The sequence below is a fragment of the Myotis myotis genome, unplaced genomic scaffold, assembly GCF_014108235.1.
Source record: "Myotis myotis isolate mMyoMyo1 unplaced genomic scaffold, mMyoMyo1.p scaffold_m19_p_11, whole genome shotgun sequence".
Taxonomy (NCBI): Eukaryota; Metazoa; Chordata; class Mammalia; order Chiroptera; family Vespertilionidae; genus Myotis; species Myotis myotis.
Window position 1 is genome coordinate 62,195,346 of NW_023416315.1, and position 68,015 is coordinate 62,263,360.

The 68,015-nt window shown below is 39.5% G+C and overlaps 1 protein-coding gene across 4 annotated transcripts; it reads right to left on the bottom strand.

Annotated features, from left to right (window-relative positions):
* Window positions 1–10,085: 10,085 nt before the first annotated feature.
* On the bottom strand, window positions 10,086–56,869 carry KLHDC10 (kelch domain containing 10). 4 transcript variants are annotated; one of them, XM_036328692.1, is made up of 10 exons: window positions 56,560–56,869; window positions 31,607–31,693; window positions 23,128–23,349; window positions 21,345–21,499; window positions 19,102–19,250; window positions 15,189–15,273; window positions 14,074–14,140; window positions 13,493–13,540; window positions 11,081–11,220; window positions 10,086–10,471 (listed from the first exon to the last, which is right to left on the bottom strand). In XM_036328692.1, the coding sequence occupies exons 1-10, from the start codon at window positions 56,729–56,731 to the stop codon at window positions 10,262–10,264; spliced, it is 1,335 nt and encodes a 444-aa protein (XP_036184585.1). In that variant the 5' UTR covers window positions 56,732–56,869; the 3' UTR covers window positions 10,086–10,261. The 4 variants fall into 4 exon arrangements, with proteins under 4 accessions (XP_036184585.1, XP_036184587.1, XP_036184586.1 ...); XM_036328694.1 differs by having other exon boundaries at window positions 56,656–56,867; XM_036328693.1 differs by lacking the exon at window positions 31,607–31,693 and having other exon boundaries at window positions 56,560–56,867.
* Window positions 56,870–68,015: the final 11,146 nt, after the last annotated feature.

Genomic DNA, 68,015 nt, shown 5'->3' on the forward strand with positions numbered 1-68,015 from the left:
GCCTCCGGTGGCCTCCCTGTGAGCTGGCTGCCCGCACCCCATGTCATGGAAGCCCCCCGAGGGCAGCCTTCGGGGCCGGCGCCGGGCTGCCAGGTGCTCGGTAACCGGCCCAGAGGGGGAGCGCCAGTCCCGGGCTCACCAGCCCCCCGCCCCGCCCCGCTTCCCGCCCCGCTTCCCGCCCGAGCTCGGGAACCTGGCCGCGCGGCCGCCCCCTCCTGGCGGAGTCCGATCGGCCCTGCTTCCCGCCGGGGGTGGCCGAGGAGCCCGCACCAGGCCGCCTCGCTGCGCAGGGAGAGACCCACTGGGGCGCCCAGCCCCGGGTGCGGCGGGGCCCGGGCGGGGGCGAGGGCTGCCGGCGGCGGGGGTCTCCCTCCCGGAGGGAAGGCGGCGCTGGGACACCCCTTAGTCTTCGCGCCCGTAGCCCTAGCGCCACCCTTCTCCCCACCCCACCGCCGTCGACTGGGGGGCGAGGAGGGAGGGGGGGAATTCGATTCTCCAGACACCCTTCGAGGTCTTCTCGCTCAGGACTGGCTGTCACCCGCCCAGAGGGTGACATTTCTTAAAAGGAAACTTCTCGGGTTTGCAGGCAGGGCCCCCCTTTCCTGAGCTCTGCGGATCTGGCCAACCCCCTTGGCAAACCACTGTTGGTAGGTCTTGGCCTACCAACCTGTGAAATGGGCTAAGACCTCCAGGCTGACGTTCCAACACCGGGTTGCTGAGGAGAAAACGAACCGTGAACATGCTTGGCTGCCATGTGGGAGGCAGAGGCTGGGCTCTGCGATCACGGTGAGACCAAGCAGGGCTGCAGTTCAGCCCCCATGCCCTGGTGCACCCCGCGCACATGCCCCCTGAGCGACCTCCAAGGCCCCTTACTTTCAAGGGAGTCTGGGCAGCGCAGGGGGAGCAAGAGGCAGATGTTGCCACCCTGAACCATGACCCGACCTTGGCTGTGTCAGTGCACACGCCGCCTTTTCCTCTAGGCTGAGGCTTAGGGAGGAAACTGAGACCCCAGATGCCTGATGCATTTGTGGTTGGCAGAGCAAGTAAGTCTGGTCCTTTATTGTGGTACCAGCAGCCCGATGCACGAAATTCGTGCAAGCGCTCAGCCCCACCTGCCAAGGTAGCTGCCTCGGCCCTGGCAGCCCCAGCTTCGTCTGGAAGGACGTCCAGTCTAGTTAGCATATTACGCTTTTATTATTATAGATGGAGGGGATATTGAAAACACCCTTCGCGGTCATGGGGACAGCCACCTCAGCTCCAATAGCAAGACAGCTTTAGGTGGAAGGTTCAAGAAGGATTTGCCCAGCTGACGTGCGTGGTTCAGTGGTTGAGCGTCCACCTATGAACCAGGAGGTCACGGTGTTGGATTCCTGGTCGGAGCACATGCCCGGGTTGCGGGCACCATCCCCAGTGTGGGGCGTGCAGGGGGCAGCCAGTCAATGATTCTGTCATTGATGTTTCTGTCTGTCTCTCTTCTCCCTTCCTCTCTGAATCAATAAAAATAAAAAAGGATGAACTGACCAGTCTGTCCCCTCTAAGGTGACAGACTGAGCGACAGCTGCTTTCTCTTCTTTTCACAGCTGCCAGGTGCAAGACTGCTCTAAAGCTCCTGGCCTGGTGGGAGGTCCGGAAATAAGTGGCTGGCCTCCCCCCTGCCTGCCCTTGTCCGCAGTCCTGGTGTGGGCCAGGTGGTTGCTGCCCTTCCTGAGCGGGGCTTGGCATCCTCCTTCCTGCGGGAGCTGCGAGGTCTTCCTGCGCAGCTGACTGCTGCAGCGGAGCTGGCACACACTTTGTATATGAGAACCTGAGAGAAGTATCTCACTTCTGCCTTTGCAGCTTCCGGGCCAGACCCCCAAGGTCTGTGCAGGATGGATGGATTTGCTGGGTCTGCTTTGTATGTCACTCAGAAACCCTCTACCTCCTCTCACCTCGCTGTGTTTATGGCATAAAAGACCGTCTGCCCTGGAATAACGTTCTTGATTTTATGAATGGATGGAATAATGAGGAATAGGCTCTGGGTGGTAGGGTGAAACCACACTTGAACCTGGAGAGACTGTGTATTTTTTTAAAAGTCCCTCCCTCCCTGCATTTTTCCTTCTACTAGCTTCCAAGGTTGGCTTTTAAATCAAAGAATCCCCCAAACCAGTCAGGCTTCAACTGAATCAATGAAGAAATTAAAAATACTAATGCTCCCGCTCCACCCTTTGCAACACCCGATCATTTACAATCGGACCCAGATTTACAGCATCCTGAGGAACTGAATTGGAAGAGCTATGAGGGGTTCTGCTTTATAAAGCGGGGGAGGTGGGTGGGGGGGGGGGGGGGGAACAAAACCAAAACCAAGAACATACTTAAAAAAATAAACAGCCGTCCCCGCAGCCCTTCCCTCCCTACCCGTCTCATTACTGTTCGCTCTTTGGGCTGCTTTTAGGATACCGTCCTTTACATCTCTAATATGCTTTACTGGTTATTGCTTCGATTTGAGACACTCCATATATTGCCTTCCTGCTATGGAAGATGAGGACTTAGCTCACTTACATAATTCTACCTCCCCTGCCTCACCCTCTTATATTTAACTCCTTAACTGTAATTTTAAGTAAATATTTCACCTGTGTTTCTTGTTCCATCAGCTATAGAGAACAATAATAATAAATGCCTAATAATGTTTACTACATGCCAGGCAGCACTTTACATATACCTGCTCATTTAAGCCACATAATAATGTCAAGAGACAGGTTACTATTACTGGCCCCATTTTAGGGAAAAGAAAAGTAAGGCTATCTTACTATTATTTTAGTGGTTCTCTGTGCCACGCCAGCACGGCCAAGGGTGACCCTGAGAGGGGGCGGTGACGGATTTAGAAAAGACAGACAAGAGAATGAAAGCTGGGTCTGGGTGGGACGCTGTCCTCTCTGATGGAGAGCCTCTCTGCTGGAGAGCTAGCGACAGCGCGAGGACTACAAGCCGTGTCTTTCTTTTATAGCCAGATTCCACGAGGCAAAGTAAGGGCGTGGTCAAGATGTTTACAACATTCTCGTGGGTTTCAATCCTACTCTATTACATGCACCTGAACATTATCAAACCCACATCACTCAGGCATGTGGGGCCACGTGTTCCAACCATAGGTTCACGCTTACAACTACAGCTGTTGGCTATAATTGTGCTGGGAGGGCCCTGCCCTCCAAGCTGGGACTTGCACGTGGCAATGAGAGGACTCATCAGTCCAAGGCTTGAACCTGTCCAAACACTGTAGCCGCTCTCCACAGTTCTCTAAGAGGGAGAGGAGGTGAACGCAGGGGGCCAGTCTGCCATCTTTACAGAGTTTTAGCAGAACAAGGACTGGGAACCATTCATTCTGGCCTTTGCTCTAGGTCCCTGCAGGATAATTAAGAACGGCAGTGATGCCCTGGCCCATGCACCAACAAGGTGGTGGGTTTGGTTCCTGGTCAGGGCACATACCCAGGTTTCGGGTTCGATCCCCAGTCAGGGCGTGTGTGGGAGGCAACTGATCAATGTTTCTCTCAAAAATCAATAAAAATTTTAAAAAATTAAACCAAAAAAAAGAATGACAGTGACAAGTAAGGTAGCAAGGTTTCTATCAGTTATCTCAGCCGGCACCAGGCAGTTACTCAGCTGTGGGGCTTGGATTCCCATATGCCACAAACCAGCTAAATGGAAATCAACTAGGAATTTGTTCAAATTTCACCTACTAAACCAGAATCTTTGGGATTTTGGCCCAGGACTCTGTGTTTTTAACAAGCTTGCCTCATGGTTTGGAAACCAGTGGGTCACAGGTGGGCCAGCAGCTGGGCTGGTTCTGTTGCAGCTCCAGTGCCAGCACCATCACTCGGAGCCTGCACTACTGCGGCACTCACAGGACGGCCTGGCTTCTACAGTAGACCTGCCCCTGCAGCAGGACCCGTGATCTTAATCCCAAGATCAAGGTGACGAGCTAACCCGGTCCAATCTTAGTGTTCACGTCTGACGCTCACCGTTATGCTCCAAGCCTTTGGTCATAACCACAGAACATGAGATCTGAAAGGGACGCTACTCCGGGCATAAGGGAGTGGGGAACAGCTGTGGGAGAAGGGATCCTCTTAGAGCAGTGGTTCTCAACCTTCCTCATGCTGTGACCCTTTAATACAGTTCCTCATGTTGTGGTGACCCCCAACCATAAAATTATTTTCGTTGCTACTTCAGTTATGTGATTTTGCTACTGTAAACAATATGTAATTATAGATGTGTTTTCCGACGGTCTTAGGCAACCCCTGTGAAAGGGTCATTCGACCCCCAAAGGGGTCGCGACCCACAGGTTGAGAACCGCTGTCTTCGAGGGTGAAGTGATGCAAAGCACAGGTTTGCAGAGGGAAGCGTGTGGAAGGGCAAAGCCAGCAGTAGGAACTGGTTTCATCCCCAAAGGGCCTCCGTGAAGGGCTCAGCTCCTCCCGGGGCTTTCCCTTGAATCGTAAAGACGGTTGTGACTCTGTACTATGTACAAGTTCACAACTTCCCCTTTCAACTCTCTATGGCTCCTCCAACCATTCAGAAAAGTGTTGATGCGCCCTGACTGGTTTGGCTCAGTGGATAGAGAGTCGGGCCGTGGACTGACAGGTCCCGGGTTCAATTCCTAGTCAGGGCACCAAAAAAAAAAAAAAAAAAAAAAAAAGGAAGGAAAGTGTTGACGCGTCCATACAAACTTGTGTAGTGGCAGCCTGCGGAACATACAGGCGGCGAGGAGAAGGGAGTGGGACCTGCCCCACAGTCACACCCCTGCTGACGTCCTGAGGGGGCTGGTGACTGTTGTCCAGGAGTTCCAGATGCTAAGCAGAGAGAAGCAGCCCCCAGTGAGGGGGGTGGAAGGTGGATGACCCACAGAAATTAGAGAGAAAAGTGGACTGTGGTGGGGTATAAAGTAGGTGGTGGTGGTGACTGATGCTTAGGTCACACAGGTGAGCTCACATACCCACAGATTACCATCAGACAATCAAGGTAGCCTTGAACCACATAGATTTGGATGATTTATTGATCATGTTATTTTTAGAAAACCAACAGCAAAACACTGACAAGGTACATAAATACAGATTGGACATTTTAGGGTAAATTCACTATATTTCCTACCTGTTTGTAGGAACCCAGGTAAGGTGGAAAAGCTGTCCTGCTCATACGGCATGCACACCAGACTGCAAAAGGACTTCCACACTATTTAACGGGACTGTGGCAATAGCTTTATAATAAGGCGAGCATCGCGTGTGGCCTAAGCATACCCTGTACGAAGAGCCACGCCCAGGCTCACCCTCAGAGGTTGTGTGTGGGGGAGGTTTCCCTTTCTTGCCGAGGTTCTTCCAGAAAATCCTCATTGGCAGGTGCCTTTACAGGGAGATGCTGGCACTGTCCCTGCTCAGACTCCGTACAAGAAAGTGGCTCTAGAGAAGGTCAGTGTGTTTCTGATGCCTCCTTTGTATTCTACATGTGCAACTAGTACAACAGCAATTACTAAGCTTGGTGAGACTGCCTCTGACTCACCCTGTACACTAAGCAGGGCCCTTAAGAAACTTCTAAAAAGTGGGGAAAAAATCAAAAACATGAAAATTATACTAAAAAGATGGCACCACTTTTGAAGCACAACTCAGAGCTTCTTTTTATAACATCAGACAAGACAGGAGGTTGCTTTACACCAAACCTAACAACCTTAGAAGGATACACCATTGCTGGGCATGATCTGGTGGCGACGAACGGAATGCAGAGGTTACAGACCTCGACTGAGTCTACCTCAGGCCTGGCCAACGCTCCGAGAGTCCTCAGGTATTTTGGGAACCAGAGCTATTTAAGCTAACGGTGACAGTTTTTGGAGCTGATGATCACAAGACCATAAACCCTTGCCCATCTTGAAGCTCAATGCCAGAACAGTGAAGAATAAGGAAGATGGCATTTTGTGCTACATCAGAGTGCTGTCAGGTAGCCAATTCGGTAACCTGGGCCTCGTTCTAGATGTCTGTAAGACCACCTAGAGACAAGGGGGTTTTACAGAAGTAACACAACATAGTCTCCAAAGATAATTCAACCTTTCCTACATGCTCAGCAATATGGCTGGAAAGGAAAAACTAAGACTCCTGCATGGATAGTGGGAAAGCAAGTATATGTCAAAAGCTAAAGAAGTGTGTTGACATGATGGGTTTTCTCCTCCTCACACACTGTGTAGTCTTCCCATAGGTGCTGAGAGTTCTATGATGGTTAGACGACAGATGGCCTAGAACTCAGGGCAGGGAACTATGCCAAAGCTAAACTCAGGATTACCACCAGTGGGTCTAATGTCAGCCGATTGCCCGAGCTGATCAGGTTGCTTGTATGTCTACTGGTTTCCAAACCCGACCAGGATTCTTCCTTTTCCATTTCTAACCACGCACAGCTCCACCCATTGAAGAGAAGGTGCTTATGGGGACAGGGGTAGGAAGGAAAAACTCTATATGAATCAAGTGTGATAGAAAAGTTGAAACACTGATTATCTATGGATTTCAATGATCTGTGCTTTACTCTTGCTACTCTGGGTAACCAAAGGTCACTGTTAATATACCTTTGCTTAGAAATGTTAATGTTTATTCTACATCTAAATCTAGCTGTGTCATAGACACGAACAGTTTAGAGCGAAGTTTCACATCATGTCACTAGGGCCCTGAAAAAGGAAGATTCTGCCAGTGGAAAGGGTTTCAGTTTGGCCCCCTAACATTTCAATCTAGTCTATATTGTTTTATAGATTTTTCCAGGATGTGGAAAACACTCTATTAAATTAAGAAAGCATGATTTTCTTTACTTAAAGTCTGACATTCACAGATAAATTAGTATATACATGGGAGAACTGGTAGTATTAAATATTAGGTTTTAATTCTCCACGTAGGAAACTCTCACAGATAGACTTCCTCGTTCCTGGGCAAAGAAATGTAGGCAGATATGCAAACACGAGAGAGTACAAAGATGACTGGGGGAAGTCTCAAAGCTAACAAACCCAAGGACTGGAGTAACAAAACACTGACTTGAAAATCCAGCTCTACCAAGAGTTGGCTTAAGCCAGCCGATCCCAACTCAAATTCTGGTTATAGTTTGACTCTACAGTGATGAGCTGGCTTCCCCAAGAAAGTTGGCTACCTGCCTTATAGTCATATCCTATATATAATCTGTACATATCCATATGTGTTTCTTTATATTGCACTTAAACTTCAGGGCTGCAGTAAGATAGCAGGGAGTACCTCAAAGAGGTGGAGAAGCAGCAGGCATAAACTTTCCTAAATCAAGTAAGTGTCAGGAATTCAGAGTTAAAGTTCAAGAATAACTTTAAAAGCTGGTTATAGATATACTAAAATGCCTGGTGGCCCTTTATATAAAATCCTAGTCATCTACATTTAAGTCATCACACACACAGTCTCATTTGGCATCCAGAACATGTGCATAAAGTGTAGTTTACAGCACTCAGAGTTGGTCATACTACATCATGTTCACTAGTGTTATATTAAAAGAAGACATTTTGGACCAAAGATATGTACGTGTATGAAAACGTCACACACAGGTCTTGGATGTCAGGCCTCCAAAGTCTACCTCAAAGATGACGGCTCTTAGGCGGCTTTACAAAAAGAATGCCAGCAAGTATGGACTGAGCCAGGCTTCCTTTCTCTCTCTCTGTGTAGAAGAACTAGAGACCTACTTATATCCCAAGAGCCATGAAAGGAGAAGCACTCAGTCTTTGGTCCCTGTGTAAATCCATGACAAAATCCGTTCACCACCCGAGACTGCGCGACTTGTTTAATCCTAGACATATTTCCCCCAATGATCCAGAGACGACACTGGAGTCACGCAGCAAAGCTTTGTTTTGAATTAACGGGGCTGCTCAGACTGACTTGCTCTGGAGGGAGCCCCTCATAGCAACAAGCCTAGCGGTGGATGGAAAGTTAATGCCAAACAGACTGGTCATGGCAAAATGAAGGTGGGGCCTCTAGAGGACTGGCTCCTTTTCCTGCCTCTCTCCACACCCCTCACTCCCTGCAAAAGGACCCAAACTCAGAGATGAATGGTTATTATAAGACCTTGCCAAACACAGGCTCCATAAACTCAACCCCACATGGATGGGATGTTATAATAAGGCCTGCAAGTTAGGAGTTCAAGTCTAGAGGCCACAATTTTCTCTTCCCTAGCACTGAACATTCAATGGTAACTTTTAGGCCTAACTCAAAGGTGATTTTAAATCCACACATGAGCTAAAGATATCCCTTCTGGGATGAAGGAAAAAGAATAACTTTAAAAGCTAAGTGAGAAAGAGGCACTTAAAGGAAAATGTGTCCTAAATCTCTCATCCGAGTCTCCTATGGTGAGGCAACCAATGGGATGACCAGCACTGTGTGCCTTTAGCACCTTTCATGCGCCCAAGGCCTTCCAAATGCTGGACTACTCTAGCAGCGTGATGGCGGAGCAAGTGAAAATTTAAGTCATTTCTTTCCTAGAATTAAAAACAACACAAAACAGCCGAAACCGGTTTGGCTCAGTGGATAGAGCGTCGGCCTGTGGACTGAAAGGTCCCAGGTTCGATTCCGGTCAAGGACATGTACCTGGGTTGCGGGCATATCCCCAGTGGGAGATGTGCAGGAGGCAGCTGATCGATGTTTCTCTCTCATCGATGTTTCTAACTCTCTATCTCTCTCCCTTCCTCTCTGTGAAAAATCAATAAAATATATTTAAAAAACAAAACAAAACAACACAAAACAAACCAGAACTAAAATTTCGCACCAAAAAGCGAATGATCCTGTTTCATTCCTTCCTCGTGCTAGTTTTTTTTTGTTTGTTTAGAGAGTGGAAGGGGTGGGGTAGAAGAGAGAGAGAGAGAGAGAAAGAAAGGGAGAGAGAGAAAACACATCGATTTGTTGCCTCCTGCACACGCCACAACCAGGGCCTGGGATTGAATCTGCAACTGAGGTACGTGCCCTTGACAAGGAATGGAACCCGAGACCTTTAGGTCCCGGGATGATGCTCTAACCAGGGCTCCTCATGTTAGTTTTTAAAATGATGCTTAGTTCTTCAGGAAAGATGGCCTGTGGCTTTTTCCCCCAGGACCTTTTATCCATTTACCAGACAAGTACTCACAGCACTATGCACATTAAAGCAGATGGAGAAGGAGGCGATAAGTTAAGAGAAAAATCAAGGGCCAATTGGCTTTCTAGAGATAAACCTGTCACCTAAGAAAATGGCAAGTGCATGGCCCAGAGTTAGAGAAGAAGCAAGTTCTGAAAGGAAATGGGCACCGTGACAGTCGAAGCTCTCAGCCCAGAGCAGAAGCCCTCCCGGCCCTGCTCTCCTCTGGCCTCTCATGAGCTTACATTTATGTCTCACAGCATTTGTGCCACATACTTAGGGTCTACAATTCCCCACGAAGAAGAAGCCAAAGTGATACTTGAAGCATTCATAAGCACAGGAGAATTTCAAAACTGCTCAAACAAAGAACTTGGACCACCATTGTTTCTTGATGTGAAGCATTCTCGGCGTCCTAATGTCTAAGAGCCACAGCGAACAGCACCACTGTGACACACATAAGTCTTCCGACAAGCCACCTCTAGCGAGTGCTGGCGCCACAGGGTGAAAGAAGAACTCACTCATCAAGGTTGCTGAGCTGCTTAAATTTCCTCCTAAGTCAAAATTTAGGTTTGGGTATCTCTGCAGCAAGATGTCTACCGCCGTGGCCGTCAGAACCAGCTCCTCAGATGTATCTTTGAAAGCAGTATGTTAAACACTAGCTTTCCACACCATCTGCACGTCTCTCAAGGTTAGCCTTCTTGTTCTATCCCCCAAACGTCTTGTTGCAGGATTTAAAATTTTTTAATTTTATTTTTGTTTTCATTGATGATGTTGCTTTCATTTATAGAGCATTGGCTGACATGGTCATATGTTCAAAACTTCTTTAAAAAATTCGTTATCTTATCTTGATTCATAACATTATTAAGGTACTTTCAGACTTTCCCTCAATGCATCAAGGAAAAGGGAGTATGTGAGTGTGTGTGTATGTATTGGGGTGGGAGGGAGAAAAGCAAAGAAAGAAACACAAGGGAAAGTGAGATTCCATAAACTTAAAACCAAAATCAATGTACAGAAAGGCATCTGATGTATTTTCTGAATAAGGCCTTGATCAGGGTAACCAATCCTCTTTGTAGCACATTCTACACTGCCCATAAATAAAGGAGTCTCTTTAATTTAACATTTCCAGTATCAATGAACAGTCCAGAAATCCTCATTTCAAGCGCTCGATGAGTCCCTGTGTGAGTCCAAGGTGCAGAAGCTGTGTTCGGGAGAGGTTGGCTAGGTTAGGGAAGGCCGCAAGCAGCTTCTCCCATGCCAGTTCCAGCAAGCTAGGTACCACCAGCCAGATCTTAAACAACGAGCCAGTCCGTTTGTTTTCGTGGATGTTCACCACTCCTCCATGAATGTACATGCAACCAGCCTATGAACAAATGGCAGTCAAAGAGGATAAATTCAAATGGGAGAGAAACAGACACTAAGACTAAAGAAAAAAAAATTCAAAGTGGGCTGAATTGAGATGAGGTGAAACAAAAAATTTCTCACTGATCCCAACATAGTGCAGTGATCACGACTGGTTTAAATAATGAATGAGATCATAAGGGGGAAACTATAGATTGTTTTAGACTTCAACAACTTCAACAAACATTAAGGTTTCTCTCCATTGTGCCTAATACTGGAAATATAGAGATGAAAATCAAGGCTTTTGCATTAAAAAAAAACTAGAAGAATTCTCAATAACCTGGCATCATGGGGTAAATCTATTCTGCCGTCCAGGAAACCCCTCTGATAGCACTATCAGGGCCCAAATGCTGCATGTAGCACTTCTTTTACATTTATGCTGCTCTCTTAAACTTGTATATGATGTTTTCTCCCCACTTCTCAGGAGAAGCGCGAGCTTTGGAAGAACTTTTTAAAAACACATTCTTAATCCAGAATCTGCTGATATCAGAATCTTTTTTTCTTGCTAATATTCCTAAAAAGATTTCTTTATCTGCAACTATGTAAGGAAGATATGAAAATAAAAACTTACTGGTGTAACAGCTGCGCAGTGAAAATAAACGGGCTCTGGCATGGTAGCTGGGAGCTTTACCCATTGAAAAGTCTGCAGATTCAATTTCCAGATATCTCCCAGGATCACTTCTCCATTATAGCCCCCACAAATAAACACATCTATCAAACAAAAAGAGAAAGCCAAGATCACACAAAGAAAAGGAGCCACAGCTCTAGCACACGGCTAGTTGACCTGGGACCAGTTCAGATTTCCCCAAACCACAGAGGACTTCAGCTGGGTGGGCCTCCTCATGCTGCCGCCTCGTCCCTCGATGGACACGATGTTGGGATCTTTGCTAGGACAAAGGAAGCAAACCTCTAAGGAGGCTTCATGTCTGGGTTCCGATACCTGTGGGTGCCAGGCATAGAAAGAAGTAAAAAGGTCCAGGGCACAAACAGGAGTGCACATGCTCCATAGGGGAGATGGCAATGGGGCTCCAGGTGATCAATACCATGCCAGACTTAAGGCCAGGTTTGCCTTACATAAATCTAGGCTGGGATGGTGTGGCTCAGTTGGTTGGGCGTTAGCCCATGCACCAGGAAGTTGCCGGTTCGATTCCTAGTTAAGGGTGCATGCCCAGGTTGCAGGCTTGATGCCCAGTGGGTCATGCAGGAGGCAGCCAATCGATATTCACATCGATGTTTCTCTCTTTATCTCTCTCCCTTCCTTGCTCTCTAAAAATCTGTAAACTATTTTTTTATAATATATTTTTATTGATTTCAGAGAGGAAGGAAGAGGGAGAGAGAGATAGAAACATCCATGATAAGAGAGAATCATTGATCGGCTACCTCCTGCAAGTCCCCCACTGGGGATCAAGCCCACAACCTGGGCATGTGCCCTTGACTGGAATCGAACCTGGGACCTTTCAGTTCGCAGGCCGACACTCTATCCACTGAGCAAAACTGGCTAGGGCATAAACTATTCTTTAAAGTAAATAAATAAAAGAGCAAAGCTTCTCAGCTAGGGGAACTACATTCCTCCACTGGACACCTCATGTAATCATGCAAGAAATCTGGTATCACACACTGGGTTCCCAGGGAAGAAGAAATCTGGATTTCTTTAAAAGTGAAGCATTTTGATTTTTAAGTGTTAGTAATTCAAAAAACTTTAATACACATATGAGTCAAATAAAACACATCTGCAGACCATCAGTTTGTAAACTCTTCTTTTAACGTCCTGGAAAGAATCGACTTATCTGCACGTAGAGACAAATGCTCTTTATGCAGACATTAACCTGAGGAGAAACATCTGTTGGGCTGTTCTGATTGGGGGCACAAATGAGGCTCTTCCAAGTTTTCTTCAGCCCAAAGAGGACAGTCTGAAGACCCATTTGATGTGTATTTACATCAGAGGGAAAAAACCTTCCCAAAATCAAAGTTTTTCATTGCGCCTGTTTTGTTTGTTTTTGGCTTTATGGATTCAGTTAGTTATAACTAATTAGACAACTTGTAACAAAGGCTTTGTGAGCCTTCAAATTAAATGCCCAGAACTAAGGCTGAATTCCGTCTGTACGGTGCCTGGTCTCAAAGAATCAAAATAATAGCTGTCTTATTTCAAGTCTTGATTAAGTTGAAGCCAATACTTAAACAAACGATAAAGTACACAGGAAACCATTTTGACTAGGATTCAGAAAAGTACAGCTCCGTTCATAGAGAGGCAAAGCTGAACAATGCCACTATCTGTAAATCTTATCCAAAAAGCAGAAGCATAATAAAAAGAACCTCTGTACGAGAGACGGCAGCATAATCCCGGGAAATCCAAACGAAGCTGCTGAAAGGATGCAGGCTATCAAATCAGTTATATACAACTTCCTCCCAGAAACACATGGAAGGTGCTATATCAAACTATAAAATAAGCTGTAAATTAAAAGACAGAAAGGTTATCCAAAGAGGAGTCATTTATCACGCTTAGATAAAGTAGCTGCAGCTGCTCTCTGAAGCCACACAATGCCTTTGCTGTAATATGGCCCAGGAATAAGCTCACAGTTCTGTTTGGCATCAGACAGAGAACAAAATAAACTTTACGATATAATACTCCAGAAGGAGTGATTACAGTTTTAATACAATGTTCACTGAGGTCTCTATTGTTCCCCACCATAACCACCGACATCTGCTGCGGTGGGGTGCTGAAAATCAGGGGTACAATAAAAGCTTATTTATCACCAAGTCTTGAGTTCTCTGATAACTGAAGGAACCCAAACATACGAGTTGACTTTATAAAAACTGCTGAGAGAAGCATAACTTTATGAATTTCCTCTTAAGTTGAAACTATAAGAAACAGGCTGTTCCCAGAGTTATGTGTCTTGTAAGGAGCTGCTATCATTAGGAAATAAGGCATTCTCCGTACATATAATTACAAAAATGGAACCAGAGAGTTATTTAGAACCCTTACCGTTTTTTATCTGAACACAACTGTGGCATCTTCGGGCTGCAGGGAAACCTGCCAGACACATAAGCACAGAAATTCCGTTGTTCACAGAGATTACACTGATTCGACACAGTGACAGACATCCTACGAGCAACTCACCTAAAACAACCCCTTGGCTGCAGTCAGCAAACACTGCCCAGCCCTCCAGTCCTCCCTGACGGCACTAACACAAGCCAGCGGAAGTCTCATCAGAGCGGCACAATGTTAAGGTGCAGGAAAACACACGGGGGTGGCAGAGGTCAGGCTACTAGCGGGTTTCCCAAGCCCTCTTACCCACAAACAGGCAGACAGATCTTGATTTAAGTACCTATTTCTTATCCCACCCATAATCCCTCACTTGCACAGAATTCGGCAATTCCCTTTAAAAGTCTCTGCTCAATTGCTGAAGAAGAAGAATTGGGCTCAGGAATACAAGTAATTTCTAATAACAGTTCAACAGATATTTACTTGTCATATAACTCAATAAAATTAATTTTTCCCTTCCAAAACAAGTAAAGTATAAACTACACTTGTTAAAGATAAACGGGTCAATACTATAAGTTTACCTATTTTTTCATGGGGTTTTGTTGCAATTTCCTCCCATGCATTTGTTTCAAGGTTGTATGCATGGATCTTGGAGAGAGAGAAAAAGAAGATACACACAGATAATGTTAGCTAGCCTGAAAACTGGATTTTAAACAACAGCCTGTACAAACATATATTCTTTTTTGAAAAGTCTTCTTTCCCTGTTTTTATCTGATTTATTGCTAATTCTAAGACAAAACATTAACAGTTAAAAATTAAGCACATAGATTATCTCAATATTTAAAAACAAAGAAAATAATGAAGAAAAAAATTAGAATTTTGCAACTTCCACATTTTCTACAATAAATATGTATGATTTTATAACAGAAAAAAGCAAGTGTTGCATATAAGCCTAACCAATGGACACAGACAACAGGGGGGTGAGGGCATGAGTGGGGGTTAAGGAGCAACGGGGGGATAAGGACACATATGTAATACCTTAATCAATAAAGAAATTTAAAAAAAATAAATATGCAAACTGCTTAGAAAAAAAAAAAGAAGAAAAAGAATAAAGCAAATGTTGGTAAGAAAGCACCCGAATGCAGTTTTAACCAAACTGAAAAAAGATCATTAAGGTTCCAGACAGACCAGGAGCTCTGCATCCTACTTTAGATTTCCCCTGGATGCGTGCATTTAGAACTGCCACAGGGATGGGAGAACTGAAAGCCCTTCAGAGCTCAGCTTTCTCAAGTTAGTGATGCGTGGCCCTAAAAATGCCTGTTCTTTTTAGACACAGAGCACTGATGATGATAAGGATGTGACATTCTGAGAATGCTGCTTCCAATTCCAATTAGTTGCTCCATTCAAGCTACTATTTCTTCCTTTTAGTCGTTTTCCTCATCCAGCGTGAGAGGATAATTTTCATGAAGTATATTCAATGTGCGATAATGCAGCTGTCAAATGGAGAGCATATTAGGGGCACGGAGCTCAACCTTACATGATAAAGAGCATGCAACATAAAATAGATGTTAATGAAGAACCTTTTCAAAACTTAAGATATCTATAGTAACAGAATTATCTTACTTAGCATAGCACATGCCTCCCTCTACACTTCTCCCTCTTTTCTCTCTCTCTTTTAAAAAAAATATATATATACCTTGTTTAAGGAATAAGCTGTCCAGGAAGTACCACCTCCCAAGATGTAAATCCTCTGTCCATCATGTGCAATTTCATGTCTGTATCTGAAATACACAATAAAATACGTTTATAATTAAGTGAAAAATGATCTACCTAAGATTTAGCCACTAGGCTTCTTACTGGATTATTATTTATAATAATAAATTATTAGAAATAACCTAAGTGTTTAATAATGTGAATTGGTTAAATAAATTATAGAATATACATAAAATAGATTAGTATGTAACCAGAAGATGTTGGCATACAAAATAATTAATATGTTGAGAATTAATATGTTGAGAAGTTGTTTTTATGTCACTAACTGGGGGGGGGGGGGGAGTTATATAAGAGCAGATAGGCTGTAATTCCATTAAAAATTTATAGATAATTGCAGGCTCTCTCTGGAGCAGGCCCACACCTTCCTTTCTTCCCTTTCCTGGCACCTTAACATTGTACCGCTCTGATGAGACTTCTAATGGCTTTGTGTTAGTGTGCAATAAGGAAGGACTGGAAGGGCTAGGCCAGTGGTCAGCAAACTGTGGCTTGCGAGCCACATGCGGCTCTTTGGCCCCTTGAGTGTAGCCACAAAGTTTCAATCACACTGTACGTGCATGCCCGCACGTGGTATTTTGTGGAAGAGCCATATTCAAGGGGCCGCAGTTTGCTGACCACTGGGCTAGGCAATGTTCGTTGAATGCATCTTTGCTTCTCTCCTAAATTCTAAGGGTCCCCATGAGACTTGCAACCAGGGGAGCCATGAGCAGCGCCAGCAACCCCTGAACCTGTCTCCAAGGCCGCCTTTCCTCTGACTTTTTTTTTTTTATGTATTTGGGTGCTCCTGCATTGGGTGCATATATGTTTATCAGGGTTATATCTTCTTGTTGTATTGATCCCTTTAGTATCATGAAGTGGCCTTCCTTATCTCTTGTTATGGCCTTCACTTTGAGGTCTATTTTGTCCGATATAAGTATTGCTACCCCAGCTTTTTTTTCATTTCCATTTGCCTGAAAGATATTTTTCCATCCCTTCACTTTCAGTCTGTGTGAGTCCCTTCTTCTGAGGTGGGTCTCTTGTAGACAGCAAGTGTATGAGTCATGTTTTTTTATCCATTCAGCCACTCGATGTCTTTTGGTTGGAGCATTTAGTCCGTTTACATTTAAAGTTATTATTGAAAGGTACTTGTTTGTAGCCATTTCTTTTTTTGTGTGGCTGTTTTCTTTCTGAGCTTTTTATTTCTTCTTTTTACACCAGTCCCTTTAGCATTTCTTGCATTACTGGCTTGGTGGTGATAAACTCCCTTAGCCTTTTTTTGTCTGTGAAGCTTCTTATTTCCCCTTCAAGTTTGAATGATAGCCTTGCTGGATAGAGTATTCTTGGATTCAGTCCTTTGCTTTGCATCACTTTGTAAATTTCCGTCCATTCTTTTCTGGCCTGATGTGTTTCTGTAGAGAAATCATTTGATAATCTAATGGGAGACCCCTTGTATGTAACTTTCAGTCTCTCTCTTGCAGCCTTTAAGGTTCTCTCTTTGTCCTGAACATTTGCCATGGTAATTATGATGTGTCTTGGTGTGGGTCTTTTCGCGTTCACCTTGTTTGGGACTCTCTGTGCTTGTGTGATTTTTTTTTTCTTCCCCACCTCTGGGAAGTTTTCTGATATTATTTCTTCAAATAGGTTTTCTAACCCTTGTTCCTCTTTCTGTTGTTCTGGCACCCCTATTATTCGTATGTTGTTTCGTTTCATGTTGTCCCATAGCTCCCCCTTTAAGAGGGTGCCTGAACTTTCAGCTGCCACTCCCTGGCAGACAGCACCCCACTGATTTTCACAGCTTGATGCTACGTGGATACCTTCCTCAGCTTTGGTGCTCTCTGCTGGGGAGCCCAGTTCCGGGATTAGATCCCAGAATTCTCAGTGGCACCACCCCCTGCTCCACCACCAGCTGAGATAGCTCTCCGGGACTTCAGTTCCCCTCCGTGGGTCACGTCTCTGCCCCCTCCTACCAATCTCTATGCCGGCTCCACCTTTGGTCCTTGGGTATCAGGGTTCTCTCCTGTGAGTTTTCCATTGATTATTCAGGAAGCCTTCCCATATTTCAGTTGTAATTCCAGCTTGTTCCTGGGAGCATGACCATGCAGCATCCTCCTACTCTGCCGACATTTTTAATCTCTCCTCTGACTTTTCAGTGAGCTAGCAGCAGCCCCACCATGGACCACTTCTTTCCTCTACCATTTCTGGAGAGCCAAAGCAGAGCACTGCCTAGGCGCTCTCCTGTTGCTTCTTGTGCCCCAAGCCCTGTGTCCCCAGTTTTAATAAATGTACTCTCAAAAGAAAAATAAATGATAGATACATAAATATGCAAAGAAAATGATTATAAGGTGACATCCAAAATATTCCAAAATATTAACCCTGGTTATCTCTGAGTTTAGATTTTGTTTTATATTTTCTTCATTTTGCTTATTTGTATCTTCTAGATTTTCTATAATCTTTTTGTGATAACTTTGCATAAGGAGGGAAGCTATTATAGAGATTTAAAAAGTGATCTTCCTACATTTAATTAGAAACTCTAGACCAGCGGTGGGCAAACTTTTTGACTGGAGGGCCACAATGGGTTCTTAAACTGGACCGGAGGGCCGGAACAAAAGCATGGATGGAGTGTTTGTGTGAACTAATATAAATTCAAAGTAAACATCATTACATAAAAGGGTACGGTCTTTTTTTTTTTTTTAGTTTTATTCATTTCAAATGGGCCGGATCCCGGGCCGTAGTTTGCCCACGGCTGCTCTAGACCATGGGCTTTCAAACTAAAATACTTATTTAACAGATACAAAGATACCAGGAAAATTATGCTATACAGAACTGTGAATATAATGTGAAATGCCTACCAGAACTTTTATCCAAGCAGCCTAGCTACAAGCTGAAACAATTTATAATATGTCCATAAAATAATTCAAAGAAGGCAACCATATTAAAATGCTTTGAAAACTTCATCTATCTCCTCCTTTCCATGAAGGAAATAAAATGCTGATAAAATAAATTACATAAAAATTATTCCATTTCCCAAGTCCTCTCATGGTAAGTTCTGCAAGTCAGCCCACTACTATACTAAAATAAAGATAAATTCTTCCTTAGCATCTATATACCATTTTGCTTAAAGACAACAAAGAGACCTTAGATTAAACAAAACAATTAAAAAATTATTTACTATACCCTTGCTTTTAAACTAGAGGGCAAAAGATCATTCTAAGTTTTCCAGTGAGTTTAACTCTAAGAAGCAGAAACCACTATCAGGAAAGAAAAGTGAAAGATCTAGGGTCTACTAGAAGGCAACTAGAGTGAATCATGTGCTGTCTGAGTGTTTAACAGAGAACTTGAAGAACCCTCCACCCCCTCCCTCTCTCTCTCCCTTCTTCTCTCCCTCCATACCTCCCTTCCTCTTTCTCATCCATCCATCCAATCAATTTTCATTGAGTACCACTATAGTAATGGCACTAAGCCCTATACTGATGATACAGGTGTGAGCAAATGAGCCAAAGAATCAAAATATACAAATTAAGATGGAAAATTAAAAAAATAACTAGAAAGTAATTGTTTTGCCTGTGATATGAAATTTAGTTACATTACTACCATTGGTTTCTTCTTCAAAGCGTTACTATCTTCCTAATGCAGGAAAAGTTGAGTATAAGAGAAAATAACATGAAAAAAAATTCTAGAGCTCAGAGGGAAATATCACTCCCTTACCAGGAGATCCTTCTTTAATGATGAACTGGAATGTAACAACCAGTTAGCTATTTTAACCAGGCCAAAGGATTTTCTTCAAACCGTATTACCAATATGTGGAAAAAAGTCAAATCTTAGGAAGAAAGAATAAATATGCTTTAATCTTAGAACCTTACCTCTCTTCTGGAAGATCACAGGATAGGTTGTTTGGTTTCAGTTGTGTCCACTCTCTGGTATTAAGATCTAATTTGTGCAGGTCTGTGCTGTAAATATAGCCAGTTGTCCCTCCAAAGACATAAAGGGAGCCATTGATGATAGCCATGGCCTGAAAAACAGGGAAAGGTGAAAAAGACTGACTCGTTAGCACTTGATTAAAGAATATAAACTTATTAAATACCCCCAAATCAGGTTTTATGAAATTCTCTTGTATTTTTAAAAAATATTTTTATTGATTTCAGAGAGAGGAAGGGAGAGGGAGAAAGAGACAGAAACATCAATGATGAGATAGAATCATGGATTGGCTGCCTCCTGCATGCCCCCTACTAGGGATTGAGCCCAAAACCTGGGCATGTGCTCTGACCAGGAACCGAACCGTGACCTCCTGGTTCATAGTTTGACACTGAATCACTGAGCCACACCAGCCAGGCCTCTTGTATTTTTTTAACCTTCTAAAACAGAAGACCCTTAATGAACTAAAGATTTTAGAGAACACAGAGATTATTTTTATTTTGAGAGAGAGACGGGATAAAAGAGGGAGGAACATCGATGTGAGAGCAAGACACTGATCAGCTGCCTCCCATATGCCTCCCAAAGTGGAGCCCCAAACCCAGGCATCGTGGGAATCCAACAGGCAACCTTTCAGTGCATGGGAGCCACACGAAGCTACACTAGCCAACTGAGCCGCACTGGCCAGGGCACAGAGATTATTTTTAGAAAGGTAAAGTTTACTCAACTGGAAAGCCAGTTCCACCTAGATTGGCAAGGGGGTCAGAGGATCATTAGGGCTTCTAGTCAACCAAAGAATTTATAGATCATGGATGTGAGCATTTTCATTAAAAACTGCTTCTCGCCCGGCCAGCGTGGCTCAGTGGTTGAGTGTCAACCTATGGACCAGGAAGTCACAGTTCAATTCCCAGTCAGGGCACATGCCCTGGTTGCAGGCTTAATCCCTAATGTGGGGCATGCAGGAGGCAGCCAATCAATGATTCTCTCTCATCATTGATGATTCTATCTCTCTCTCCCTCTCCCTTCCTCTCTGAAATCAATAAAAACATATATTTTAAAAAGAAAAAGAAAACTGTTTCTCTTCCTAAGCAATTTGAAGAAAAATGCTCTCAAGCAGAAGGAGCAGAAATGAAAATAAGCCACCAGAATTCCTTAGGTAAGATCTACTAGTAGAGTTGACAGTCAGTCCCCAAAACTTGACGTTTTCCACCAGACTCTCTTCTTCAAAGTAAGTTTGGCTATTTTTATTGTCATTTCTTAAGAGTTTAAATGCCTCCTGTTGTGAAATATAGAGTTATCCAGTATGTGCCTCTACACATAGCCAGAAGCTATTATCAGTACTGATGTCAGCCAGTCAAGTAAGAAACAAAGACTGATTATTTTAAGCTTAGCCATTATTCTCAAAGGGTCTCTGATGTATGGTGAGTTGCACCCTAACTTTTTGGACATATCGTTTCAAACCTAGGTTTGAAGCACTTGAACCTAACTGGAAACTAATCTCTACATACTGTGTTTTAGCTCAGATCTTAACTAAGTGCAGGGATCACATTCTCTGCTACTTAGGTCAAAAAAAAAACTTCAAAGAATCCTTTCACTCTAAAGATGACAAGACCCAGACCATATGGAGCCCAATTTCTTGTTGGGGATGGGAGTGAAGGTGGGGTGGGGTCCTGACATTTAAGAAACTTCCATACAGGTCTACATCATAATCCTAAATTGGATTAGAAATAAAGGAGAGAAGGCAAGATACCAGATTTACAAATTACAATTTCACATCAGAACTGAAAAAACAAGTATTAACTACAGTGAATTTACTCTCCACTTAAACAATTGGTAGTGCCCTGGCTATGTGGCTCAGTGGTTGGAGTGTTGGCCCGTGTACTGGGTTCCATTTTGGTCAACAGTACGTACCTGGGTTGCAGGTTTAATCCCCAGCCCTGGTCCCTGGTCAGGGTGCATGCGGGAGGCAACCAATCAATGTGTCCCTCACATCGATGTTTCTCTCTTTCTCTCTCCCTTTCCCTCCCTTCCTTCCACTTGCTCTAAAAATTAATGGGAAAAATATCTGCGGGTGAGGATTAACAAAAACAAACAAACAAAAATTGGTAGTAATATAAAGATTCTGACATTGTTTGTTCCCAGAACTAGAAAAATCCAAACAAATAATCCACCATGACCAGCCATAGATTGGTACCTGTCCATATATACGACTGGGTTTCTTCCCCCGACAGCTGAGTAAAGCCCATCTCTTATACTTCACATTACAGACATGGACATCATTTCCGTTGCTCTCACCAAATGGGATGCCTGTACCTCCAAACACTAACAGGTTGTTTCCATGCAGCACAACTGGGGAAGAAGCACAAATTCCGTTTATGTACTGGGTACCTAAAATGTATTCCCACACAAACTCAGAATATCTGAGAAACTCAAAATGTCTGCTTAAATGCCCTCAGAAAATAGCTCAAACCACTGACATCTAACTACTACAGAGTTCTGCAAAAAAGGATCTAATTCATGCTATATGGAATATATCATACTAGAGGCCCGGTACATGAAATTCATGCACGGGGTGGGAGGTGTGTCCCTCAACCCAGCCTGCACCCTCTCCAACGTGGGATCCCTCTCACAATCCAGGACTGCTGGCTCACAACCACTCGCCTGCCTGCCTGCCTGATTGCTCCTAACCGCTTCTGCCTGCCAGCCTGATCACCCCCAACCACTCCCCTGCCAGCCTGATCGACGCCTAACTGCTCCCCTGCCAGCCTGATTGACACCTAACTGCTCCCCTGCTGGCCAGATTGCCCCTAACTGCCCTCCCCTTCCAGCCTGGTCACCCCCAACTACCCTCCCATGCTGGCCTGGTCACTCCTAACTTCCCTCCCTTGCCAGCCTGGTTGCCCCTAACTGCCCTCCCCTGCAGGCCTGGCCACTCCCAACTGCCCTCCCCTGCTGGCCTGGTTGCCCCCAACTGCTCTCCCCTGCTGGCCTGGTCGCCCCTAACTGCCCTCCCCTGCTGGCCTGATTGCCCACAACTGCCCTCCCCTGCTGGCCATCTTGTGGTGGCCATCTTTGCCCACATGGGGTTGGCCATCTTGTGTGTTGGAGTGATGGTCAATTTGCATATTACCTCTTTTTAGATAGGGTAACAATATTGAATGATATGAACTATAGTACACCACTACTGCTCAGGACAATGCAAGTGTACAACGAAACAGAGGAAAATGAAGTATCATCTTTGTCCAGCAAAGACCAGTGGGACTCAGAATGAAAGGGTAAAAGAATCACTGTTTTTGCCAGGGGAATGATCTCCACATTTGATCACAGCTGGTAACTTTGGTGTTCTTCTCTGTATCTCTTCTATTCTTGCCAACACACACACACAGTCACACATACCTTCCTTCCTTCTCTGATGGCAAATACTCCCAAAATAGTTCTACCATATTATTTCCATGGCATTTTTACCACTCTTTCAATAGAGTGTCAGAGTCAACAGCATGGGCTCTAGAACCAGCAAAAAGCTAGGTTTAAATTCCTGTGTGACCCCAGGAAAGTTACTTAATCTCTAAATTAAATCTTCACAATAACCCTGTGAGGTAGGAACTATTATCTTCTCCATTTTATAGATAATGAAACAGAAGGGGTAAGTGGTTTAAATCACTTGTTGAAGGTTTCCTAAAAAGAACCTTGCCAAATTAGCATTCAATCCCGGCAGTTGGCTCCAGGGCCTGTATTCTTAGCCACTACCCAGAGGGCCTCTCTCAGCCTCAGCTTCTTCATTTGTACCATGGCAATATATCCAGTACCTGCAGTAGGGATGTTATGAAAATTAAATTGATACCATGTGTGAACTATCCATGAACAGGGTTTAATCATATTACAGTGTTACTATAAATTATTAACAAAGAACAAGTGACATTGAACAGGACCTCTCAGACAGTTCGTGAAGTCAAAAGTTCAGAACTGCTTGCACTCACGTGACATAGATGCCAATTCCCGGGGCATGTACCCATCTGTGCCCATCTGGTGCCATACTCCTGTAGCAAAATGATATCGCCAAAGCTCCCTGAAGAGAGGATAGTCTTCATTATCTGGCCCTCCTGATTCATCATAATCTGGGTTATAACCTCCAAATACATATAGATTGGTATTATCTGCCACACAACGATGTCCACTTCGTGCAGGTGGAGGTCTGTGGCCTAGGAGAGAGGAGGACAGTTTTCCACAGATGGTCCAGCAGATTAAAAGCATAAACAAAATTTGGTAACAATCTTTTTAGCTTTAAAATGGATCAGGGAAGATTTATAACATGGATGTACTTTTTATTTGCTTGGGTTATTTTATACATTCCCACACACTAAAGATTTTAGGGAGCTGGTCTCCATTTCTATTTCATATGACTACTTTCAGATTTTCATAACTGTAAAAAGATTTTTCCCAAGGGAGGCAAAATAGCGTTATAAACTCAAGCAAATGACTGATAACTTGAAATTTTCAAGAAACGGAAGAGAAGGGGTTTAATAATCCAAAAGCTAAAAGGATAAATTTTCTTATTTCCTTAGAGGAGAAAAAAGCACAGGCCAACTAAATTTAACTGAAAATATTAGAAAACTACATAAATATAATCACAAATGTGAATGAGTCATGTATAAATAAAAATACACACACATAAAACCTATTATTTTTCCACAATATATAATAATTCACTTAAAAAGAAAACTGGTTTTTCAATGAGTTACAGCAAAATGTAGAATTTAAATACTCCAGATATTCTGTCAGTTAACAAAAAATATCCTTATATTTATCTAAAAGAGCTCTTAATGAGAGCTCCACACTAGGAAAAGCTATTTCTACAATTATATTTGAAAGCTTTCTGAAGTTTCAATTATGTCAACCAGTTCACTAAAAATTATTTCGGGATTATTTTAGAGTAAAAAAAAATCCCAAAACTTTACATTATTTCTATTATCCTTATAATTTTTATACCAGTCTACACAAACCCTTACATAGCTGCAGAACCAAATATGCTTAAATATATATATTGGATGGTAAGAAGCTACTACTGTATAGTTGACTGTTACCCTAAAGACTTATCTACTTTCACATATTAGGAGTAAATACTAGTATGATGTTAATTAATATTTAGGACAATGCTGGATACCTAATAAGCATCTGTTATATAAATAAACATTTATTACCAACCTAACGTAAGACTCATATATTTATTTTTTAAATTATAATTCCACTTCCTAGGGTATGCTTTTAAACAAGAACTGAACGAAAATTGTACAGATCTAGAGAAACCAGAAAACAAACAAACCACAAAGTGTTGAACACTCAAGTCCAAACTATCAGTCCTGATTCTTTAATGGTTCCTTACTGCTCAACGTCCTCAACCAGCAATTTAGAGCCTTTCACGACCTAGTCTTGTCCTGAGCTCTTACACTCCTGCTTGTTTAAATCTGTCTCTCTGCTCGGGAAACTGAGTCCTTCCCTTAGACCTTGGCCTGGTCTGCCTACCCTTCAATGTCTAGTTGTGGAAATACCTCCAAGTACAGCCCATACACTCCTTCTCATCAGAAAACTAAACAAACCCTAGGGCCCTTATAGTTCAGTACCCTAGTACTCAAATATTAGGGTATACAGGTACAATTAATAAGATTATTATACCATAATTATGTAAATACATGCATACATATAATATTAGGCAAACTATAATCAGAAAATTTACTCATGAGCTGTGAATACTTCAGGTAAAGAACTCAATTTCTCTTTTTAGGAATCCTGAAACATAGAAAGTGTGGTGTGAAAGAAAGAGCAAGGGCTCCTACAAATGTCTAGATTTGAACCCAGGTTCTTTCTGTTACCTTGAGCAAGTCACTGACCCTCACTAACTCTCAGTGTCCTCATCACAGATGTATTATACCGGACTCTCTCACTCACAATTATGTCTTTGAGATTCATCCACGTTGCTGGGGGTAAAGGTCACCTGTTAATTTCCATTGCCAAATAATATTTCCTTGTATAAATATATACCACAATTTATCCAGTCTACATTGTAGGAATGGACACTTGGGTTGTTTCAAATTAGTGGCTCTTAATGCTATAAACATTTTTTGTACATGTTTTCAGGTGCACGGGGCCCACACTTGTTGGCTATAAATCTAAAAATGAAATTTCTGAGTCAGATGTATGAAAATCTTTACCTTTACTAAATAAGGCCAAACTTTTGTTTACAAAATACTTAGTATTGGTATTGTAGTTTTAATTTAGCAATTCCTGTGGGTTTGTAGACCTATCTCATTGTGGTTTTAATGTGCATTTCTCTCATTACAAATGAGGTTGAACACCTTTTCATGTTTATTGGCCAACTGAATTGTTCCTTTTGGGAAGTGCCTGCTTAACCTTTTTATACATTCTTCTATTGAGATGTCTTTTTTTTTTTTTTCACTGATTTGTACAAATTTGTATGTATGCTTGAGATACATTCACTTTTCACCCTATGTATTTCCATATTATTTGAATTTTAATAAGCACATACTATATACTTATAAATTTCAAAACAAAAATTTAAAAGATCTTTAGCAGTGTTACTTTATCCCTACCCACACTTTGTTTAAATCATCTGAAATGTTACAGAATGTTAGATACATACATACACACACACATATATTAGTATTATTATTCTATATATTTAGAAATCTTTTCTCTTTTTTTTAAGTTTTTGTTGATTTCAGAGAGAGGGAGAAGGAGAGGGATAGAAACATCAATGATGAGAGAGAATCATTGACTGGCTGCCTCCTGCACTCCCCCTACTGGGAATCGAGCCCACAACCCAGTCATGTGCCCTGACTGGACTCCAACCATGACCTCCTGATTCATGGGTCCGACACTCAACCATTGAGCCACACTGGCCAGGCTAGAACTCTTTAACTTTTATATGAGGCTTCACAGTTCCTTAATTTAGATGCAACTCTAAGTTTTATTGTTTGCTCCTTTGCACAATACTGCTTCTTATATCCAAAACTTTCTTTCTTAGATTTTCCATTTTACCAGGAGTACCTCTTCAAGTAATTTTCTCAAAAAGAGTGTATGTCATAAACTTTCAGAGTTCTTATTTATTTTGACCCCTATTTAAACATTAGTGAGGTTGGGTATAGTTCTGCCTTCAAAATAATTTCCCCTCAGAACACTAAAAGCAACCCCTAGCTGGTTGCTCAGTGGTTAGAGCGTCAGCCTGTGGACTTAAGGGTCACAGGTTCGATTCTGCTCAAGGGAACGTACCTCAGTTGCAGGCTCGATCCCCAGCCCGGTCAGGGCATGTGCAGGTGGCAACCAATTGATGTATCTTTCTCACATTGATGTTTCTCTCTCTGTGTCTCTTCCCCTCCCTTCCACTCTCTCTAAAAATCAATGAAAAAATATCCTCAAGTGAGGGTTAACAAAAAAAAAAAACAGTAACACTGAAGGCAAACTAGTTTACAGGTAAGAAATGCAACACCAGTCTGCTTCTTAGTCTTGAGTCTTTCTCTATAATCTGAACTTTATCTCTGGAATCATGAACAGTTCAGTAATGTATAGACAGATGCTTTTGTTTGTTGTTGTTGTCTTCCAGCTTGTTCCCTAGTGGGCCCTTTATACTTGAAAACTCAGAATCTTTATTCAACGTAGAAAGAAATACTCTATTTTCTCCCTTCCTCTGTCCTTCCTTTTGTAACGCTATGAATGGATACTGGATCACACAGAACAGTCCTCAAAGTATACTTTTCCTATGTACTTTCTTTTTTTGTCTTCTTGCTTTATGGTCTGGATATTTCCTTTGCTTTATTTTCATAAAGGTTGGCCTTAAGCCTATATATTATTTAAGCCTCCAACTGCATATTTATTTCAGCAATCAAGTTTTCAATATAGAACTAATTCTTTAGTCATTCCTTTTTCTGCACGGTATTGGTTTATTTATGGATCCAATTACTCTTGACTGAGGAAACCTCCTATGATCAGAACTTCCTAAAGTTCCAATCTGCTTCATCATTACCTCTGCTTTCAACACGGCCAGCTATTTTATTTGTTCATCTTAGTCACCCTCTTTCAAGTCTCGTTTCCCTCAAATATCTGGTCATCTATTCATATTAATAAATGAAGGACTATATTGATTGACAATTGTAGGAGATATGGGTTTCCTCAATAGTTGTGTTGCTGTCTCCAAATCTCCATGAAGAGAGAGAAGTAGGGGAAATAACTGTTTTAGAGACAGTCCCTTAGTTATTTGCCCTAATATTTCATCTTTCTCAAACCTTCTCCTTCCTTCTACATTTGCTGACTCTAGGCTTAGAGTTTCAGAAAAGGGGCCCTACTAAGAAATTCTCCTGACTTCCAGCATGCCCCGGGAGCACTCATTGAGGTTGCATTTTATTCTGTTCTCGTTTCTCAATCATTATAATTCCAACTACTTTCTATTACCCTGAAATTCCACCAATTTTCTGGTATAATAACAATAATAAGAACGATAGCAGCTAACATGAATTGGCTAAATGGAAAAACTCTCTTAGGTGTTCTTTGCTCATACTCTCTCTCTTGAGCCTCACAACAACTCTAGGAAGTAGGTACTATTATCATTATCCTAATTATTTTTGTTGTTGTCAATCCTCACCCAAGGATATTTTTCCCCATTGATTTTTAGAGAAAGTAGAAGGGAGGAGAGAAAGAGAGAGAGAGAGGCGACATATCAACTGGCTGTCTCCCACACTCACTCTGACAGGGGCCGGGGATCAAACCTGCAAACCAAGTACATGCCCTTGACCGGGAATTGAACCAGAGACCCTTCGGTGAGCAAGGCTGATCACACTGGCCAACACCATCCTAATTTACAGCTGAGGAAATTGAGCCCCCCAAAATAAGAAACTTGCCCAAGTCACACAATAGGTAAATGTCAGAGCCTGGATTCAGACCTAGGTAACCTGACTTCAAAGCTTCCCTTTTCCATTTTCCAGTACAATTATGATTTCTTTTTCATATGTCAGTTTTGTCATTTTCAGTAATATCTGAAAAGCATGGAAAGGTAAATGGGTATGTTAGGTTCATCAAAGGAACTCATTGTTTTCACTGTATCAGTATTGTTTTCACACCACACAATTTTAATTGGTAGAAATGTATTTTAGAGATGGCACAAGATTGAGTGAAGGACTCTAGTGGTAGAAAACAAGCCATATGCATTAGTGTTCAATCAGTATCAACACAGGTAATGTGGAGGATTCCCAAAATGAGAGACCTAGAAGTGGAAATTTCAAAAGCATAGATAAGGTTTTTTTAATCTAAGTAAACACTAAACAGCAGCATTTCCATATTCTCAGAAACTCATTTATTTACTGTCACCACCACCAAAGAGAAGTTGAAATGTACTACATTTTAGTCCCATCCTATCCCCTGTCAGTGGCCTTACAAATAATACAATTCCACTCAAAAGCACTGTCCCTGCCCTTATAGAGCTTACAGTCTATGGCAGGCATAAACAAGTAAACAACTATAATTCAGTGTGATAAGTGCTATGATACAGGCGGGTACACAGGGTGCCATCAGAACAAAGAGATGGGCCTTCCAAGACGGTTTCCCAGGAAATAACTCATAGACTGAGTGTTCAATCTAAGAGTTAATCTCCCTAAACCACTATTATTGGTTTGGGGAGATTAAACTAAATTTGTCATCTTTCACCTCAGTCTGCTCCTCCATCCATCTATATAACACCTTGTGACAAGCACAATGGTCCATACAGAAAGCTGGAAGCTTTCTTGACTTTTCCCTCCTCCTCTTCAATAAGTCGTCTCAACTAATTCCACTTCCTTAGATTTCAAATCAATTCCCTCCTCTCTATTCCTACTATGACTGCCTTACTTGTAGCTGCCATCATTTCTCACCTTAATAATTAATTATAATCACCTTGTCACTGGCCTTTCAATTAAATTTCTTCACTAATTGAAAAACAAACAGATCCTGAAAACTCCCATTCGGTGGTGCCCCACTTGACCTGGGCCCTCTCCAACTTCTCTCCACACTCTTTCCCACTAAGCTGGACTTCCTGCAGTTCTCTGAAAGACCATGCTGTTTTGCCTGATTGCCTTTACTCAAGCTGGTTGGTCCTGTGGTTTGAGATGTTCCAACACTCCCTTCCTAACACGCACTCAGCCTTTAAGTACATCTCTTCTGAAAGGTCATCCTAATGGCCACCCTCTCTCCATCCTCCCACGAGCTTGGCCAGGTACCTCTTCTGTATGCTCCCATATCATACTACCTCATCAGGACACTTATCACAAAGAATTGCACTCAATTTATTCTGTAACTGTTTCTTTACCTGATTCTCTATTATCTAGATCACTGAGCTAGCACAGTGCCTGTTAGTTAGGAGGCAATCAAGAAATACTGAACAAATGAAAGAATGAACGAACGAACGAACGAACGAAGATAGTTAAGTCTGTGAAAGCTGATGCGATAACTAAAGGAGATAATGGAGAGGACAGAACGTTGAAGTAATACCCACCTTTAGTGGGTAGGAAGAAAGAAGCTAGTGAAGGAAACAGAATGAACAATCAAAGAAGTAGGAAGAAAACATCTGGGATTGTACAGTAAACTAACCCAAAAGAAGAGAAATCTAAGAAGGTGCAGGTGGGTCAACAGCATCAAACACTACGAACAGGTCAAAGAAGGTATGAACTAAGACAAGGCCACTGATTTAGAGGTGGTCACTGGTGGCCTTGCTATTGCTAATACTGAGTTTACTCCTGCCTCATTCTTAGTACTGTCAGAGACCGTCTTTCTCAGCCATTGTTTGAGGCAATTTAGGGCTGACAAAATAATCAAAGGTATAAAACTTACCTGTGCTAATCTCCTTTTTTCCATGATTAAAAAATTGAAAAACAGAGAATACACAGAAGTAAATCCCACCATCCAGATATAACACTACTTCCTTTGTATTTTTTATGTTTATATTTGTATAAAATTGATATTATATTAAATTGTATATCCTAATTAAACAATTTCTTAATTACATTTTAAATTTAGTCAGCCTAAGTTAGCTTTCTCATTGTAAATCAATAAATTAACATTCTAATTTATAACACAAAAAAGAAAATGATGTTACAGAATTAAATGTGCCTGCTTGGCCATGTGTGTGCACTATGTTCTTTTTGTCACATAACACTAAAATTACCTCTTAATTTGTATCAATAAAATAATTTTTTGATGCTAACGGGTAGCACACCACCTTAAGTATCTTATCTTGACCCATTTAAAATAGATTTTATTATTTTCAAATTCTGGAATTTGGCTGTTAAAATAGGTAGGTACTAAAAACATCTATAGCAGCAAGGTTTTTTTTAGTTTTTTAAAATATAATCTCTTTAGTTAAAATCAGATACACTGATTTATAAGTAATTTAATAAAGTCTAAATTACAACATTAAGCATGCTTATCTGACAATTTATTAATCTAGAAATAGTGTGAACCAGAGTTTTCAATTCTCTTCTGAAATTTTCTTTTTTCACTATGGAGTTATTTTTTGTAGAAAAATATTAAAAATAGAAGGTATGCGGGGGGAAATGGGAGATATCAGTAATACTGTCAATAATGAAAATTTTAAAAATTAATAAATAAAAATAGAAGTGAGGATTACAAGGTCGAAGAATGTGAACATTTTTAAGGCTTTTGATACATAGTGGCAAACTGAATTTAAAAAGGCTGTATTAAATTTACACCTTCTTTAATATATAAGCTTCATTTTCCCACAACCTTGCCAACACTGGGTATTCTTATTTTTAGTCTTTGCAAATCTAAGAGGTGAAAATGATATCTATTATTTGAATTATCATGCTTATAACAATAGTGAAATATTTGTTCATATTTATTGAACTTTCTTTTTTTATCAACTGATATTCTTTTACCTATTCATGTTCTTTTACCTATTTTTCTAGTGGGCATGGGCATTTGTTTTTTAAACTGTTGATTTACAAAATCTCTTTATATATTCATAATATTAACCATTTGTTACAAATACTTCCCCTTATATCTTTTTATTTATTATATTTTACCATAAGAGGTTTTTAATATTTTAGTCACATAAATTATTTCTTCCTTTAAATCATATTTAGAAAACTCTTTCCCACACCCATATTTTATAAATTATTCAAAGTTCTTTTTAATATGGTTACAGTGGAATAATAGTGATATCAGTGAGATTATTTATTTCTATCATCTAATACACATTAAGTGATTCTAACTCCCTAAAACTTAATTACAATTCCAACAGTGGTCAATATGAAACACGGGCTTAAATTTGCTCTAGACTTATCTTATTCCAATCTTGGCTGTTTAGACAATTTTTAAAAACCAGAGTTTTGAGTTTATAAAATTCATTCCAAGTTCCCTTCAACCCATATGAAGCACAGATCTCTTGCTAGTTACACCCACCTCTCAAAAACCTGTTAGGGATCCTTATGATGGGACAGGACTGAATGAAGCGCCTCCTAACAGGGTCCCATCGTATTTTCTTCTTACCTGTTACCACAATTATCAGCAATAAGTCAGACACATACAACACATGGCAAATAATACATAGTTACTGTAGTTATAAAGACAGAAAAACAGGAAACAAAACAATACTTGAATACAGAAAGAAGTGATGTAAAGTAGCATTTAACCCTGTTTTAGGAGTCAAAACAAAATTAAATTAATATTAAAGCAGTGATGAAAGTTTTCGGCTCATCCCCAAAAGAATACAAACAATTATGTGCACCATTTTCCATTTTTCAGAATTCTGGGTCAAAAGAACATGCATTCAATAATCACCAATGCCATCTTGTGGCAAAAATTCACAAGCTTTACAAACAGATTAGAAACCAAGACATTTTTAAAAGTCAGTGAATGTAAAAAAAAAAAAAAAAAAGAAAGTACTGATTAAAATTAACGTAGGCTCCTGTTCTCTTCCAGGTTTGGCATCCTTTTATAAGTTTTATGGTTAAGAGGATAAAATAAGGGGCCACATTCTTTAAATATGAAATAATCTCTTGGCACTTCCATTGGCCAGGGGTGAAGGGATTCATCTGCCTTCCCAAGGAGCAAATTAGCCATCTTAATCCAATTAAAACTTGTTTTCTTACAAAATAAAAGAAAAATGGGAAACATTATAAAACTGTGAAATGGGTAATTTTGCTTCTACCCAAAATTTTGATAGCTCCCAAAGATAGCTCTAATTAGCAATAAAAACAATTAACATTTGTATGGAATTTAAAGTTTGCAAAGCGCTTTCACACATTACCTCATTTGATCCTCACAACAATCATGTACAGATTCAATGGTCATCTCATTAAGTACCTGCTATGCCTTGAGTCCTAGGCGAGGCTCTAGCATAGGGAAAGAAAGCTATGACTCCTACCCTCAAGAGCGCATGGCCTTGTGAGGAAGGCAGATGTCTAAACAAATAATTTCATTACAGTGAAGTAACTGCCAGAACTGGAGCTACAGAAACTCTTGGAGGAAGATATTATCTTATTTTACAAGTAAGGAAGCTAAAGGGAAATAAGTGGCAATGCTAGAGTCAGGATTCAAACCCAGGTCATCTGACTCAAATATCTGCCTTCTCTCCACTACACCACACTTAACCTGTCTCAAATTTCTTAAAAAACATATAGTTTTTGGTTTGGGCAATTGGAATATATTTAAATGCTCATCAGCAAGGTCTGCTTTGTTTACTGCAGTACTTGTACATTGAGATACACAAATTCTGTGTAATTAAAAAAGGGCATTACCTGCACTTGTGTACTTATTGTGAAAAAGACAGGCTTGTGGGCAAGAAGAAATTTATTTTGCAAAAAGGGTTTTCTTTTAATCCTCTATCTTTTAAATCAGTTGTTCTCAAATGTTGGTCTACAGAGCACTGATTGACTAAGGTAAAGATTCAACTGTCCAACACAAAATGAGAAAAATATCGATAAGGCAGTGAGTTTTTTTAAAAGCTAAAATGTTCCATTTAAAAACCTGTCCATTTTTCAGAGATTAGAAACATTTTGTTATTAAGCATTCTTTATTTTATGAGATGGAGGTTGTAGAAAATGGTAGTTAGTTTTGTTTTTTTTTAATATCCTTTCTTGGAAAAATAGAAAATTTGCAAGCCTTGTGTATCCCCAAAATACATATATTTCTAAATTTACAGGTTTATGACATTCAAAAGCCTGTAAAACCACAGGTTTAAATCAATACAATATTTGTTGATTCCTCATAAATCCAACATTGTAAACCACAGACTGTCAAAGGATACGTAAGATGTGTAAGAAACTTCCCTTGACCTCAAGAAGCTTATATTCTAATTTGGGAGACAAGACAGACACATAAAACAATTATATAGCAATACAAGACAGAATATAACAAGTGATTAGCTTAAAACTTGACATTTTTATGTACCAAAAGCATTAAAATGTACATACCCTTTTACCCAGCTATTCCACTTCTAGGAATTTATTCCTAAAGAAACAATCATAGATGCATGGAAAAATGTAGGGACAAAGATAGTCACTATAATATTATTTATGATGGTAAAAAGTTATAAATACTTTCAATGTCCAATGATAGGGAGGTGGTTAAGTATGCCAAATAAACATACTTAAATATCTTCATATTCTATGTAACACTAAAAAGTATATACAAGAATATTTACTAACATACAAAAACATTCACAATATACTGCAAGTGAAAAATGCAAAGTACAGAATAGTACTCGATTATGACACCATATTAATAATGAAAAAATTATTTGTATATATTCATAAAAAATATAGGAAGCATATACACCAAATTTCAATTGTGGTTATCTTTGGGTGGTTATTATGAGTGCTTTTTGTTTTTTTCTCCTTAGTGCTGGTCTTTATTTTCCAAGTTTTCTCATTGAGTAGGCATTACTTTTGGACTGGAAGAAAAACAATACCATATTACTTTAATTTTGTTTTAAAGCTATGGTTTAAAAAAATACTATAAAGAAATATACTGAAGTGTTTACAGTGGTTGTGACTGGGATTGAGGGTTATCACTACTTTTATAATATCCAAAAAGTCTATGGCATATTATTTTATACTGGAAAAATATTTTTTAAAATTTAGAATAACAGTGAGGGAATAACAATGAAAATTATTGAACCAAAGTTATAATAAAAATCCTTTTATGATGTTTTCTCAGAGCTCTGTCAAACATTTTTGGCCTGTTTTTCCCTTAACAACCAACGTAAGTCTACAGGCATAGACTAATGTTGCCTCTATAGAGGTTATTCAAACAATGTAGACACTGACTTCAGAACCCATGTTTTCTTCCTTCTCCCAAAGAGCAGAAAACAAGAAAAACCAGCAACATCACAAATATATGCCTTTCCAATTTCATGTAAATATATTCCTGGTCTGAAGTTTTATTTACTGAAGCTTTCATTGTTATGTATTTAAACCGCCAATCTTCATTTATGATTGCATCTACTCTTCAAAACAAAAACCATAATTTATTCAATCATTTTATAAATATTTCATTTTTTGCTAGATTTAAAAATTTTTCTCTTTATTAGATTTATTTCACTAAAAATGATATAATCATTGACTGAATCAAGATGGTAGGCTAAGAACACTGCAAGCAAACTTCCTTTCCCCATTAACCCCACAAATAACAAAAATGCCATTTTTTAAAAAGTCAATCATCAAAAGAAACCAAGAAATGTCCTTAGTGAGCTAAAACTATGAGGAATCACTGAAAGATGAAAAGCTGATAGAATCAGTTTAAAGGAGGAAACCACAATCTTATATGCAAGTGGTTGGAGTCCTCAGTATAAACTAAGCCCAGAGGTGGAAGACAGCAGGAAGAACGAAAACAATTTACAGAATTTACAGCATAACTGGCTGGAGGATAGCACAGAAGTCACAAAGCAGGTCAACCTCTCCCACCTGTTTTACCTCTTTGGGTCAAGCATTATAGAATAGAGGTGTAAAGGTGTCACCCTGCCAGGAAAAACAGTGAGTATAAACACTTGGATGAGAGAGACTGGACAGAGCCCTGGGTGGACATTAAGCCAGAGGCAGAAGTAGAGACATATTAAAGAAGACTGGTAATTGGTACATTCCATCTCACTGCATATTTCATCACTACCCACAATCATGGATATCAGCTGCAACACACACTATCGTATTCATAGGAGGCTAACCAGGACGCTCAAACAAAGATGAATGAGCACAAAACCAAGACTCGAACATGAAAAAGGCATTCATGTCACAAACAGAACTCACACTTAAAGAAAGAGACAATACATTAAATAGAATAAGACCTTAGATTAAGTACAATTAATATCTTCAGAGATGGCAAGATAACATTTATTTAAAATAAAATCAATTGGTCCTGGCTGGCATGGCTCGGTTGGTTGGGTGTTGTCACGTGCACCAGAAGGTTGCTGGTTCGATTCTGGGTCAGGACACATGCCCCGGTTTGCAGGCTAGATCCCAGGTAGGGAACATGGAGGAGACAGCTGATCGATGTTGTGCTCTCACATCAATGTTTTTCACTTCTTCCTTCTTCTCTCTCTAAAAAGCAATAAACTATTCTTTAAAATAAATAAATGAATGAAATCAACTGGAACTCTTTGAAGTTAAATTTTTATCACTGAACTAAAAAAATTAAATAAGGACTGAAAAAGAAGAACAAATTAAATTAGTAATCTGAAGCCAAGAAATTCACCAGAATACAGTATAGAAAGAAAAAGAAGTGAAAATCATTTTTAAATTTAATATGTAAAAGAGAATTGAGTAAGCTCTATCAATAGTTCAACTGCCTTTCTTGCAGAAATGCTAATCCTAAACTTCATATGGAAATGTAAGGAACCCAGAAAACCAAAACAATCTTGAAAAATAACTAAACTGGAAGACTCACACTTCCTGACTTCAAAACTTACTATAAAAATACATTATACAAAACAATGTAGTACTTTCATAAGAACGGACATATATTAATGGATTAGAATTGAGAGTCCACAAATAAACCCTTATGTCTATGGTCAATTGACTTATGACAAGGGTGACAAGACTATCCAATGGGAAAAGAATAGTCTTTCAACACGGTCCTGGGACAACTGGATATACTTTTAAACCTAGAATTATATATCTACTCAAACTCTCACTCAAGTGTGAGAGTACAATTAAGACATTTTTGAATCCACAAGGACGCAAAAATTTTGCTTCCCTCAGATTTCTGGTGAGAGAAATGCTCAAAGATACATATCTGGAATAAAAAAAAAATAATCCAAAATAATAATCAAGGTACAAGAAGAGTAAAGCAAAGAAACCAGCAAAGCCTCTAAGTGTTGATTTGAAATAAAAAACAAAACACAACAGCTTACTAATATTCAAAACTACACTATATGATATTGACAGGAGTAATTTTGAGGGTAAGAAGAGGGGTTGGGAGAAAGGAAAGCAGGTGAATTATAAAGTCCTTGTCTTATTCAGAAGAAAGAAACAGAAACTGATTAACATAAATATCAATAGAAAACATAAATTTAAATATTAAGTAAAAAAGATTAAGAATATTAGATGGCTTCACTTCAAACATTTAAGAGGATATAATGCCTACTCTACACAAACACTTTTGGAGAACACAGAAACTCATTTGTGAAACTAGAAGAACCCTGATATCAAAATCCGATACAGACATAAAAATAATTGCAGGTCAACATCCTTATAGACATAGGCACAAAAATTCTAAACAAAATACTACCAAATCAAATCAAAGTTACGTAAAAAGGAGAATACATCATGGCTAAGTGAAATTTATTCTAAGAATGTAAGGCTGACTTAACATTCAAAAATCAGTATAATTCACCTCACTGGCAGAATAAGGAAAAGAAACAAATGATCCTCTCGATAAATATAGAAAAAGCATTTTATAAAATTCAATGCCAAGTAATTGTGGAAAAAAGAAACTTATGCTCACACAAAAACTTGTGCACAAATGTTCATAGAAGGTTCATTAATAATAGCCAAAATCTGGAAACAACTTTCCAATGGATGCAAACTGCGGTACATCTATACTATGGCATTACTACCCAGTATCAATGTACTACTGATACGTGCAACAACTTGGATGGCTCTCAAGGGAATAAAAATAGCCAATTTCAAATGTTATATATTTTATGATTTCATGTGTATAACATTCTTGAGATGATAAAATTATAGAAATGGAGAACAGATTAGTAGTTGCCAGGGGTTGGCTATAAAAGGGTAACATGAGGGTGCCTTGTGATGGATTTGTTCTATATCTTAACTAGGTGGTCACACAAATCTACACCTATGATAAAACTGTTTAGAACTCAATACATACACAATACACACACACACACACACACACACACACACACACACACACACATGCGCACTTGTAAAACTAATGAAATCTGTGTAAAGTCAGTGGATGGTGTATCAAAGCTGATTTACTGGCCCTGGCCAGGTGGCTCAGTTGATTGGAGCGTCAACACCAAAAAGGCTGTGGGTTTGATTCCTAGTCCGGGGATATGCCTAGATTGAGATGAGTATGGGAGGCAACCGATTGATGTTTCTCTCACATCGATGTATGTCTCTCTTTCCTCCCACCCCTTCCTCTCTCTCTAAAAATCAATAAAAACATATCCTTGGGTAAGGATTAAAAACATTTTTTAAGTTGATTTGCTGGTTATGTTCATTGTACAATAGTAACAAGATGTTATCATTTGAGGAAACTGGATGAAGAATATATAGATCTCTCTATTATTTCTTAAATTGCATGTGAAACTACAATATCTCAAAGTAAAAACTATAAAAAATTAAATAAATAAAAATAAAAAAATTGATGCTGATATTGGGCAGACTGCATTCAAAATGATATGTCTGAAACAATAAATATTTTAATAATGAGAACTATTGATAGAGAACACACTCTAAGAATTCTGACTTAGGTGGCTAGAGCTGTGGTATGGTCCTACCACTTTATACAATTCAGTATCTATAAAGAATTTCAAGAGAAGCAAACTAATACTGGATTTAGAATCACTGCACAATTGTGCGGATTGCTTACTGCACAAGAGCTCCACGCCAAGAGGCTAAGTGGGGGTGGTGACTAAAGTCCAGTCTGTACTCTACTCCCCAATGCACCCATAGCATTTATATCTACCTGAAAAAGGCATTTTTTAAAATGTTGCACAATGGTACAATTTGGGCTAACAGTGACCCACTTGTTAAGTAAATAACTTTCTTTTAAACATAAGAGAAATAATGTTTATTGGGTGTCTATTCCTAGCACTTGTATATACTCATTTTTAAATTTCTGCCTTTCAAAACAAGGAAATCTGAGCCCATACCTTAGCTCTGTTGTGCTGCTTGGGTATAGCTTATTCCTTAGGAGGACTCAGTTCTTTCTCAAATCTTTTTGAAACGAAGTGTATAAATCATTACAAACTAAAATATGAGTTACAGTACTGTATTGTTCTGTTATGGTTTAATTAGTCATGGCATTGTGTGTGTGTGTGTGTGTGTGTGTGTGTGTGTGTGTGTGTAAAAACAACTGCATTCCTTAATAATACTCTTCCAAGAACTTACTTAATCCTCACCACAACTCTGAGATACATACTACAATGATTCACAATTTACAGATCTAGAAACTAAGATACAGAGAGGTTAAATAATTTGCCCAAGGTCTCTTAACTAAGTGAAAGATCTGGGATTTAAACCCATGAAGTTTGGATCCAAATCACTCCTAACCACTCTACAATAATGCTCTTAGTCACAATTCAAGTTGGCACCTGAAACACTGTCTAATAGAGGCATCTGATAAGATACTTGTTGAATAAATAAATATAAAAGTAATGATTCTCAACCAAAGATATAACCCTCCCAACCCCACAATGAAGTTGCTCTCATCTCCCAAGATTCTATCTAGTCTTATCCCCCAATATACCATCATATTGCCACTTCATTAAGAATAAAAACTATAGTTATAAGTCATTGTAACTAATGAAATAACTAATATTTCCCATCCTTTAAGTTTTTAGGAGTCAAAAAATGGTTAAGAACAACTGTGCTGGCAATGTGAACACGCACTCTGATTCTTTTAAGGGCCTTCAAGCTAGGGTGTGAGAAGCTGTTGACTGCTTACTGGCTTCTACGGTACTTCCCTAATGCACACACACAGGAAATGTATCTTTAGGGAGTTACATTAACCAAAGATCTTATTTGCATAGTAGAGGCCCAATCCATGCACCTGTGGGATCCCTCTGCCTGGCCTGCGCCCTCTTGCAATCTGGGACCCCTTGGGGGATGTCGGAGAGCCAGTTTTGGCCCAATCCCGCAGGCCAGGCTGAGGGACCCTACTGGTGCACAAATTCGTACACCGGGCCTCTAGTGAATACAAAAATAAGTGGAACAACAAATCGATCTCTCTCTCTCTCTCTTCCTCTTTTTCTCTCCCTCTAAAAAGTCAGTAAATAAAAAATTAAAATAAAATAGCATCATCACGTTCTTTTTGTTTTCATTCACTGATTTTTTCTTTGAGAAAGAGAGAGAGATAAATATCACCTTGTTGTTCCCCTTATTTATGCATTCACTGGTTAATTCTTATAGGTGCCCTGATTGGGAATCAAACCCAACCTTGGCATATTAGAATGATGCTCTAACCAACAGAGCTACCTGGCCAGGGTCTCATCACATTCTTAACGTTTGTGATGACTGCCAAGACTGAAATAAATTTTTAAATAAAGCCCCACCTTTGGATCAGTTGTATCTTTTGAAAGACTAACTATAAATATACCATAAATTATATGTATACCAGATAGTCTCTAAAGCTCTAAAAATAATACAATTCTCAATGAAATCAGAAATTTTCCAAGCCCTAGTTGGTTTAGCTCAGTGGATAGAGCGTCGGCCTGTGGACTGAAGGGTCCCGGGTTGCGGGCTCAATCCCTGGTGCAGGAGGCAGCCGATCAATGATTTTCTCTCATCATTGGTGTTTCTATCTCTCTCTCCCTCTCCCTTCCTCTCTGAAATCAATAAAGAAATATATTTAAACCAAGAGTAGTTCAAAACTTTGGAAAACATTTAGAGCAAAACCATCTTCTCTTAAAAAAAGAAAGAAATGTTCCAAGAATATAAGAACTCACCTAGTGCAATGGTTCCAGAGATGCTAGACTAGCCGGCTCATTGCAAGCTTATTAAAAATAGTAATAATTAGCCCCAGACAGTGTTGCTCAGTGGTTAAAGCATAGGCCCTAGCTTTAAAAGGGTTGAAGGTCCAATTTCCAGTCAAGGGCATGTACCTAGGTTTCAGGTTCCATCCGTGGCCCCAGTCGGGATGAGTGCAGGAGGCGACCAATCAATGTGTCTCTCTCTCATTGATGTTTCTCTCTCTGTGTCTCTCCTCCCTTCCACTCTCTCTAAAAATTAATGGCAAAATATCCTCAGGTGAGGATTAACAAAACAAATAAACAAAAAAAAATCAATGGAAAAAGTATCCTTGGGCAAGTAGTAACAAAATAATAATAATAACAATAATAAAAACAAAAAGCAGATTTCCAAGTCCAACCCAAGTAGGTCTAGAATATTAACTTTGGTGGGGAATCAGGTTCCACTGAGACTAGTAAAATTCATTGGCTCTCTCTCCAGAAAAATGCATATATACTCACAATTTTACATATGATAAACCAGTCCCAAACTCATGAATTGCTGGACCCAGGTTAAAAAATAAAAAAAGAATTTAGACCCAGAATTTTATGGTTATTTTCAAAAGGGTAGTTAAATGGAAGAGGAATAAATTTATTCCATATTCTACCAGATGACAAAGCTGGGAGAAACTCGTAAAAGCTGCAGCTGAATTTATGGAGACTCTTTGTAATAATTAAAGCCAGTAAATAATCTGACAGTTCTCTTAAAGCAATAAGCAGGTGGAAATAAGTAGACCTCTTTAAAATGAAGGTTTAGCCCCTAGCCGGGTAGCTCAGTTGGTTAGAGCACCGTCCTGATATACCAAGGTTGTAGGTTCCATCCCAGGTCAGGACACATACAAAAATCAAACAATAAATGCATAAATAAGTAGAACAACAAATTGCTGTTTCTCCTTCCCCTCTTCTCTCTCTCTAAAATAAATTTAAAAATAAAATAAAAGTTTAAAAACAAAAAGATTAGAGCTATTATGGAAAGAACTCCCCACACTGGATAGAAGGAGGGCAAGATGACTTCTGAGATCTTTCAATTTTAACATTTTATAATCCTAAGGAGTTTAAGAAGAAGAAGAAAAAAAGGAAAAATATAAAAATTTAATTTTAAACCTTTTTTACTGCTTAAAGGTTGTTTTGTGTTGAAGATTTTTTAAAAAGACTGCCTGCATGTAGGCATATTCTGTATGTAGCTGTGTCAATGTGCCTGTCTTGAAACATAAACTATTGCCAAAAGATGTTTTTAATTTAATATCACCTCCTTACTTTTTATCCCCAGCAAAACTTTATTCTTTAAAAGAATAAGTATAGAAATCATCCTACAACCCTACAAAATAACCCAATCAGTTTCCTTACTATCAACTAAAATTTGTATCCTAATTATACTGAAATAAAACTTATAGAATAACCCACTCAAGAATCAGAGTACAGCCCTGATTGGTTTGGCTCAGTGGATAGAGCATCAGCCTGCGGACTGAAGGGTGGTCCCGGGTTCGATTCCAGTCAAGGGCATGTACCTTGCTTGCGGGCACATCCCCAGTGGGGGATATGCAGGAGGCAGCTGATCAATGTTACTCTCTCAACGATGTTTTAAACTCTCTATCCCTCTCCCTTCCTCTCTCTAAAAAAATCAATAAAATGTGTGTGGGGGGGGAAAGAATCAGAGTACATTGTTTGGTCTTTTCTTGCTTCTTGGATTTCTTGCACTCTAACTTTAGTAGTCAGAGAATAACCTCTCTTCAAAAACATCCCTGAGGGAGAGAGAAAGAGAGAGGAAAGACTATGTATTAAGTAAATGTAGATGTAGGAGACTAAATATGAAAAACAGACTTTTAATCAATACATTTTAACAATGCCTGATGAACTAAAATTTTGCAACCTCCCTCCTTTAAGGAGCACCAAAGATGGGTAGCTCTATAGACACAGAGCCTTCCCTATTTCTGTAAGTAAAACTAAAGAACTAAGCAGAAGGAAATCCTCAAATTCTAATGTTAAATGATTATACTGAGAAATGTCATTTATTACTTTTACTACTCATTCTGTTCCTTAATTAAAACTAGAAAAGTAATCAGCTTTGAAAGTGAGAACACAACTGTTCTTTATGAATTCACTTCCCCTTATCTCAAGTCACCACTTTCTGTTGGCAAATGCAATATCTTTCAAGGCAATACCCAGACTTAACTAAAGGTAATAAAAGCTTGTGTTAGACTAATTCTAGCAAAAGGCAACAAGGCATTCACTAAACAACAATTTTTTAAACAGTTTTTTGTAATTGATTTCAGAGAGGAAGGGAGAAAGAGAGAGATAGAAACATCTGTGATGAGAGAGAATCATGGATCACTGCCTCTTGCACGCCCCACACTAGGGATCAAGCCCACAACCCAGGCATTTGCCCTGACTAGGAATCGAATCCAGACCTCCTGGTTCATGGGTCAACATTTTAACCACTGAAACACACTGGCCAGGCTCAACTTTGAATGCATGATATTTTAAAAACTGTTTTAAAAACTCTAATATTTAAAAACAAGCTACTCTAAAAAATTGATAATAATTCTGTTAATGTAACAAGCAGAGAGCCAATAAAAATATCTTAAATGCAAAACTAAAAAATATCAGATACGAATACTGCCAAAGTAAACATGATGTCTAGTAAGACATCTGTAGGAAGCATTATATTCGGAAAGAACAGCTATTCAAAGGATAACATTTGTCAAAGGATAACATTTCACATCTATAGACGGAGAGATAAGTTTTAAACTTCAAATCACAATTGATCAGAAAAATTGATGTAGTTTTAAGAAGTTATTTCTCTTCCTGAAAGGTTTTCTCAATATTTTGTTTTGTATATGCATGTGTATTTAAAGCTAAATATATTACCTCTTTCTAAAGTACCAAGTTTAGCCCTGACCGGTTTGGCTCAGTGGCTAGAGCGTTGGCCTGCGGACTCAAGGGTCCCAGGTTCAATTCTGGTCAAGGGCATGTACCTTGGTTGCGGGCACATCCCCAGTGGGGGGTATGCAGGAGGCGGCTGATCGATGTTTCTCTCTCATTGATGTTTCTAACTCTCTGTCCCTCTCCCTTCTTCTCTGTATAAAAATCAATAAAATATATTTTAAAAAAAATAATAAAGTACCAAGTTTAGAGTGCACTTTAGAAATTTCATATTCCTCCACCAGGTTTGTGGGGTTTTGCATGTTTTAAGGAATGTGTTTTATGTGACACCAAGATGTTTGTAGTTAGCGTCTGATGAATAACACATCTGATTTAAATTAACTGAGTTGACAGTTTGTTGAAACCATATGGCAGGAGCTACTATGGGTAAAAAGGGAAACAACTCAAAAAAAGTGCCATTCAACTCCAAAGATTCTTATTTCGCTTTTTTTGCTAGTTATTATACTTCTAATTTTACTATCTAGTCTTATAGACAATCCAATTATGGTATCTTACATAAAGCTTGGAGCAAATTCACTAACAGTGTAGCAAATATAAAAGGGAAGTGCATGAGATCAGGCTGGACTCTAAATGCAACAGGAAGCCACTTTTGAGCTGGGAAGCAATAATCCTAGCTGTGCTTTCGAAGATGATTCTTTTTCAGCACAGAGGAGAAGGAAGACTGGGAATAGGAAATGAACACTGGGAATGACAGGAACATTATCAGTATACTCCAGGTGAAGGCAGTGGAGGCCTGAATTACAGAAATATCAGAGAGACTGGGAAAGACAGGCGACAGGAAGAGCACAACACAACGGTGAGGCTCATGGGCCTGAGAACTGCACGACCACGTTCAGACCCTGGCGCTGCCCTTGCTAGCTGTACGGCCCTCAGCCTCACTCCCTTCTCTATAAAAAGAGACAAGAACGGTCAGTTATGAGTAAAGGCTTATAGCTAGTGATATTATTATGGGAATAAAGCATAAGTACTTAACAATTAGCTGGATGGGAAAAGTTGAGTAAAAGGAATAAATATATGTGTGAGTTTTTAAGTTCTATAACTTGAAGAAAACTTTAAAAACACAAATATGTGCCAAAACCGGTTTGGCTCAGTGGATAGAGCGTCGGCCTGCGGACTGAAGGGTCCCAGGTTCGATTCCGGTCAAGGGCATGTACCTGGGTTGCGGGCATATCCCCAGTGGGAGATGTGCAGGAGGCAGCTGATCGATGTTTCTCTCTCATCGATGTTTCTAACTCTCTATCTCTCTCCCTTCCTCTCTGTAAAAAATCAATAAAATATATTTTAAAAAAAAAAAAAACCACAAATATGAAAGAGTAAGTTGGCAATATTTATCACTATGTATTGCAGCAATGTTTTTAAATGGAAGACCAGAAACAATCTAAATAACTATCAGTTGTGTGGCTGGTAAATTATTGTACATCCATACAATGCAATACTGTTAGCCATGAAGAAAAATCAGATCAATCTAATGTGCTAATAGAGATCAATCCCCAAATTATATTTTTAGTTAAAAAAAAGACAGGTTCAGAAAAAATACTTTATGTTGTACTCTAATTTGTTTAAAATTAAAGATATCATATACCTATATGCATATATGTGCACATTCTATTTCTGAAAAGATACGTCAGAAACTCTAATAGATGATACCTCTGGAGTGAGACTACAGAACTAGGGATCTAGGGTATAAAGGAGATTTTTGTCTTCCCAGTATATTTTTTTAATGAAAATATGTTTTTATTGACTGTAAGGGAGAGGGAGAGAGAGAGAGAGAGAGAAACATCAATGAGAGAGAAACATCAAATGGCTGCCTCTTGCAGGCCCCCTACTAGGGATTGAGCCCACAATCCGGGCATGTGCCCTGACCAGGAATCCAACCTGCAACTTTCGGTAGACAGGACAATGCCCAACCAACTGAGCCACACCAGCCAGGTCAAGCTGTTTTGTGTGTTGTTGTTTTTTTATCTCTCCCAACCTATCTTATTCAAAGAATTTAAGGCAACTATTTGTTGCAAATATTTCTATATAACGGACATTAAAATGAAAGAAATAAATTATAAGGTTGGAGAGGTAAAAAGTGGTAAACAGGAGATACAGGGTAAGGAGGAAAAATTGACAAGACTTTGGGACCAATTAGATAAGGGATAAGCAAAAAGAAGAAATTTGACCACATTTTCAAGTTTCAGGCTTGAGTCACTAAATTGATGAGATAGACATTAAATCAGTCGAGATAAGAAGCACAGAAGAACAGATATGGCAAAAAAGAGGATAAATTTGTTTTTGGACATGTTGAATTTAAGGTACTCATCAGTCACTTGGGTGGCAATGTCTAGTAGCCATGGGCAAACAGGCCAGGAAAAGAGGTCTGGGTTGGAGACAGATTTGGCCATGGCCAGGATATTATGATGTCAGCGATGGAAAATAGAGTAAGAAAAACAAACAAACAGATATATTCTCAGATACCAATATTCAGGGCAGATAAAGGAGAGCTAATGACAAGTTCAAGAAATAAAAGGATAACTAAGAGCTCTTTTAAAACAGAGACTTTGTCTAATCATTGTGTATTGCCAGGCTCTACTAAGGAGGTAGTCAAAACAAAATCTAGACAGGTTGGATAGGATGAAGACTAAGCGGTCTCTAAAGGATTTAGTAATTAGGAAGTTATTACCTTAGCAAGAGCACTTGAGTAGAACGATGGAGGCAGAAGTGAGACTACAATAGATTGAAGAGAAAAAAGAAGAACAAATTAAAATAAACAACAGACTATTTCTTTCTGAAAGCTTGGCTGTGAAGGCAAGAAGTAAAATAAGACATTGTCTTGGGAAAAAAACCTTACTCATAAGTTGAGAAGAAACAGATTCTACCTGATAAAATAACAGAAAATATAAACACGTGTTTATGAGTAAAGCATGTAAATATAGAAGCTTTAAGAGAATCCCGCTGCTACTAGTTATATATAATTTTTACATAGTATTAAACAAAACATTCACTGATAAAGAACTAAAAAGAAAACAATATCAAAATGTTGATATAGTTGTCTTTATGTGGAATTACTACAGATGATTTTCCCTTGTTTCAAGTTTTCAACATTTTACAAATTTTAATGAGCTTATATTCCTTTTATAGAGGTGGTTATAGGGGTTGGAAGGCAACGAGCTTTACCAAAATTAATGATGTTTCAAGGGCAGAAAAGATTTAAGATATTTTAACTCAAGGAAGACAGACCATAGTAAGAGATAAAATATAAGCAGGCAGAAAGCAGAAAAGAAATAGAAGGGAAAAATAAAACCAACACAGAAGTGAAATCTCATGCAGGTAATACAAAGGAGGACAAACACTGCTCAAAACATAGTAAGGGATATGGACGACAGGACTAAGAAAGGCAAACAAGATATAAATGAACTCTGAAAACCATAAAACATTATTGAAAGAATGAAAGAAGACCTAAATAAATGGGAAAACTTCCCATGTTCAGGTATTGGAAGACATAACATTATTATTATACTCCTGAAAATGATGTGCATATTTAACACAATCCCTATAAGACTCCTAGCTGAGTTCTTCAAATTGGCAACCTGATTCACAAATTTAAATGGAATTTCAAGGGACCCAGGATAGCCAAAAAACCCTGAAAAAGAATAAAGTAGGAAGACTCACACTTTCTGACTTCAAAATGTTCTACAAAGCAATGGTAATTGAGGCAGTATAGTATTGGCACATGGATAAACATATAGAGCAATGGAAAAAAATTGAGAGTCCAGAAATAAACTACTATATGTTTATGGTCAACTAATTTTTCATAAGATTGCCAATGGGAAAAGAATAGTATTTTCAACAAACAGGGCTGGGACAATAAGACAGCAGGTTGAGATAACCCTTACTTCACAAAAGCATGAAAACTAACTCAAAATGAATCAAAGGCATAAATGTAAGAGCAAACTATAAAACTATAAAAAAAACCCACAGGTAGGTCTTCATGATCTTAGATTTGGCAAAGGATTCTTAGATCAGACACCAAAAGCAAGAACCACAACCACAAAAGTAGATAAACTGGACTCCATCAAAATTTAAAACTTTTGTCCTTCAAAGGACACAATTAAGAACATGGAAAGACATGGGAAAAATATTTACAAATCATGTATCTGATAAGGGACTTATCTCTTGAATATATAAAGAGCCCTTACAGTTCAATAATAAAAAGACAAGTAATCCAATTAAAAATTAGCAAAGGATCTAACCGACATTTCTCCAAAGAAGACATAGAACTAGTCAACAAGCACGTGAAAAGATGCTCAATGCCAATTACATCTCAAAAAATCTGGAAAAGCCCAGCCGGATGTGGTTTAGTGGTTGAACATCGACCTATGAACCAGGTGGTCACCAGTTAAATTCCCAGTCAGGGCACATGCCTGGGTTGCAGACTCGATCCCTCGATCCCTAATAGGGGGCGAGCATGAGGCAGCCGGTCATTGATTCTCTCTCATCACTAATGTTTTTATCTCTCTCTCCCTCTCCCTTCCTCTCTGAAATCAATTATATATATATATATATATATATATATATATATATATATATATATATATATATATATAGAGAGAGAGAGAGAGAGAGAGAGAGAGAGAGAGAGGGGATCTGGAAAAGAAAGAAGAAAGAAAAAAGATGTTCAACATTATCAGTCATCACATAAATGCAAATAAAAAAACTACAATAAGATGCCACTTCATATCCACTAGGATGGTTGAAAAAGTCAGATAACAGCAAGTACTGACAAGGATGTGGAGAAATTGGAATCCTCATAACACTGCTGGTAGGAATATAAAATTCCAGCTGTTTTGGAAAACAGATTGGCAGTTCCTCAAATGGTTAAACATTGCATAGAATTACCATATGACTAAACAATTCTACTCCTAGATATATACCTGAGAAATAAAAACATATGTCCACACAGAAATCTGTACACAAATGTTAATAGCACCATAATTCATAATAGCCCAAAAGTGGAAACAATGTAAATGTCCATCAATGGATAAATGGATAAATAAAATATGGCATATCCATACAATGGAATATTATTTAGCCAAGAAAAGGAATGAAATAATGATACTTGTGATGAACTTTGAAAACATTATACAAAATGAAAGAATGCAGTCACAAAGGATCATATAATATATGACTCCATTCATATGATAAATAGGGAAATCTATAGAGACAAAAAATAGATTACTAGTTGCTTAAGGCTGGGGAGGGAGGGAGGTAGGAGGTGGGCAGGAGGATAAGGAAGTGACAGCTAAAAGATATGGGGGTTCTTTTTGGAGTGATGAAAAATGTTTTAAAATTGCACATATCTACCCTAGCTGGTATTGCTCAGTGGATAGAGCATTGGCCTGCGGACTGAAGGGTCCCGGGTTCGATTCCGGTCAAGGGCATATGCCTGGGTTGCTGGCTCAATCCCCAGTTGGGGGGGCCTTCAGGAGGCAGCCAATCAATGATTCTCTCTCATCACTGATGTTCCTATCTTTCTTTCCCTCTCCCTTTCTCTCTGAAATAAAAATAATATTTAAAAAATAAATAAAATAAAATTGCACATATCTAAATTGTACACTTTAAATGGCAAGTTGGATGGTATGTGAATTATATCTCAATAAATCTATTAAAACATAAATGGAAATGTTCAGAAAAAGTTTAAAAGGATTAACTACTCTTGTGCTATAGAAAACAAATCAAAAATGGAATTGCAAACCATTTATAAAATAACTACAACTATAACCCACAGGACACAACTACAGCACCATACAAAAGAAATCATAATTTAAATACCTGGAAAGAATGAAAAGAACATTAAGCATCCAACATAAGAAGAGAGAAAAACAATCACAAAACAAAAACTAAAGGAAGGATTTAAAACAATGAAAGAAAAAATTAATAAATAAAAAAAGAGAACTAATTTTAAAAATCCAAGAGCTGGCTCTAAACAAGAAAAAGGGGCAAGGCCTCACATGTACAAAATAAGAAGTGATAGTGAGTAAAGTGATAATGTAATCAAAGACACAAGAATTTTTTTTAACTCATAAAAGGATATCTTGCTCAACTTCACACAAATAATTTTGAAAACTTGGATGAAATAGATTCTTTTCTAGGATACTAGTAATATAAATTATCAAAGCTTCCCCAAAAGATATAAACCTTAAGCAATTAAAGTATCATAGAAGTAGAGATCTTGCCAAAGAGCTACTATCTCCACAAAATACTCAAGGTCAAATAATTTCATGGGCAATTCAACCAAACCTTTAACTTTAATACCATTTAACCAGAGAGTGAAAGAAAAGGGTAAAAAAAAGCATAGAAAAAGAAAGAAAAGTTTGAAGTTATTTTTATGCAAGTGGCATAATTCAACAAAGAAAAAACACAGAAAACTACAAGCAATTTAGCTTATGAGGAGAAATGCAAAATTTCTGAATAAAGTTTAGCAAACATAACCAAGCAATATATTTAAAACTAGAGGCCCAGTGCATGGATTCGTGCACCAGTGGGGTCCCTCAGCCTGGCCTGAGCCCTCTCACAATCTGGGACCCCTTGGGGGATGTCAGACTGCTGGTTTTGGCCGATCCCTGCAGGCCAGGCCAAGGGACCCCACCGGTGCACGGATTGAGCCTCTGCTATGCATGTAAGATCTTTGGTTAATCTCTTCCCACCTTCCCCACTCCCCACTTCCCTCTGAGATTCATCAGTCTGTTCCATGTTTCCATGCCTTGCATTGAGCGTCTTCCCCCTGGTGGTCAGTGCATGTCATAGCTACTGGACAAACGATTGCTTAGGCTTTTATATATATAGAATATATAGATAATACAGAATGACAGAGTGAATGGATTAAGGAATATGAGGATGGTCCAGTAATAGTAAATCTATTAGTACAATTCACTACAATATTAGATCAAATGAGAAAAATTACCTTAGTTCTCATAGGGGCTGAAAAGGCCTTTGACAAAATTTACTTCCATATTAAAAAATCTGAATAAAATGGTAACAGCTGACTACTTTCACATGATAAATATGTATACTTTAATCTAAAGTCAGGCCAAAGCTTAATAGGAAAACACTAACAATATGCCACTGAAGTCAAGAATAAGACAAAGATCCACTACTATCTTATTGTTTAATATTTTTGGAAAGTACTAGACAAATCAATTTGATAAAAGAAAGAAATAAGTTTTAAAATTGTTAAGGAGATAAAATATCTTTATTTGATAATTTTATAATTATTTAACTATAAAACCCAAGGAAAACAACTCTCTTATTTTTTCTTAAAGATTTTTTTTAAATTGATTTTTAGAAAGAGGAGAGGGAGGGGAGAAAGAAACATCTATGTGGGAGCAAAACATCTCTTGGCCACCCCTGTATGCCCCCTCCTACCAGGGATCAAGTCCTGGGCATGTGCCCTGACCCGGAATTAAATCGGCAACCTCTTGGCCCAGCTGGTGGGGTTTGCTTTTTTAATGTTGACCCAGAAACCAAGAGGTCACTTGTTTGATTCCTGGTCCGGGCACCTGCCCAGGTTGCAGGCTCAATCCCCAGTAGGGGCATGCAGGAGGCACCTGATTGATGATGTTCCTCTCTCATCGATGTTTCTATCTCTCAATCCCTCTTCCTACACTCTCTTTAAAAATCAATAAAACATATTTTTAAAAATAAATAAACTGGCAACCTCTTCATGCACAGGAGGACACCCAACCAAATGAGCCATACTGGTCAGGGCAACAACTATCTTTTTATTACTACTTACAGAAAGTATTGTAATTCCAAAGGTATCTATGTACAAATTAATACTCAGAAATTAATAGCATTCCTATATTCAAACAAGATAAAAGACATAATAGAAGTAGAAACTCCATTTACAACAACAACAAAAAGAGAGAAAATACCAAGGAATAAACAAAACAAGAAATGTGAAAAGTCCATATGAAAAAAATTTAAATCTTATTGAGGGATGCAAAAGAAAACTTGAACAATAAAAAATGAATATGTACCCTGTTCTTGAACAGAAGATAGAAACGCAAGTAGATGTCAATTATATCTAAATCAATCTATAAATATAATGCAGTACCAATAAAAATACTAACAGGATAGGGTAGGGTAGCTTGATAAACTAATTTTAAGTTTTATGGAAAAATAAACAAGCAAGAATATCCCTGGGAAGTAGAATGAGAGAGGACTATAATCAAAGAATGAAGTCATTAGGTATAAATAGGTAAACTAACCAATGAAACAATAAAAATCCAGTAGAAACCAAAATTATATGTAGGAACTAAGTACACCTATAGACAATATTTCAGTAGTGTGATAAGGGGGTAGCCACCTGGAAGAAAAGTGAAGTTGGATTCCTATACATCTCTATACTCTACACAACTTATATTTTGTATGGATAAGTGTATTTAACTTAAAAATAAAATTATAAAAGTATCAGGAGGGAAAAACAAGAATTTTAATTTTAGTTAGAAATAATGTTGAAATAGAGAAGACCTATCTTATGACACAAAACTTAAAATCCAAAAGTGATTGATAATTACAACTATAAAAATTTTTTCATTTCTTTTAAAGTTATACACTATTAAACAAAGTCAAAAGCCAAGTGACAAACTTTGAAAAATGTCTGCAACATGTAGCAAAGACCTCAAAAACATTTCCTAAGAACAGGGTTCCCACAAACAGGATTAAACATGCCAATAGAAAAATGAACAAAAAATACATATCCAGATGAATAAAAAATATAAGCAAATGCTATAAATAAAAGGAAACAAATATGGTTCTTATACCTATTGAAAAGATGAAAAAAATACCTATTACACTGGCAATTTAAAAAAGTTTGATAACCTACTCTGATACCAAGGGTATGGAAAGTCAATACTCCAACAACAGTGGAACATAAACTGGTACTGCCTCTGTGGAGGGCAATTTGACAAAATCTATCAAAATTTAAATAGTACAAACAACAACAACAAACATAGAAAAAAAATTTAAATAGTACATATCCTTTGACCTGCAATTGAACTTCTAGGAATATATCCTAAAGACAGACTCACTCAATGTACAAAATTATATATGCACAAGAATATTCATTGTATCATCATTTGCATTAGCACAACTGTATACATTTTAAATGCCCAGCCAAACAAAGAAATACTACCATCCTCCCTCCTCTCCTCCCAACCCCACATCTCTCTGGCAAGGATGCACAAAAAAATTTATCACTGGTTGCTTCTAGGAAGGAAGCCAATTAGCTGAAATCAAAACTAGAAGGAAAACTTGCTTTTTAACACATGCTCTTTTGTATCATTTGGATTTTATATCACAAACATATATCACATTTTAAAACCTTAAGATTTAGTATTTTTACCCAGCTTTACCAATTGTTACATTTTCCCTCCTCCTTTTTTAATCCATTTTCTAATTCCTACATTACCAATGTTTTCACTGTTTCCCCAGCTAATACTGTACATGGTATTTAATCAAACTCACAATTAATCTTAACTTGGGTTCCATCACCCCATCATTTCCTTGCTCCAGAGCTCTACCACTGCATCTCCTCTACAAAAAGCTCTGCTCCCTATTCTTTGCGTGTATGGAGATGATGAGTTAGTAAAAATCCAGGACCAAGAAGCTATGAAATTCCTTGGCCTATGCGGCAAACAGTCACTACTCTATTTTAAGAGACAGCAAAAAGAAGAGGCTGCTGAAACAAGGTTTCACAAAATATCACTTGTACTGTCACTATGGAGAGTCTAGTCCACTATTTTTATGTTTCAGAACTTGATTTTTATCCATTTGTCCAGAGTCAGTGGAGCCTATAGGGCAGGGGTGGGGAATGTCTGGCTCAAGGGCCGTAGCAGGCCCTCAAAATCATTTGGTCTGGCCCTGCCAAGGCATTAGGGGTGAGTTAATTAAATGTTTGACCACAGGCTCATTTTTAAGTTGATAATTTTGTATGGCCTTCAAATGATGTTATAAATATCAAATGGCCCTTGGCAGAAAAAAGGTTCCCCTCCCCTGCTCTAGAGGAATGAACAAATCAATTAAATTGAATTTACAAGAAACTAATTGCTTACACATGCCAATGTGTTAATTTAGAATTTAAGAATATATATGTATGTAAGTAGTTATGTGTATACACATATATCACTTGAAGTGGGTATATATACAGGTGTGTTCCCTAAAAAGGTATACACATTTTAACAGCTGATAGCTCAATTGATGTTTCTTTGTTTTCAGATTTAATCCACTGGAATTAATAATGGTAGCCAAAGTGTGTATACATTTTTGGGACACCGTGTGTGTGTGTAGAGTATCAATTCATGCATATCAAGGAATCACACACAAATGGAAAGTATACCCGGTAACCACATGGTCCTATGAGTGTGTATAGGGAGAAAAGAATAAATCAGAAGGTCTGAGAAGACTTCCCTGAAAAAACAGTGTGATCAAGCTGAGATCCAATGGGAGAAAAGTAAAAATAAAGAGAGAGAGGAAATGGTGAGCAAGAGGGTTCCTGAATGATGGGAGAGTGGGTGCAATGGCTCCATGGCAGAAGGGAGCATGATATGTCTAAGGAGGTGGGAAAAGATTAAAGGGCAAGACCGTATGATGTAGAATTAACTAGAGAGTTAACTACAAACTGTGTAGTGCCTTTTAGGCCATATTAAGGATGTCTGCCTTATCCTAAAAGCAATGAAAAGCTAGCAAAGGGGTGTAAACAGAGATGGGAACAGATGTGTGCTAGCAGAAGATCAGCATGCTTACGAACTGCGGGCAAGAGTAGAATCAGAAGACTGCTTAGAAAGCTACTGCAGGAGACCTACGTGATAGATGATAGCAGCATGGACCGGAGTTAGGGCAGAAATACAACAAATAGGACTTTGTAACTGATTATACCCGAAATGCAAGGGAAAAGAAAATGTTAAAGAGGATGCCCAAATTTCAAATTTGCATCACAACATGGGTCAGGGTGCTATCACTGAAAGAGAAATGCTCCAGGAAGACCAGATGGTTCAGTTTTGTTTCACTGAGAGAGAGATGGAGGGGAGATGCACAAAACGTAAGAAAGGGATCTGGGTGCTCAGAATCTGGAAATCTTTGTAGAAAAGGATGAAAAATGGAAAATGGGGTTAGATGCAAAGGAAAGAGAACATTAGCTGCAAAAACTTAAACCTCTACTTATTTATTTTTTACCTCCAGGTTCAGCCACAAAACAGGCCCAGACATTTCTATCCCTCCTCATCACCTAAAATCTTTTCAAACATCTCAAAATAAGGGGGGAGGGTAAGCTTAAATGCAATATTTAGGAAAAGAAAGCATTGGTGTGAAAGAATTTCAAAGTATATATTGCGATATCAGATGTTCCAATTCTGAGAATAAAGAAAAGACAGAGGCTGCCTACTTGGGGAAGAAAGGATGAGAAAAAGAAAGAGGCTGATGATCCCAAGGCCTGAATTCTCACAGTTTAAACACGTTTATCTTTACCTCTGGACAAACAGCCTTTCTTGGCCTTTGGTGCTAAGGGAATACAGAAATAATAGCTCCACACTGAGGCCCCTTATCAGAAATCATGGCTTCCACTGCCACCAAGTGGTGGCAGTGAGGAAGTGCATCGACCAGGTTCTTGAAGCCCGGAAATGTCTCTATGAAGCCCATGGTATAATTAATCTAAGATCAAAGACCTAAAGATTTCAGTAGTAAAGGGCAAGCCGGCGATAGGTTTTGGTAAGAGACTTATCTTCTAATGTGTCAACACACAAAAATGTAAGTTTCTGTTATTAACTGGGGGTGAGGAAAAAAGGACTCCTGTTTTCTTTTTCATGTTAAAGAAAAATCACATACCATTTAGTGACTGCAAAATACCCAATCTGATACTATCAACTCAAAACCAACTCCTGGTATATTACACACTTGACCATTTAATAGTACTTCAATGTTCATTTCAATGGCGCATTAAGAATGGGCTAACATGTATCTCTGCCACACATCAATAACTATCACAGACAGAAGCAACTGTCTCATTGCATGTGCAAAATTCCCTTTGTTATCTTCAAATGACTCAAATAACAATTTTCGACTACGTAAAAGTACAAGGCACGGTAATAAACACAATTCAAAAACCATCATGTTCTCAAAATCCATCAGCTACATATATCACTGATAAAACCAACTTCAACAGTATTCACACACAAAACACGGTGCATGATTAACACATCATCCTGAGAGTTCTCTTCGTGGTAAAAAGAAAGCTTGCCCAATTCATATTTGACCTTCTGTGTGGCATTTACTTCCCTGCCCTCCTGCTACTACGCTGATCATTTACTTATAAACGTATAGTTTCACAATGGTCTGGACATACAGATCAACTGGACTTGTCTTTGTTTTTTAAGGCATCTGAACTGGATGGAGGAGATGGAATTGTGGGCCAAAACGTGAAAAATAGTCATACTGGGTACATTTTTCCAATTCATAACCAGCTGTTTTTTATAGAGTAGACACGGCACAATTTTGTCAGTATGTTCTTGATCTTCGTTTTCTTCCCTTAAAAATCCAGCCACACTAGCCATTCTGCCTCTGGACATTCTAAAACATGAATAATGTAACTAGTTTTCCCTGATTCTCTTGGTTCTTCTGTTTCCCACCCACCTCCCAACAACCCCTCCACTCCACGCCTACCCCCCCCCCCCTTTCTTGGTTCAGAATGCCTAACTTTTTTTTTTTTCTACGCACTCCAGATGGTTTTTACAAAAATTACTCTTTGGAATGCTCTTCCCTCTTCTCTCCTCAATTTAGCACCCCTTGAAAAGACAATGTCCACAGCCAGAAGCCAGTGTCTTTCTTTTACAAGATCAAACTGCGGGAAAGGACGAGACTAGGAACCGAGTGAGCGAAACATTTGGGGATGTCAGTGAGACAGCGGGCTCTCCTTTGAAAAGAAAACACAACTCTCAGCACAAAGCTTTTGAACAGAGCAAAAGTCCCTCCCCCCCCCCCCACCTCTCCGTGTGCTCCTGTTCCCTCCCTGACCTCAGAGACACCTTTCCTTTTCTCTAAGCCCCGGCCCCTCGGAGATGTGTGGGGCCTGCCTTTCCTCCTCTCAAGGGAAAGCAAGCCAGGGAGAAAAGCAAAGGTAGCAGCCACCTGCCCGCCGCGCCCGCGAGCTGTCAGGGCCACGGGACCCCGTCCCACGACTCACCTGGCAGGTGCGGCCGTCCGGAGAGTTGCACGAAGCGGTTGAGCTGGCCAGTCCCCCGACCCCCGCTGCCCCCACTGCCCCCGCCGGCCCCGCTACCTCCGCCGCCGCCACCATTGCTCGCGGCGCCTCCTCCCCTCCTGCGGTTCCTGTCCCAGCCCTGGGCGGCCGACATGACCCGCTAGCGATTGCCGCAGCCCGGTCCCGGCAGCCCTTGGCCCGGCAGCACTAGCCGAGCCTCCTTGCAGGGCTCCTCTACAGACCCAGGAGACAGGGAAGGGGGAGCGCCCGGTTTCTCCAGTGACCAATGACTGGCTGACTTCGTGACAGGCAGCCAATGGCCGGCCGTCTTCTTGGCAGGTGTAGGGAGGCGGGGAGAGACGTGGTAACCATAGCTATGGTTGGAAAAAGTGGGGTCTGAGTAAGGCAGAAGCAGCCGCTCCTCACGCGCACCCACCGCGGAAGCCAATCCGCGGCGACGCCTGCGGGGGCAGGCGGGCCAATCAAAGGCCGAGTGAGCGAGGCCACGCCTGCGGGGAGAGCCGGCGCCGGCTAGTCCTGGAGGAAGATGGAGCAGCGTCCAGCGGTTCTCAACCTGTGGGTCGAGACCCCTTTGGCGGTCGAACAACCTTTTCACAGGGGTCGCCTAAGACCATCCTGCATATCAGATATTTACATTACGATTCATAACAGTAGCAACATTATAGTTATGAAGTAGCAACGAAAATAATTTTATGGTTCGGTCACAACATGAGGAACTGTATTTAAAGGGCCAGAAGGTTGAGAACCACTGGATATGCACATATACACATAGGTGCAGACCGTACTCTTCCAGCTTTACCGACGGAGATCCCTTTCCCTGGCCTATGACACACAGAAAGGGCTCTTTGGGGGGGGAAAAATCCAAGGGCGGAGGCAAAACAAATGTAAGGAGGGATTCCCGGGTTCCATTTCTCTTGTCTTTCAGTGGACCGACAACTCCCTAATTCACTATAAGCCACGTCCCGAGCAAACCATTTTAAACCTGCTTTGCAAACATGGAAAAATGTTCCAGCTCGCCGGTAATTACAGTAACACGAATTAAGACGCCCCTCTCGCCTCCCCAATGAGAAACCGGCTCTGGATCATTACGTTAGTAAAGTTTTTTTTTTTTTTAAAGTAACACCCAGCCGAGAATAGAGGGCCAAGAAAAAGGTAATTTCATAGCTGCCGATGGCTATGTAAACGTTTTTGTTCGATCAAACACCTTCTGCTCGTAGAAAATGTTAACCAGCTTAAAGACAGGAACAGTTAATGGAAGATCGAGATCGAAGAAAATTGTAGATGTACGGGTCAGAAATGCCTATTGTTCCAAAATTAAACAGAAAATGTGGCTTTGAACTTACCGGGCGCGGTGCAAAGTGGGAAAATACAGATTGTTCACTGATGTCTATCAACGATGAGGGAAAGGCTTATAAATTGCGCAAAGGAAACAAAACTTTTCAAGGTTTTCTCCCTGATGGGGTGTGTGTGTGTGTGTGTGTGTGTGTGTGTGCTGCTTCATATGAGAGAACCTCATGTGATGCAGAGAAAAAAGAAAATGTGCGCCCTGACCAGTTTGGCTCAGTGGATAGAGCGTTGGCCTGCAGACTGAAAGGTCCCAGGTTCGATTCCGGTCGAGGGCATGTGCCTGGGTTGCGGGAACATCCCCAGTGGGGGGTGTGCAGGAGGCAGCTGATGGATGTTTCTAACTCTCTATCCCTCTCCCTTCCTCTCTGTAAAGAATCAATAAAAGATATTAAAAAAAAAAGAAAAGAAAATGTGCTAGAGCTGAGGATGCATACATCTTGGTGCGAATTTCATGGGCCACTAATTCCACCTTATTATTCTACTTCAGTCCCTGTCGCCAGGTATTTTACCCATTAAGCGCTATAACACACTGCTTACGAAAATATTGGAGACCTGGAAAAAAACGTTTATGGCTCTAAAATATAAAAACCAAATTTAGTAAATGTTACTTTTCTAAAGAGTGACCAAATAGCAGATAAAGTAAATTTTATTTTTCTAGAAGTACCTATTCCAAGTAAATAAAGAGTGAATGATAGAATGTCACCATTTTGCAGCCCCCGATGAATTCAGAAATCAACCCATTGAGCATTAACCATCCTAGCATCACAAAATGAAAGATGAGACTTGTGTCTCTACAACAGAAAGATACAATGAAGTGTCTTGTAGGAAAAAATTGAATCTTAATCTCATCACATGTCTCTATCTAACTACCAATTTATAGAAAATACATAGGACGGGGGGAAATACTACAGTGGTATATTTTTTAAAAATGCTGCAGAGATACAAACAGCAAAATTCAGATTATTGAAATTCTACAGGATAAACAAACAAGTTTCTTCAACAAATTGCAAAGGAAAACGATCTGGAGGGAAAGATGTGTAGGTTAAAAGGAAACTTGTGAAGGTTGTATAACTGTGAATACACTAAAAATCATTGTACTGTAATGGTTGTACAACTTTGTTAATATATTTAAACCACTGAGGTGTACACTTGAAAGGGTGAATTTTATGGCATGTAAGTTATATCTCATTTTTTAAAAATTTAATAATATAGGAAGGGAGAAGTGGATGGGGAGCTAGATGAAAGAACATTAACCATTAGCTGAAGCTGGGTGATGAGTACATGAGAATTGTCATTATATTGTTCTGTCTACCTTTGTATATATTAGCAGGTCTTCATAATAAAAAGGAAAAAATAGTCTAGAAAAATAAGATTATATTAACAATCAACTGAAAATTATCTCATAGTTTTATGTATATGTCAATGTTAAATTTCAGAAACAAAATGAAAGATTTATTCTTGACTAAATTTAAAGCATTACATTATTTTAAAAGCTTTTTTAAAGGTTAGAGCCAAATTCTTTTAGCATAGAATGTGAGTACACTTTGCTGGGTATTGACATGATTTTGGAGAGGGACCTTCAAAATAAGTGCACACAGACAATATGTACCCGCTAACACAATGTAATAGCAAGTACACAATATTGCCTATGAAGTAATAATGCCAACAATATTAACTTCAATCTAATTAAGATTTAACCTATAACATCCACTTACAGGAACTTTCAGGGGGGGAAGGAACAAGTTAAATGACATGTGAAACAATCAAATTCAGGGGGACCGTCTCCACAATATCCAGCCTAGTCTCGTCAGTATAAGTCAATATCATGAAAAACAAAATGGGAAAAACCAAGATGGCGGCATAGGTAAACACCGGAAATTGCTGCCTCCCACAACAACTTCAAAAATACAATGAAAAGACAAAACGGACATTATCCAGAACCACAGGAAGGCTGGCTGAGTGGAAATTCTACAACTAGAAGGAAAGAGAAAAGCACACTGAGAGTCAGGAGCTGCGGAAGTAAAGTGCAGAGGTACGGAGGCTCGAGCGAGCGGAAAGGGGCTGGTACCTGAGGACGCAGCTGTCTTTTTGAATCGGGAGGGAGTCACAAGCTCCTGACTGCTCTGAACTCCAGTTCCGGGAAGTCTCTGGGGAGCCAGGACTCATACGGGGAGAAACTGGACTGTCTGGCATCAGGCAGAACTTGGAACTTGTGGGCGGTTTTCCCTCAGAGGTGCTTGCAGCAATTTCCGGGACACTGAGATGCGGGCCCCTTAGGGCAGGGCTGACCATCAGCCACAGCTGCTTGCTCCGCCCTGTTGATTCCCTGAGACCCCGCCCCACCCAGGCTGCGGCAGAGGCTTTTGCATATGAATGCCCTGGTCCTTTGCAATCTGAAAATTACCTAACAAATTGCAGCTGAGCCAGACAGACCCAGAACTTCCAAGAGAAGGCCCAAGGCCCCACAGCAGCTTGCATTGCTTCACAGCTGGGCCTCATCTGGGCACCTCCAAACCCCCCAAAAAGGAAGGAGAATCTGCAGATCTCTTCATAGCTCCTGCTGGGTAGCCTCAGGCAGTGGCTAAATTAGCACCTCCTTAGATCCAAGAGCCAGTGTACCCAGTGGTCAGAGTGGGACCATCCAGAATACAACTCCTCAGATCCATAAGGGACACACTCAGGGGGCAGACTCAGTGAGCACCAAAGCCCCACTGAAGCAAGTCTTTCCCCAGAAGGGTGTCTTCAGCACAGAAGTTCTCCCACTGCAGACACAGCTGATTCTCATAACCAATTGGCCTGGAGGTCAATTCATCCCAGTGATAACTACAACAATCAAGGTTTGAATACAACAAGACTGTGCACAAAGCCCACAAAGGGGTGCACCAAGAGTGTCCACCTCAGGTAATTGGGGAGGCTGAGACACTGGGCCCTATAGGACACCTAGCACACAAAGCCACTCTATCAACACAGGGAAGCATAAAAAATGCAGAGACAAAGAAACAGGTCACAGAAATGGAGGAAAGCAAACGACTGGATATAGAGTTCAAAACCACAGTTATAAGGTTTTTCAAGAATTTTATGGCCAAACCGGTTTGGCTCAGTGGATGGAGCGTCGGCCTGCAGACTGAAAGGTCCCAGGTTCGATTCCGGTCAAGGGCATGTACCTTGGTTGCGGGCACATCCCCAGTAGGGAGTGTGCAGGAGGAAGCTGGTCGATGTTTCTCTCTCATCGATGTTTCTGGCTCTCTATCCCTCTCCCTTCCTCTCTGTAAAAATCAATAAAATATATTTTAAAAAAAAAGAATTTTATGGAAACCGCCAATAAATTTAGTGAGACCCTGGAGGATATGAAAAAAGACCAACTAGAAATTAAGCATACACTGACTGAAATAAAGAATAATATACAGAGATCCAACAGCAGACAAGAGGATCCCAAGAATCAAGTCAAAGATTTGAAATACAAAGAAACAAAAAATACCCAACCGGAAAAGCAAAAAGAAAAAATAATCCAAAAATATGAAGATAGTGTAAGGAGCCTCTGGGACAACTTCAAGCGTACCAACATCAGAATTATAGGGGTGCCAGAAGAAGAGAGAGGGCAAGATATTGAAAACCTATTTGAAGAAATGACAGAAAAGTTCCCCTACCTGGTGAAAGAAATAGACTTACAAGTCCAGGATGCACAGAGAACCCCAAACAAAAGGAATCCAAAGAGGACCACACCAAGACACATCATAATTAAAATGCCAAGGGCTAAAGACAAAGAGAGAATCTTAAAAGCAGCAAGAGAAAGACAGTCAGTTACCTACAAGGGAGTACCCATATGACTGTCAGCTGATTTCTTAACAGAAACTATGCAGGCCAGAAGGGAGTGGCAAGAAATATTCAAAGTGATAAATAGCAAGAACCTACAACCAAGATTACTTTATCCAGCAAAGCTATCATTCAGAATTGAAGGTCAGATAAAGAGCTTCACAGATAAGAAAAAGCTAAAGGAGTTCATCACCACCAAACCAGCATTATATGAAATGCTGAAAGGTATTCTTTAAGAAGAGGAAGAAGAAAAAGGTAAAGATAAAAATTATGAACAGCAAATACATATCAACAAGTGAATCTAAAAATCAAGTGAATAAAAATCTGATGAACAGAGTAATCTGGTGATTATAATAGAACCAGGGGCATGGAAAGGGAGTGGACTGACAATTCTTGTTGGGGAAAGGGGTGTGGGGGTGCAGGAAGAAACTGGACAAAAATCGTACACCTATGGATGAGGACAGTGGGAGGGGTGAGGGCAGAGGGTGGGGTGGGAACTGGGTGTAGGAGAGCTATGGGGGCGGGGGAGAGGAACAACTGTAATAATCTGAACAATAAAAATTTAATTAAAATAAATAAATAAATAAACAAAAAAACAAAAAAACAAAATGGGATGGTGGTAACCCCTAATGAAATAATAGATCTAGGCAATGATAATCAATAGCTCCTAGCATAACAAAAAGAAACAACCAGACATTATGTGTCTGCTGACAGAAGTACACATAATCGTCTTTGAAGGAGTCTTACAAAAAGAAAATCTGAATAATATCAAACCATTAGTATTAACTACCAGTTTACAAGAAATAAAGGGGACAGAAAATATGTTCAATGGTATCTTGAGGATGTAACCTCCCAAATATATAATGTGGAAAGCTGTAAAACAAGCAGCCTATTTTCTTCAACATTATATTTCAAGGAAAAGAGAATCAACAGATTAATAGTTTTAAGAGCTATATCAATCAAATGTAGTGTTTGGTCTTGTTTGCCTTTTGATTAGAATGAGCCAACTGTTTTTTTAATGGAATCATTGTTAATTTTTTTTTTTAGGTATTGTGGATATATTTTTTTAAAAGAGCTATTTTAATATAAATACCAATTTTAATGGAATCAGTTAAATAAAAAATAAAATAGAAAAATAGCCTGGCTGGTTTGGCTCAGTAGATGAGCGCTGACCTATGAACCAGAAGGTCAGAGTTCAAGTCCCAGTCAGAGCACATGCATACTGAAATATTTACAGGTAAAATGCTATAATGTCTAGGATTTGCTTCAAAATAATCCAGGAAAGGGGGCGGGGGGGGGGGGGAGACAAAATGAGAATGTAAATTGTCCTGGCTAGTGTGGCTTAGTTGGTTGGAGCATCACTTCATACATCAAAAAGTGGTGGGTTTGATTCCTGGTCATACTCCCGGTTGATATTTCTTTCTCTTTCTCCCTTCCTCTCTCTGGAATCAATTTTAAATATATATATTTATTGATATAAATATTTAAATGTATTTAAATACATTTAAATATATAAATATAATATTATATATTTATTTATATAAAATATATATTTATATATAAATATATATTTATTTATATAATATATATATATATATAATTAGAATGTAGATTAAACAAGGATGGCCAAGAGTTGATGCTTAGTATAGCTGGGTGATGGGGTACTTGGAGTTAATTGCACTACTTTCTTTTATAGTTTAAATTTTTCCTTTATAAAAAGTGTTTTTAATAGTTCTTTAAAAAGCAATTCCAGATTAAAGGGAATTTACAACAAATTGTATGTAGTTCTCTTGAACAAGTAAACATAAAAGATAATTTCAGGAGAATTGGAAAATATTTAAATTTGGAAAGGTCATTAGAAACTATTAGGAAATTAATGTTATATTTATTAGGTGTGATAATGATATCAAGGATAGCTAATACAATCTCTTTACTTTTTAAATGCATAATAAAATGGTTAAGAATGGGCTATCCTGCCCTGGTGAGTGTGGCGCCGTTGGTTGAGTATGGTCCCATGCACCAAGGTCACCTGTTAATTCCCAGTCAGGGCACATGCCTGGCTTTCCCGCTCAATCCCCAGTAGGGGGCGTGCAGGAAACTGAGAATCCATCTAGCTCTCTCTCCCTCTCCCTTCCTCTCTCTCTAAAGTCAATAAAAACGTATTTAATAAAAAAAGAAAAAGAAAAAAGAATGGACAATGATAATGCCTTAAGACAGCAGGACCATCTCCACTCTCCTGGTGCTTACCCAAGAACACAGCGTGACGAGCAGTAAGAACTCTCAGTTCACACTAACTCAGGGGGGAAAAGGCAGTCGGAATTAGCAAGAAGTCTGTATTGGGAATATTTCTAGGGAATTATATTTTATAAATGTTGAGTACATACAGTGATTCAAATGAATTTCCAGAATTGTTTTCCCACAGAGATTCTATCATGACAACTTGCAAAGGGGGGAAGTAGAGGATTGGGGGAGTGGTAAAAAGCACTTACTAGCCCTGACCCATTTGGCTCAGTGGATAGAGCATGGCCTGCAGACTGAAAGGTCCCAGGTTCGATTCCGATCAAGGGCATGTACCTTGGTTGTGGGCACATCCCCAGTAGCAGGTGTGCAGTAGGCAGCTGATTGATGTTTCTCTCTCATCGATGTTTCTAACTCTATCCCTCTCCCTTCCTCTCTGTAAAAAATCAATAAAGCATTTTTTTTAAAAAAAGCACTTGCTATATTATGAAATCTAGTTTTATTTGTCAAATTGGCATCTTAAACTCAGCACTGTGTGACCCAGTGGCTTTCAACTCTCCCTGCACATTGGACTAACCTGAGGACATTTTGGAAAATACTAATGTTCAGCTCCATCCAGACCATTTGGATCAGAATCTCTGGAGCTTGGGCATTGGCCATATTTTCAAAGTTCCCTGCGTTATTCCTATGTACAGCCAGGGTGAGAACACAAGTTTAACCCTCTGTACCCCAGTTTCATCAAGTGCAAAATGAGTAATTTCTTCTGTTTTAGCTGCAACTGAGAATTATTGTGAGAGGTCAATGAAGTAGCATATGCAAAAATACATGGAAAAGTATACTGTTTTATGTAAATGTAGGGTCATGTTCCCATGTTAGCAATCAATGTATAGCAATCCTTTAAAAATGTTTACTTCTTGGACCGTTGGTTAGTTTGTTGTAGATTAAATATGACTCAGGATCATATAAATTCCTTGGTGAAGAGTCAAATGTGACTAACTGCTTATCATCAGCCCAGATCAAATTAGCATTGATATGGAGAAGCCCAAAGTAATGAGTCTTTAGTTTACTTAATTATGAAAAGCATAAGGATTTATACATGTAAGCATTACACACATAAGCATTACACATATAGATGTCATAGAAATGCAAAACATAAATTGTAGCTCAAGTTAAGTTTGGCTGCCCAAGGAAAAGAAAAAGAAAAATGAGGGCTCACCTGTTGTGAACTAGACACTTTCATGTGTATTGACTCTTTAAATGGGCAGATTAGCCCTGGCCAGGTGGCTCAGCTGGTTAGAGCATCATCCCAATATTCCAAGCTTGGGGGTTCAATCCTAAATTAGAGCACATATAAGAATCAACCAATGAATGTATAAATAATGTACAAATTGATCTTTCTCTCTCTCCCCCTCTCCCTTCCTCTCTCTCTGAATTCAATTTAAAAAGATATTTTTAGCCGAAACCGGTTTGGCTCAGTGGATAGAGCGTCGGCCTGCGGACTGAAAGGTCCCAGCGATTCCGGTCAAGGGCATGTACCTTGGTTGCGGGCACATCCCCAGTAGGAGATGTGCAAGAGGCAACTGATCAATGTTTCTCTCTCATCGATGTTTCTAACTCTCTATCTCTCTCCCTTCCTCTCTGTAAAAAATCAATAAAAAATACATTAAAAAGATATTTTTAAATAAAAATAAAATGGGCAGATTAACCTACCACAGTGCTTTTTTAGTAATTTTTTAAAATATATTTTTACTGATTTCAGAGAGAAAGGGAGAGGGAGAGAGAGAGAAGCATCAATGATGCGAGAGAATCATTGATTGGCTGCCCCCTGCATGACCCCTACTTGGGATCAAGCCCGCACTTGGGCATGTGCCCTTGACCGGACTGGGACCCTTCAGTCTGCAGGCTGGCTCTCTATACACTGAGCTAAACTGGCTAGGGACCTACCATCGTATTTTTGAAACATTAAGTCATGAAATCAGTTTATTGGGTATAACTAGTCACGTTAAAATGAAATACAGTGGGAAAATAAAAATATGAGTACAAGAAAAAATGAGGATTACAAAGAGATCAGAAAGGTTTAAAATACCTTGCCTCTAGGTATGCAAGTTGGAAGGAGGACTGGATGAGCTATAGAAACTTTAAGCTCCCCTCTCACAATGTTCAAGCAGGTATTTGATCAACATTAGGGCAGGTAACATAGGCCACAGATTGAAAGAAAATATTTACAAAAGACTTACCTGAGGAAGGACTTTTAACCAAGATATAAAAATGATGACTTAAAACTCAACAATAAGAAAACAATAACTCAATTTAAAAATAGGTCAAAGAGCAAACACATACCTCACCAAAAAAGATATTTAGGTAGTGAAAAGATGTTCAGCAGCATGTGTCATTAGGGAATTGAAAGCTAAAACAATAATAAAATACCACTACACATCTATTAAAATGGTTAAAATCCAAAACACAGACAACACCAAGTGCTGACAAGGATGTAGAGCAACAGGAGTATCATTCATTGCTGGTGGGAATGCAAAATGGTGCAACCGTTTTGGAAGACAGTTTGGCAGTTTCTTGCAATACTAAACACACACGTACCATACAATGAAGCAGTCATGCTCCTTAGTATTTATCCAAAGGAGTTGAAAACTTGTGTCCTCACAAAAACCTGTACACAGATATTTATAGCAGCTTTATTCATAATTGCCAAAACTTGGAAGCAATTAAAATGCTCTACAGTACATGAATAGATAAATAAACTGTGGTATATCCATACAATGGAATATTATTTAATGCTAAAAAGAAATGAGCTATCAAATCATTGAAAAGCATGGAAGAAATTTACAATCATACTAGAGGCCTGGTGCATGGATTTGTGCACCGGTGGGGTCCCTCAGACTGGCCTGTGCCCTCTCTCAATCCAGGACCCCTTGGGGGATGTCGGAGGCCCGGTGCACAGATTTGGCCCAACCCCTGAAGGCCATGCTGAGAGACCCCTCATGCATCAGTCCTCTCGTACGCATATAAGATCTTTGGTTAATCTCTCCTCGCCCTCCCCCTTCCCCCTTCCCTCTGAGATTCATCAGTCTGTTCCATGTTTCCATGCCTGTGCATTGAGCGTCTGCCCCCTGGTGGTCAGTGTGCATCATAGCTACTGGTCAAACAGTCGAACGATCGAAAGTTTGGACTGTTGCTTAGGCATATATATATATATATATATATATTATATATATATATAATATATATAATATATATATAATAACATATATATTATATACATATATATATATATATATATGAAAGAAACCACTCTTAAAAGGCAGCATACTGTATAATTCCAACTATATGACATTCTGGAAAGGCAAAACTATGGAGATAGTAATAAGATCAGTGGTTGCCAGGAGTTTGGGGAAAGGAAGGGATAAATTATTAAAGCATGGGGGATTTGGGGGACAATGAAACTATTCCGTATGAAACTGTAAAGATGGATAATGTCATTATGTTTTCCAAACCCATAGAATATACACCTAAGAATGACACCTAATGAACTTTGGTAAATGATGTATTAAAGTTGGTTTAGCTGTTGTAATAAAGGTACAACTCTGTTGCAGGATATTGATGGTGGGGGAGACTGGCTAGATGGGAACTCTACTTTCCAGTCAGTTTTGCTGTGAACCTAAAACTGCTCTAAAAAATAATATTTTTTATTTTATTTTTAGAGTTTGAAGTGAAAGGAGTTTATTAGTGAAGCAGTGAGACAGAGAGGAGGCCACAGGCAGAGCAACCTAAAGTCTTTTAATATAAAAGTCTTTTAATGTAAAAAAGTGGGGCCCTAGCTGGTTTGGCTCAGTGGATAGAGCGTCAGCCTGCGGACTGAAGGGGCCCGAGTTTGATTCCAGTCAGGGGCCCATGCCCAGGTAGTGGGCTCAATCCCCAATAGGGAGCGTGCAGGAAGCAGCCAATCAATGATTCCCTCTCATCGTTGATGTTTCTATCTCTCTCCCTTCCTCTCTGAAATTAAT

Coding starts and splice junctions, on each gene's coding strand:
- KLHDC10 (XM_036328692.1), bottom strand. CDS start 56,731: ATGTCGGCCGCCCAGGGCTGGGACAGGAACCGCAGGAGGGGAGGAGGC. Junction 15,274..19,101: donor TGTGATCTTCCAGAAGAGAG/GTAAGGTTCTAA, acceptor TGTGTATTTCAG/ATACAGACATGAAATTGCAC. Junction 11,221..13,492: donor TTGTGTTCAGATAAAAAACG/GTAAGGGTTCTA, acceptor TTTGTTTGATAG/ATGTGTTTATTTGTGGGGGC.